This window comes from Oryx dammah, unplaced genomic scaffold, assembly GCF_014754425.2.
Source record: "Oryx dammah isolate SB20612 unplaced genomic scaffold, SCBI_Odam_1.1 HiC_scaffold_1, whole genome shotgun sequence".
NCBI lineage: Eukaryota > Metazoa > Chordata > Mammalia > Artiodactyla > Bovidae > Oryx > Oryx dammah.
In genome coordinates, this window is record NW_024070185.1 from 93,861,218 (window position 1) to 93,933,306 (window position 72,089).

General features: G+C 42.3%; 1 long non-coding RNA gene across 1 annotated transcript; it reads right to left on the reverse strand.

The window, feature by feature from the left end:
- Positions 1-15,863: 15,863 nt before the first annotated feature.
- On the reverse strand, positions 15,864-31,471 carry LOC120864261. The gene is made up of 4 exons (XR_005721156.1): positions 31,461-31,471; positions 28,298-28,302; positions 20,994-21,004; positions 15,864-15,948 (listed from the first exon to the last, which is right to left on the reverse strand). It is a non-coding gene; the product is annotated as an uncharacterized LOC120864261 (long non-coding RNA).
- Positions 31,472-72,089: the final 40,618 nt, after the last annotated feature.

The window sequence follows — 72,089 nt, forward strand, 5'->3', positions numbered from 1 at the left end:
AGAGTGGGAAAGACTAGCGATCTCTTCAAGAAAATTAGAGATACCAAGGGAACATTTCATGCAAAGATGGGCACATTTAAGGACAGAAATGGTATGGACCTAACAGAAGCAGAAGCTATTAAGAAGAGGTGGCAAGAATACATAGAACTATACAAAAAAGATCTTCATGACCCAGATAATCACAATGGTGTGATCACTCACCTAGAGCCAGACATCCTGGAATGTGAAGTCAAGTGGGCCTTAGGAAGCATTACTACGAACAAAGCTAGTGGAGGTGATGGTATTCCAGTGGAGCTATTTCTAATCCTAAAAGATGATGCTGTGAAAGTGCTGCACTCATTATGCCAGCAAATTTGGAAAACTCAGCAGTGGCCACAGGACTGGAAAAGGTCAGTTTTCATTCCAATACCAAAGAAAGGCAATGCCAAAGAATGTGCAAACTACTGCACAATTGCACTCATCTCACACACTAGTAAAGTAGTGCTCAAAATTCTCCAAGCCAGGCTTTAGCAATATGTGAACCATGACCTTCCAGATGTTCAAGCTGGTTTTAGAAAAGGCAGAGGAACCAGAGATCAAATTGCCAACATCCGTTGGATCATCAAAAAAGCAAGAGAGTTCCAGAAAAACATCTATTTCTGATTTATTGACTATGCCAAAGCCTTTGACTGTGTGGATCACAATAAACTGTGGAAAATTCTGAAGGAGATGGGAATACCAGACCACCTGACCTGCCTCTTGAGAACCCTATGTGCAGCTCAGGAAGCAACAGTTAGAACTGGACATGGAACAACAGACTGGTTCCAAATAGGAAAAGGAGTACGTCAAGGCTGTATATCATCACCCTGCTTATTTAACTTTTATGCGGAGTACATCATGAGAAACGCTGGGCTGGAAGCAGCACAAGCTGGAATCAAGATTGCTGGGAGAAATATCAATCACCTCAGATATGCAGATGACACCACCCTATGGCAGAAAGGGAAGAAGAACTAAAGAGCCTCTTGATGAAAGTGAAAGAGAGTAAAAAAGTCAGTTTAAAGCTCAACATTCAGAAAACTAAGATCATGGTATCTGGTCCCATCACTTCATGGCAAACAGTAGCTGACTTTATTTTTTGGGGCTCCAAAATCACTGCAGATGGTGACTGCAGCCATGAAATTAAAAGACGCTACTCATTGGAAGGAAAGTTATGACCAATCTAGACAGCATAGTAAAAAGCAGAGACATTACTTTGCCAACAAAGGTCCATCTAGTCAAGGCTATGGTTTTTCCAGTGGATATGTATGGATGTGAGAGTTGGACTATAAAGAAGGCTGAGCGCCAAAGAATTGATGCTGTTGAACTATGGTGTTGGAGAAGACTCTTGAGAGTCCCTTGGACTGCAAGGAGATCCAACCAGTCCATCCTAAAGGAGATCAATCCTGAGTGTTCATTGGAAGGACTGATGCTGAAGCTGAAACTCTAATACTTTGGTCACCCAGGGCTGATCTCCTTTAGGATGGACTGGTTGGATCTCCTTGCAGTCCAAGGGACTCTCAAGAGTCTTCTCCAACACCACAGTTCAAAAGCATCAATTCTTTGGCACTCAGCTTTCTTGACAGTCCAACTCTCATATCCATACATGACCAATGGAAAAACCGTAGCCTTGACTAGACAGACTTTTGTTGGCAAAGTAATGTCTCTGCTTTTGAATATCCTTTGTAGGTTGGTCGTAACTTTCCTTCCAAGCAGTAAGTGTCTTTTAATTTCATGGCTGCAATCACCATCTGCAGTGATTTTGGAGCCCCAAAATATAAAGTCTGGCACTGTTAGTGCTAAATTAAATCACAGGCAAAACCCAGCAAGCTTCAAGTCGAGTTTCAAGACAGGAATAAGACACACTTTAGGGAACTCATGTGAAGGTTAAATGTAAAAGCTCCCAGTGCAGTGCTTGGTTCAGCACAGTGGTTCACCAACAAACGGTGACTGTTTTTATGATACATGGGGAGGTGAAGGTTGCCTTGATCCCTCCTCTGGACCTTCTTTGGCAAAAACACTGCAGCTTCAGGATTCCAGGAAAAGAAGTCCTCAGACTTCCCACCCTGGTTGGCACAGAGAGGCAGAGCCGGCTTGGGTGCTATCAATCATAAGTCCTGGTAGAGTGCAGTTTGCTGATGTGGGACCGCAGAGGACCACAAGCAGGGAGCCCTGTCTCTCCAAAGACCCAAACCTCCTTGAAGTACCAGGACTAGCTCTGTCCAGATTTTCCCTGACTCCCTCCTCCAAAAGGCACCCAGGCCTATGCAGAGTGTGAATAAAGTAATCCACAGGGCACTGTGTGTGAGAGCATCCCCAGGACACATGCAGCTTGACAACTCACTGTATGCTCCTGAGGTTCTGGGGTCTGGAATGGAGGCCATCCACCTCCTTGCCTCCAGGGGAGTGGAGACACATTGGGTTATCTTCTCAGCTGTGTGATGGCTGATCTTCCGCCACTGGGCTCTGGGCTTCATGAGGGGGAGAACTGGGCTCAGGTGAGATGCTTAGTGAATCAATGTTTCCAGAATTGAACTGTATGTGTGAAAGAGCAGGGCCAGCTCTGTGGGTGTGTGACCTCTGTAGTTGCCCAGTTAGGCCCTTATATTGGCTTAATTCTCTGCTGTCTCTGTCTTGAAACTGTTAATAATTTTAGAATAAGGGCCCCTGGGAATCATGAATCGGCCCCAAGGAAGCTTGTTTACTTTAGAGTTGTCCGACCACAAGCTCTCAGGAGCTCCAAAAGCCTGATTTGTCCTTTGGATGGTGACTAAAAAGATGTACAGGAGTTGAACATTCTTACTTGATCACTTTTCTTCATTATGTATGCTTTCTGGCTTCATGGTGAGAAAGCTTCTCCCTGCCTTCCCAAGATGATGTATCTGCTGGTCTTTTTCTTTAATTACTGGGTTTATTTTTATTTATCTGCCAACCTGAGATTGCAGGTAAGCACTGCCTTTTGCCAATCGGACAGCTATCATTTTGCCCAAGAAAGATAATAATTCAGGCTTGCCCAGGTAGAAACTTTTACACATTCTGCCCTGCTGAGTGCTGGGGCTAGTGAAAGGATGCGCTGGATTGGATCATTCAAAGCAGGGACTAACCTAGAAGGTTGCGTCTCGGGATCCAGAAATGTCTAGTCCTCCTTCCTGGCGTTGCCCTCTGGAACACAGAGCAGCTTGTTGAATTAGGGGTCGTTGTTTGCAGGCAGAGGCACCTGGTTTGGATGTCATCGTCTCTAGCATGTATGATTTCTATGAACTTGGGCATCAAAGAGTGAGCAGGCGACAAGGTCTCTGTCATCACATAGCTGGGCGCCTAGGGGATGGAGCAGACAGAAGGAAGCCACATAACAGCACAGATAGGTAATTACTGATAACAAGCACTGCTGTGTGTCATGGTAGGACACTGCAGGGAGTTATGAGTGTTTAACAGAGAGAGAGGATCTGGGCGCGGAAGGTCTCTAGGGGACATGATGCAAGGGAATGGGGGTGGGGGGAGCAGGCAGAGCAGGTGCGAAGCCTGCTTCCCTGAGATGGGAAAAAGTGCAGGGCACTGGAGAAATTGACAACAACTGTGTGGAATGGAGGAAATCAGGGGTGAGAGGGGATCAATGAGACTGGACAGGTAGGTGAGGGTACAAAGCAGAGATGAAGATTTGTTTTCTCAGTCTTTAGAACAGGAAGTCATGGAAGCCACTAAGAGAATTTAAAAACTTTGTGTTGTTAAAACTGGTCATCCTGAATGATGGAGGTGGGTTGGATGAGACAGCCTGGGGAAAGGGCCCAACTAAGAGCTAAGGGGAGCCCGGACTTGGTGCATCAGTGGGAAAATCCGAGGGCTATTTAAGGAGAAAATGGGCCTTGTGATGGCTTCTTATGGAGGCTGTGCAGACTAGTAACACTCCTCCCCTCCTGGGGGAGTAAGGCTGGAACCAGACGAGGTGGGAACCATATCTGCCCACGGCAGGCATTAAGTGTACTGGGTTTCCTTGCTCCTCCATTCTGGGTTTCTGAGGTTCTGTCAGCCTTGGAGCCCCCAACCCCTGTCCCAGCCTCCGGATGTCTGCCTACAGCCTCAACTTCTCAGAGAATTCAAGAGCATCAGCTCCCAGCTCTTTTGACCCCGTCCCCTGGCTGCTGTTGCCTACCTCGTGATGGGCCCCAGTAGGGAGATCACTGTCAGCCAAGGCCCTCAGCCTGTGTCCTCATGCCCCTGAGGCACACTGCTGCCGCCATGGGCTTGCAGTCCAGACCCCCAGGCCACGGGGGAGGAGAGGCCGTGTGCAGGCGGGGGAGTCCCGTGCCCAGGTGGGGCTGAGGTCCTGCCGGAGGCCCTGGGGGACCTAAACTACAGAGTGAGCTCTGCCTGCCCCCTCAGAGCAGGAGTGCGGAGGGGCGGGAGCCATGGGGCCCTTTTCCCCTAGGAGGTGGCTGGGAGGGCGGGGCTTCGCAAGGGGCCATGCTCACGGGGTGAACCTGTCTGTCGGTAGAGATGCGCAGGCGCGTGTGAAGGAGGGAGCACGCGCGTTGTGTTCTCTCTCTGCCTGAACACTGGAGCGCAGATCTGCACGTCCAGGCATACATGGCTCTGTCTGTGTGCACATGCTTGCTTGGAGGTGTGGAATGTGTTTCTGTGTGGGTGCACGTCATGGACTGGGGTGTCTCTGTGGGTCCCAGCAGCAGCCCTGGGCCGGAGCAGCCCCGCCCCACCAGAGTCACACATGCGCCCAACGGCCAGCAGGGGGCCCCTGAGCACCACGTGCAGGGCTCCTGGGAAGGGGGCCTGCAGCGTCTCTCTTGCCTTCTTGAATCATGATGAGGACAGCAGGGGCCTTCCTCTCTGCTCTAGTGCCTCCTGGCTTTAGCACTCTCTGCTGCCCTCAGCCCACACGGAAGCAGAAGTATATCCATAGCCAAGAGAGACATTGGGCGTTGGAGGATGACCCTGACCTGGGGCAGGTTCCCTAGAATGGTGGGGACTGACCTTTCCGTAGGTTGCTGAAGACCTGCCACCCTCCTGGTTCCTTGTTGGGCTCTTGCTGAGAGATGCTAGGCCTGGACCTTGGCAGGCAACAGGCTCATAGGCGAAACCCCTGGCCTGGACTGAGGCCTGGGAGGGGTGCAGTCTGAGGACAAGGGCCCCTTCCCTGTGGACCACAGAAGGGGCAGAAGATAATGCTCAGAGATGCCTGCTAACCCCTGCTTGAAGTGGCATTGAAGTGGCAAGATAGACAGATGATGGCTCCCTTTCTTGAAGGTGGGGCTGTAATATCATCTTGAAGGCAGCGTGAGTGCCGCAAAGACAGCCAGGCCTGACTGTGCGACCTCAGGAATTGTCAATCAGGAAGACTCCACAAAGAACTCGGGACCCACGGGGCTTGACACGTGCCTGCAAGAGCCACCAGAATGCCAGGGTCACTGCTGGTGTTGACTCGGGCCTGGATTATCTCCCAGGTGCTGATTCTGCAGTACAGGGCCCTGGGCTGCTTGTCTCTGGACCCGCCGTGCCCAGTGCAGGGCTGAGCTGAGGCTGGCACTCGCGGGTGCCTTCATGAGCAGGAGCGTGGTGTGGGAGTGGATGCTACCTGGGTGTAGCGGTTGGGGTGATGGAGGCATCATGGGGAGACTCAGGTGGAACTTAATGCTGAGTCTGGACCAGACCTGTTCTGGTTGTGCTGGCTAGAACCTGGAGGAGGTGGGCTCCCAGAGAAGGAGGGCTCAGGTCAGACCCTTGCAGACTGAACTGGAAAAGAGTGGAGTCATCAGGTGATCTTGTGGGTTTTATACAGGTTTTTGCCAGGCCCTGGTGGTCACCTGGATTTACCTTAAGGCAGCCCAGTGGTGGTGAGAAGGAAATGGAGAGGGAGATACTGGCAAGGCTCTGGATCCCTGGCTTCAATTCAGTTGAAGCTGCTCAGTTTTGTTTTTTTTTTAAATCTTGAGTACAAATTGGAATTCATTTTTAATCAAGGGAGTATTTATGGAGTGCCTACTGTATGCATCTCACTGTTGTACATTCTAGAGATACTAGATTGATGAAAAAGTAATTGCAGTTTTGGACGGTGAATTTCACATTATTTTAACTAGCCTGAAACACATCTTTATTAATCAAAATAGGAACCATTACAATCAACACATTTTTGCCAATGAGAAACAAGTTTGTTAATGCCTATAGCATAAAAATCCATGCTTTGGAATTCAGTGAACTCTTGGAAAATATTTTCTGGCTCCTGCTGGTTGTGAACGCAATTTCACTGCAAAAAGTTGTCCAGATGCTTGAAGAAGTGGTCATTTGGTGAGAGATCAGGTGAATATGGCAGATGAGGCAAAACTCTGTAGCCCACTGTGTTCAACTTTTGAAGTATTGGTTGTGCGACGTGCAGTTGGGCGTTGTTATGGAGAAGAATTGGGTCCTTTCTCTTGACCAATGCCAGCTGCAGGCGTTGCAGTTTTTTATGCATCTCATTGATTTGCTGAGCATATTTCTCAGATGTAATGGTTTTGCTGGGATTCAGAAAGCTGTAGTGGATCAGATTGGCAGCAGACCACTAAACAGTGACCAGGACCCTCATTTGGGTGCAAGCTTGGCTCACCGATTGTCTTATAAAATCCACTTTTCACTGCACGTCACAATCCAGTTGAGAAACGGTTCATTGTTGTTGCATAGCGTAAGAGAAGACTAGCCGTTTCAAAACGGTGTTTTTGATTTGCGGTCAGCTTATGAGGCACCCACTTATTAAGCCTTTTCACCTTTTCAATTTGCTTTAAATGCCAAATGACCATAGAATGGTTGACAGTGAGTTCTTCGGCAACTTCTTGTGTAGTTGTAGGAGGATCAGTTTCAATGATGCTCTCAGTTGGTCATTGACAGCTTCTGTGGCTGGACACTACTCTCCTCATCTTCAAGGCTCTCATCTCCTTTGCAAAACTTCTTGAACCACCACTGCACTGTACATTCATGAGAAGTTCTTGGGCCAAATGTGTTGTTGGTGTTGTGAGTTGTCTCTGCTGCTTTACAACCCATTTTGAACACGAGTGAAAAAAAATCACTAGAATTTGCTTTTTGTCTAACATTATTTCTGTATTCTAAAACACATATAAAATAAACAGCAAGTAATAAATCATATTCTAAAATACATATAAAATAAACAGCAAGTAATGTCATTAGCAAAAAAATATAAAGCAAGAAATATGCATTCAAATGATTTATAACATAACCACATTTAAGAATGTATTCCAAGTCAAACAGCAAAGTTCAACAATGCAAAACCATCATTACTTTTGCACCAATCTAATATTTGGAGAACAACACATATAACAACTGTGCTCTCTTGACTGTTATATTCTAGTAGGGAGGCCAGGTAAACTAATAAATGACAATTTAATTTTGGGGTATCAGTAAAACAGGGTGTGGGATAAAGCTACTTGGGTGAGGATGGATGGGGCCCCTCAAGGTCCCATGGTTAAGGATGGCCTCTCTGAGGAGGTGCTATTTGAGCTGAGGCCTGAATGATGACAGTGGGATGAACATTTTAGATAAGATTTTGTTTGAAGAAAACTCTCTGTGGAAAGATTTGAAAATCTCTCAGTCTTCTTTTATTTGTATTCATTTATTTAAATTTCAAAGGTAATACATATTCATTGTAACGATTTCCAACCTTGTTAATGTACATACAGTCAAATGTAGAAGTGACTCTTCCTGCTTTGCTTCTCCCACCCTCCACCCCCAATTTCACTTCCTGAAGAGAATCCCTTTATCACTTAGGTGGATAACCTCCTGAATTTTTCTCTGTGCAATTGTGAATATATATGTTAATTTCCAGCTTGGTGTCTGCTTACTTGTCTTGTAGGACAGGCAAGCTCATCAAGGCCAAAAGGGACTCTGGATTTTCTCTGCTAAATTTCTTCCTCCCCCAGGTTTTCTCCTCTTTGAAAATAACATCACCACCCCAGCCAGGTGTTCAGGCCCCAAGGCTGGGAGACATCCTTGGTTCTCCCTTTACTGTAGGACTCCAAGTCCAGTCTGCTAGCAAATCCTATAGACTCTATCTCCAAAACATGTCCCTGCCGGACGCTTGCTATACCCCATTACCAACAACCTGGTGTAAGCCACCAGTACACCTCGCCAGAACTTCCTCACTGCTCTTTGTCCTCTCTTGTTACATCCTATGGTTCTTTCTGCACCCAGCAGCCAGAGTGGTCTTTTAAAACTGGTAAACCTGGTCCTGTCCCTCCTTACTTATACCCCAGTGGCTTCCCAGACTCTTCATCTGCAGACGGAGTTTCAAGGACTAAGTGACCTCAGACGATGGTCCTTCTCTCCAGTCTCATCATGTCCCTTTCACCTCCTTATTCGTTACCCCCATCTTCTTCCTGTTGGGTCTCAGGGCTTGCATTTGCTGAGCTAGTTCTTTGTCATCATTCTGATCTTAACTCTTTGTCACCCTCCAGGGAGGCATTCCCCATGGCTCCAGGTACAACAGTCTCCCTTTTGCTCTGCCCGCCTCTACATCTCCAACGTGCTCTATCCCATCACCTTGTTTTACTTCCTTTGTAGCACTCAGTTTATTGGAAGGCATCATGCTTATTTGTTTCCTGTTTATCATCTGTCTCCTCTGCCCCCCCCCCCACTGAACTCAGGCTCTGTCAGGGCAGAGATCTTGACTCATGTTCGTGTTCACAGATCCACTGATGAATAAATAAAACTGTTTCCAGATCGTTGCTAATGAGCAAGGCTCTAGTGAACATTCTTGGGCATATATACATCTCTGGGTGATTGTGGAAGGGATTCTGTGGGACACATTTTTAGAAGTCGAATTTCTAGGTCTAAGGTGATGTGTTTTAAGATTTGATGGATATGTCAAATTGCTGCCCAAATTACTGTTCCAGTTTGCACTCCCACTGACTTTGATGGTGAATGCCTTCTTTTAAGTCCTTGTCAACACTGGGTTATAAAATCTTTTCGGCCTGTGTTATGAGCAAAAATCAGGTATTTTATTTTGATTTGTATTTCTCTGATTATGTGAAGTTGAATGTCTTTTCACGTGTTTTTTTTGTCATTGATAATTTTCTTTTGGGTGATAAACAGTGCTGGCCCCACTCCCTAATATAGTTCTGTTTGTAAGAAAGAAGCATAGGCAATGGGTAGAGATGACCACTGTCAGCCACACGTCATTTGGCTATTACTGCTTTTTTACTGGCTGTTTATCTCTTATTAATTAGTAATGCTCTTTATGTTTTGTGGAGTTTATTTTGTTATGTATGTTGCAAATACTCTCTCTTTGTCTTTCCTTTATCTTCCAGTGTTGTTTAAGCTATTAATATCTTTAACTTTTTCTGTTATTGTGACGGTAGCATGTATACCTGTAAACATTTAAAAGCAATCTATCAGTTCAGTTCAGTTTATAGAAAGACATTAAATAAAAAGTGACTCTCTCCCATTACACTAAGTTAACCTTGCATATCTTCACATTTTTCATGTTTATATGCACATTCATATATCATTCATTTATTCTTCAGTGATTCATTCTTCTAGCAAATATTTACAAGCCACTTATACTTCCAATATTTATTGGGTATATACTATATTTCTGGCATTGTATAGTTATACTAGAAAAAGATATATATATTATCTTCTGTTAAACTTGTTTTTGGAAGATGTGCTTATCTTTTTTTTTTTTTTCACATTTCAGATGCTCCTATAACAGGACCTGTATCTGCCTCATTGTTTTTAATGTTTGCTCACTGTTCTATTTTATGCCTTTGCCAGAATATATTTAATCTGGTCCTTATTGATGGACATTTACATTGGTTCCTGTGTGTTTGCAATTACAAACCATGTTGTAGTGAGTATCTCTGTAGCTATATCTTTGCAGCCATGTGCAAATATATCTGTAGGGCAGACTCCTAAAATAGAATTGCATTTTAAGTTGATAGACATTGCCAAATTGTCCTCCAAAACTGTGTTCCAATTCACACTCCATCAAGACGTGTGAGAGTGCCCATTTTGCTACTTTATTTGCAACCCCGGATATTATGTCTTTTATCATTTTTGCAAACATCTAGTGCTGAGAATGGTGTTTCATTGTTTTATTTTGCACTTCCCTGATCAGAAGTGAAGCCGAGAATCTTTTCATATATTTATTGGTCACCTGTATTTCGTCTATGAATTGTATGTTCATATTCTTTCCTCATTTTTTAATATCAAGTTGTCTATTTAAAAAATTTAAGTTGATTTGTAAATTCTATATCGTAGGGGAATTCAAACTTTATTTGTAGATTGCAGATATTTTCTCCCAAGCTGTCTTTAGTCTTTTATTTATTTATTTAAGTTTTATTTTTGGCTATACTGGGTCTTCATTGCTGCACATGAGCTTTCTCTAGTTGTGACAAGCGGCGGTTGCTTTCTAGTTGCAGCGTGCGATCTTCTCATTGCGGTGGCTTCTCTTGTTGCAGAGCATGAGCTCTAGGGCGAGGGCTCAGTAACTGTGGCACAGGACCCAGATACCCTGCAATGCATCATATCCTCCGAGACCAGGGATCAAACCTCTATCCCCTGCATTGGCAGACAGATTTTTAACTGGACCAGCAGGGAAGTCCTTGTGTTTAGTCTCTCAGTATCGTTTATGGTATAACCCCACCTTGTCCATGGTGGATACCGCTGAATCCCTAGGACTCCCTGGAGCCGCTTTAGAAATGATGATCTACAGCAAGGCTGAGGGGCCATGCCACGCTGTAGGTAATAGAGCTTTTCAAGTAACAGAAGGATGGGAAATACTAAAAGTTTCAACAAACAAAAGTACTTATGTTTGCAGGAAAATGTGCAAATCAGTGATGAAGCACCGTAACAACACAAGAGGAAACAGTGAGGCCAGTGGAAGATCCTCCTCACCTCGAGGTCAGGATTCAACTGTGGTCCCCAGAGTGGGATTCCCTGGAAATCTTGGCCAAAAGGAAAAAGGAGGAAATCTACCTAAATACAGGTTGATAACTGCTACAGGAAAAGATAAGAGAAATGCGATCCACACAGGGATTGTAGCGGTCTCCTGGACCAGTCCCTGCCAAGAGGATGGGAGTAGTTCAGTCATTTACTGCCTGTTCACTTGTAGTGGTTGGTGGACTGACCCTCGGGTGGGAAGAGGGTCACCTTCCCTTGAGTGGCGATAAACTCAAAATCAGGAAAGGTTATCGTTCAGAAGGAGGGAGAAATGAAGAGGCAGTTGACAGTGGTTGCTATGAGCTGCTTTTATTGTAATCAGTTAATTTTATTTTCCCCAAACATTAGCACAATTATTGTTGGAGCAATCTGATCCACTACTATGAGGTTTTTCAGTTCACTTCAAATGATCAGATACGTAAGAAAGAGTGCGTATGTGTCTTAAATCCGGCTCCACTTCTGGAAGGGACACTTGGTTGGGGAAGTGAGTCACACTTTCTCGCTGTGAACACAACTGAGCATTCAAGAGACTGAATAGTTGGTGTCAAGAAATAAGGCTGAAAAAAAAAGAAAGTTGGAAATTTATTGGAGGCTGCGAACTACATATACGGTTCCTTTACGATGTCCTCACTCTCTCTTCTTTGAATATTTATTGAACACACACTATCCAACTGCAGAATTTTCTCTTTTTGAGTTTGCATCAGTCTAGTTTGGTAACAAAGCTACCATTTATTAAGAAGAATTTCAATGAATTGGTTAATTATTATTATTTTTTCGATGGGTTGAAAGGAGCTGGGACATGAGCATGGCAGCTAAATAGTGGTTCCGGGTATTTTCTCTCCGTGAAACAAAGCCCCAGCTTTTGTTGTTGTTGTTGTTTTTTATCCAATGAAAATGTGCAGGTTCCACATGTTGGTTAAAGGGAACAGTAGGGTTGTGCAACTGGGGTCATCCTCAAGGGGTACTGCGGGCTCTGTGGCAGGTTACAGTTGCAACATGTAGATTCCCATTGACAGAAATGAGATTGAACATGTTCTGACTGGAGCGGCTGCTGGGCTCAGAAGACACTGGAAATTTAGTTAAGTCACACATATAGCGTGTGCCGTTCAGGATGTGTGGGATCATGAGAAGCACTGTGCCCTGGGTCTGGAGGCCTGTGGTGCCCAGGGATTGCCAGAGGCAGCAGAGAACAAGAATTATGTTGTAGGGAGCTCCAAGCTATTTGAGCTAAAATCGGCCCTCCAGGGTCTGGAACCCAGGCCAGATTTCCTCCACCTGTTATACTGAGGAATGCAGGAAAGGGAAGAGAAGGATCACCCCTTGAGATGTTGTTCAATGCTCTTGAACATCAGAACTGATTCTCCAGAATAGTTTTTGTTCATGCATCCAGACATCTGAACGTTGCAGCAGAGTCAAGTCTTGAGCTTCCATAACAAGGTGACCTGAAATGAAATAGCATTCTCAGCTTGGCAAAGGTATATTTCATGACCTCAGAGGGAGAGACCTGGGAGGTCCTGTCCACTTGGGGGAGTGAAGCTGGAAGTGCGTCCTGGTGCTCTTGGTCTCAGCAGCGGGGGTAGGGGGTGAGCCACAAAGAATGGTGATGATGAGAGAGAGAAGGAGAGGGAGGGTATGTGCCCTGAGCCTGTTTCTTTCTAAGAAAAGCTCTGGTAACAGGTTTCTGGGTAAATGAAAGTTGTATTGTCTCCCATCAGAGATGACTTGAAAATAAAGTGCTTTAAAGCTAATACTGCAGATGTCTGCAGGAAACTCAGCACCACACCGAACACTGTAGTTAGATAGCTGTGCAAAAAAAGTACATGAAGGAAAGGGCTAATGTGCAATACTTCTATTTAAGATAGAAGGAGGAAATAGAAATTGTGATAGCATGCTATTTCAAGTAATAATAGAAAGTACTTGATGTTTACATGGTGAATGGATCAATACTAATTCTGTAGTCAGCGCACATACAGTAGTTTGGATTATACAAGTGATAGATGCACTCAGTATAGCTGAAATCTCCACCCTGCAACATTTATTTCTTGCTGCGTGTTAGATGGAATTTTCCACCCAACTATCTGGAAGGATTTGCATAAGAATGGTGATAGAGCAGTATTCTTTAATGATGTGCTTTTCTTTGTTAAACTTCAAAAATGTCTATGGTGCATGATGAGGTTTGGGTGAATTGCCAAGCTAATGCTTTTTATATTTTCTTTAAAGAGCTTATCTTCAGTGTGTTGTGGGAGTTACTTTATATTGTGGTTTTAAAGGCAGTGGCAGTAAAGCTGAATTTGTAGCAATCCCCAGTAAATGCTTCCTCCTCCTCCTCTAGGTCTTGGTCTTGCTAAGAAGGGAATCTGGGGAAGGCTGCCTCTGGTTCAGCTGCAAGGAGTCCTTGGGATTTATGTTCTTCGACCTGGTTTTGCTCACCAAGAAGTGAGGTTGTCACTCTCCTACCCGAACAATGACTTCTTGTTAGCGTAAATCAGCCCGGTTCTTGTCAGATGGGCTTGGAGCTCTCACGGAGGATGAGTTGAGTTATTCAGATCAGAGCCTGGGAGCAACTGTGGTTTGGAGAGTGACCGTTTTTGTCCTCCCCACAAGAACCTAATGTAGACAAAGTGAGGAGGAGAAGGGACTGGAATCTTGGGAATTCCAGGAATGCACCCTCCAAGCAAAAGAAGCTTTCCTTCCTGGCTTGTGCTCTCAGAATCTGCTCTGTGGCAAGGCTTTGCAAGTACAAAGGTGGAAAAACAAAACCCCAAAGCTGGAGCCCTCGAGGGTAATCCAGTAGAGGACTTCATGTTAACCTCAGTTTCAATGAGACAAAGAATTTGAAAGCCAAGACTAGAAGGAAACTTAAGGTCATCTAATCTTCCCTTTTGTCTAATGCAGGAGTCTCTTTCCCAACACAGCTTTGCAGTGCATTGATCTGTTGCTGCTTGAATACTTCCGAGGACAAAGAACTCACTTCCTCTAAACAGCGATGACAACAGTGACACTATATGGAGGACTTACTGTGGGTCAGGCCTGTGATAAGCCTTGAAAAATCATGGTCTTATTTAATGCTTGCAAAGACCTTACGAGAACTGATTGCACCATCACTTTACAGATGGGGGAACAGGCTTCATGTGTTGCAGAGAAAGGAATTTAGAGTGTGCTGCATTCTTATTCCCTGCACACACCCCCTGCCCAGGCTGTCCCGTGGGCTGTCCCATCATGGGCAGCCTCGACTGTTATTTTTTGTTCCTTGCAGACACTTGGAATACACTGTCAACTTAAACAAAAAGCGTAATGTGAGAGTTGCGAGTTAAATTTTATCTGGGGCAAAATGAGGACTGTAGCCGAGGAGACAGCACGTCAGATAGCTCTGAGAAACTGATCCAAAGAGGTAGGGGGGAAGAACAGTGTATATGTGATTTTGATGAAGGGCGTGTACATGCAATCAAGCATATATTTTCCCAGAAGGTTTGTGCTAGTTTTGTGAAGCTTTCTCCTAGTTGTTAGAAACCATTGTCACCATGAAGGATTTTTGTGCTTTTCTAGATATGAGGAGATGTTCGTACAAGAATTGAGCTCATAAAATTGCTCCTGATGATACCTAACTATCTGAAGACCTGTCCTGCCAGTACCCCCCCTCCCAACCAAGCACAGAGTGCCTCATTTCTGCTCTCCACCCTGAACCCCTTTCAGGCGGTGTTGAAGGTCAGCAGCTGCAGCAGCACATGATTTAATCCTAGTAGAGGTCAGATGGCAAGCACCCTTGGCAAGTGCCAATTTGTAGCTGAGAACCCCTTGCCAGTCTTGTACACACTAGCCCTTCAGACACTTGAGGCAGCCTTCCTGTCCCTCAACCTGCCTCCCAGTTCTCCTTTTTCCTCTGTTCTATGTCAACTGACATTGCATCTCAGTTTGGCAAGTTCCTCTGGACCCCTTCCTGCTTACCAGTGCTCTTCTCAAAACATGTGTCATTTCCGTTTGGAACATTTTGAAGAGACCTTATCACTGTTGCCTAGTTCTATTCGGAGACCATGGGCTCTGTTGGCAACAGGGAACCATGACGGCATCTATTCTGGGTGCGGAGGGAGGCTTTCCAAAGAGCACACGGTGAACTTTTTCCACAGCCCTTTTCAGGGAGAAGGCATTTAAAAAATCCAGAGTATTACAACAAGCCAGGGTTGAGCTTCCATGCCATGGCTGGTGGGAAAACCAGTGTCAGAGTAAAGGACGGAGCCTTCTTGCAGGGTTTTTGTGGTGGTCCTCCCAGGTCCTGGCAGAGAGAGCTGCTCTGGGATCTAACTCGGCCTCTGAGCTGGATTCTCCACAGCTCACTGGCACATCCCTGATGAGACCCTCTGCACTAGCCTCCCAACTTATGAAAGGTGATCGTGTTGTTGACACTCTGGAGTTGTCTTTCTCATGGAGTGAGTCCTGACTCAGAATCAGGCCATCTCCCGTTCACTGTGTGACCTTGGGCAAATACCTCCCCCACTTTAGGCTTTCATATCCATATCTGTAGAGCTCAGTGTCATCTTAACAGTGTTAAATTAATTAAACAAGGAGAACATTAGACTGAGTTGGCTTGGATGCCATGGTGCCCACATCAGCAAACCAAAATCTAAGGCTGTAAATGCCTGTGCTTAGTTGCTCAGTCGTGTCCAGCTCTTTGTGACCCAGTGGACTGCAGCCCTCCAGGCTCCTCTCTCCATGGGGAGTCTCCAGGCAAGAATACTGGAGTGGGTTGCCATGCCCTCCTCCACGGGATCTTCCCAACCCAGGGATCGAACCCAGATCTCCTGAATTATGGGAGGATTCTTTACCATTTGAGCCACCAGGGAATCCCTAAACAAAGACTGGTGCTGGGCCCTGCCACAGGGCTGGTGCACCCCTTCCTGTGAAGGTGAGGGAGGTTCTGTCCGTATGCTCTGGCAGTCGCCATGGTGGCCACTGCGCAGTTGGGAGGGGCAGCGGCTGGGGGTTCTGGTATCCCAAGGCCTAGAAGCCACAAGATCAAAACACGAAGGACAGCCAGTCACAGAGGCCAACCTATCACAGAGGCCCCACCAGTCCTAAGCTCCGCCAATCAGTAATTACCTTCCTTCACTTTTGTGTCTTCTCTATAAAAGCCTCTCCTTAGCTCCTTTTGGTGGGGTTTGGTGCTGCCTGATTGGAATGGATTTTTGTTGTTTTTGTTATTGTTCAGTCGTTCAGTCGTGTATGACTCTTTGTGACCCCACCCCGCCATGGACTGCAGTACACCAGGCTTCCCTGTCCTTCACTGTTTCTTGGAGTTTGCTCAAACTCATCTCTAGAATTGGTGATGCCATTCACCCATCTCATCTCCTGTTGCCCCCTTCTCCTCCTGTCTTCGATCTTTCCCAGCAACAAGGTCTTTTCCAGTGAGTCAGCTCTTTGCATCAGATGGTCAAAATACTGGAGCTTCAGTTTCAAAATCAGCCCTTCCAATGAATATTCAGGTTGATTTCCTTTAGGATTGACTGGTTTGATCTCCTTGCTGTCCAAGAGATGCTCAAGAATCTTCACCAGCACCACAGTTCAAAAGCATCAATTCTTTGGCACTCAGCTTTCTTGCATTGGAGAAGGAAATGGCAACGCACTCCAGTGTTCTTGCCTGGAGAATCCCAGGGACAGAGGAGCCTGGTGGGCTGCCTTCTATGGGGTCGCACAGAGTGGGACACGACTGAAGCAACTTAGCAGCAGCAGCAGCAGCAGCTTTCTTTATGGTCCAGCTCTCACATCCGTTCATGACTACTGGAAAACCATAACTTTGGCTATGCAGACATTTGTTGGCAAAGTGATGTTTCTGCTTTATAAAATGCTGTCTTGGTTCATCATAGCTTTTCTTCCAAGTAACAAGCATCTTTTACTGAAATAAACTCAAAATTTTTACCACTTAAAATGGTGTAGTTCATCTTTTAACAGTTCTGGTGTCAGAAGAAGGAATTGCAGGAGGCCCCTCAGAGTCTCCAGGAGCAGGAAGCAGCCATCAGTGGGGACTGTTGTAGCCCCTTCAGTGGCCGCCTTCTTGTGGTCTCTGGATGTGGTGGGTGAGTCCCTCCCGAGTCCTAGATCCCAGCTCCACAGCTTTCAGACTTGATTTGAGCATTTCTTTTTTCCAGACTGGGTCTGGAACCTGGATGGTAATAAATTGGATCCTACTTAGAAATTTGTCTGAGTCTGGGGTTGAACTGGGTCTGACTTAAGCTGGACTGGGGCCAGTGGGAGGCCTCAGATGAATAAACTTTAAGGCTGAACAAGTAGGTCAACCTTTCCAAAGATCGTCTTGAACTACCATTGGCATGGTGGAGAACTTTTAACCCAGATGGGCTCATCCATTAAAAGGTGCCCTAGAGAAAAAAGGGGTCTTCGCCACTTTAAAGAGGGAAAATTATTTTTCCTTCTTTACAGCTTCTGGGACCAGGATAAGACCCACTGAGACACCAACACGTTCTGGAGCCTCTAGACAGCACCCCGGGAAACCTAGCAGAAGCACGCAAAGGGTAAGAACTCTTCCCAGAGTTGGCTTTCCTTGATTCCTATCTGTGGTGCCGGTTCCAGAGACTAAGGTAAAGTTTCAGATTGTCCTTCCTTTCTAATGGCTTCCCTGGTGGCTCAGATGGTAAAGAATCTGCCTGCAGAGCAGGAGACGCAGGTTCGATCCCTGAATCAGGAAGATCCCCTGGCGAAGGGAATAGCAACCCACTCCTGTATTCTTGGAGAATCCCATGGACAGAGGAGGTACTGATTCTTTCTCTCCCAGAGATGAAAGTTTGTCTCATGCTGTGTTCTAAGAATGTGGCTGACAGCCATTAGTTTGGAGGCCTCCAAAATATGGCTGGTCAGAAATGTGGATTGAACCCTATTTGCAGCTGGGATCCTACTGACTATAGCCAGGCTCTCAGGGGGAACTCATGAGAGTCCCTTGGACAGTGAGAAGATCAAACCAGTCAGTCCTAAAGGACATCACTCCTGAATATTCATTGGAAGGACTGATGCTGAAGCTCTAATACTTAGGCCTCTGGAAGTGAAGAGCCAACTAATTAGAAAAGACCCTGATGCTGGGAAGAATTGAGGGCAACAGGGGTAGGAGTGACAGGAGGAGATGGTTGGATGGCATCACTGACTCAATAGACATGAGTTTGAGCAAACTCCGGGAGATAGTGAAGGACAGGGAAGCCTGGCAGGTTGCCGTTTACGGGGTCACAAAGAATCAAACACGACTTAACGACTGAACAACAGGGAACTATCTCTTTCTTTTGGTTATCTGTGAAAGTGGCTCTGGATCTTGGGAAGGGAAGTTCTTTTGCACATTCTGGTATCTAGGGGAGTTATTCAGTACTAGCAGGGATATGTTTATTATTTGTCCAAACTGAAACTTGATATGCTGTTTGAAATGATTTTCAAAGTAAGTATCTCTGTGGTCAGAAGTTGGCCAAGTTGGATGCTAATGTTCAGAACCTGATAGGAAAAAAAAAATTTTTTTTAGGCCTTCTCCGGAAGCTAAAATGAAACTATGTATGTGGAGGGAAAGAAAAACATTCTGAAGCCATTGTGGAAAGATTTACTAAAACATTCCAAAGAAATACAGCTCTAAATCTAGAACATGGGAATCATTTGATTTCCGTCTTAGCTGAAGATCTTCTCCTTAATGTAAAAGTGAGTTAAAGATACTGTAGTTGGATGGCTGGATCAGCAGCTGGATATAGTTCAGATGGCAACTCGATGATTTGAGGAATTAAAAACAACTCTGGGTACGTGCTCAGTCGTTGTCATGTCCAGTTCTTCGCAACTCCATGGACTGCAGCCTGCTAGGCTCCTCTGTCCACGGGATTTCCCAGGCAAGAATACTGGAGTGGGTCACCATTTTCTTCTCCAGGGTATTTTTCCGACCTAGGGATCGAATCCGTGTCTCCTTCATTGGCAGGTAGGTTCTTTACCGCTGAGCCCCCAGGGAAGCCCCCAAAATAACTGTACTTGACTTACAAATCAAGCTTTTGTAAGAATATAGCTGAAGCTCTAGAAACAGTTCAAAACCCACTATTGTTTTCACCAATCCCCAGACCTCCCTTATTCAAACAAAAGAGATGGTTAAAATACCTCTCCAGCTATGATGAAGGTCTTTCTGATGGCCAGGTTGTGTCACTGCATGCCCCCAAGACCCCCATGATGGTGCTGCACTTCGTGAATCAGTATCAGTACAACAAATGAAATTGCACTAAAATGAAATTGATGACAGATGACCACGTTGAAATAATTGTAAGCTTAAGACACGGACTTGCTAAATCAAAGTTATTTTGAGTTAAAAAGTGGTCAACACTCGTAAATTAAAAAAAAATACTCTTTTAAGGAACAATTTTTATAAATAGCAATTTTTTGTAATCCTTGTGCTTTTCTCTGCCTTTCTGAAGAATGATTTTCTTTCTTTACCCACCCATCTTTCATCAGATCCCATAGCAAAGTTAGGAGAGGGAAAGGGAGTGTCATGTCTCTTTATTGGTTTAAAAATATCAAGCAGTATATACTTAACTTTTTAATTCTAGGTTTTCATTCATTGAAGTGGAAAGAGCACTAGGCTGAATTGGGAGATGCGGCTTCTGGCTGTGGTTTTGTGTGACCTTAAGAGAATCGCATTCCCTCTCCAGGTCTCCGGTTCTTCTTCTCTTGGGAGCTGGTAAAAGTGATTTGTAAAGTTGTCCCCAAGTCTGGCTTTCATGTGTAAAAGCAACTTCAGGCTGGGCAAGACAAGTCAATCTTGTCAGCACTATTGGAGTCCCTATTAAGTTCTAGACCTTGTGGTGGGCATGGGATATAGTCAGTGAAAATAGACATGGAACCATTCCAGCTGCTGCCGCCTGGGATTATAGCCCAATACCAGCTCTTGCTTGCTAGAGAATCTTAGTTCAATTGTTTCTCTTCTGTGCCTCGTTCTCCTCCTGGGATTATGGTACTACTGAAATAAAGGAATACGTATCAAGGGATTCCTATAGTACTTGGTGCATGGTGAACTTTAAATGATGTTGACTTTTATTTTTATTATTGGTAGAGGAGGTAGATATTAATCCAATAAGCACAAAAATAAATATAGCATTTCAGTTGTACTAAGTGCTCTGAGAACACGTATCAGGAGGATTCCTTCAGCGTGGGAAGTCGTGATTAAACTTAAGAGCTGAAGGATAAGTTCACCAGTTGAAGGAGAATGGAACAGACTCCAGGGAATAGCATATGCAAAGCTGAAATGGAGATCCACTCCAGCACTGTTGCCTGGAAAATCCCATGGACCAAGGAGCCTGATAGGCTACAGTCCATGGGGTCGCAAATAGTCAGACACGACTGAGCGATTTCACTTTCACTTATGGTGGGAAGAAGCACAGATTTCTGTGGATTTAGAGTAGGCCAGGATGAAGCAGAACAAGGAAGAGGAAGAGAATAGAGGTGTGGCAGGGACCAGGCTGTGCTGGGCTCTACAGGAGCCCAAGATTTGGAAAAACTGGTTTTGTAAGTGCCTCCTGGAAGTCAGAGTTCCCAGTTAGACCCATGGCTCAGACACTCTGAGTTGATATCCACGAGGATTTGGCTTTCTTCAGATTGGAACCCATTGGAACCAGATTCTAAGGGACACTAGGAAAGTGCACGTGACGAGTTGTGGCTCAAAAGGCTTGAGCCAGAGTCCCCGGCTATATTCTGATCCTTTCAGTGTACTAGTCAGGGTGTCCGTGGGTGGTCACATTTGAATAGGGTTGGAAAGACAAAACCAAATTCTTCCCTGTCTACAGGGAGACAAGGCTTCATAGGTCTTAAGCTCTTGAGAGCATACTTATTATTTGAGAATCAGATGAAATCTGTGGATTTTTCTACTTGAGAGATGCATTTACACACTTAAATCCAAATTAGGGTGTACTTTTAGGTTGGGTTTGTGGGTCCCCTTGAAGCTCAAACATGGTCCCAGGTTAAATGTCCTTCTAGTACAAGACAATGCCCAACATTATGGACATTCAATATCCCTTTCAGTATCTAACCACTCCCTCTCTGTCTCCCCCATCTATCTCCTCTTTCCTTCTCTGTTGTCTCCATTTTGGACTCTTATTGAGGGTCATTTTGCCCTTAGACTACTTTAATTTCCTTTACCTTTGTCTTTCTGTCTTTAGATTCTTATCCAATCACCTCTTCACATTCTGTGGGAAAAAGAAAATGTATTGAAGGGAGAGATGAAAGTGAAATAAATGAATAAAATTATAAATACTGATTTTCAGAATAAATCAAGCTTATTATAGATACTTTGGAAAAAACATACAAGTTAAAGAGTTTATAGTCTCAGCACCTAAAGGGAACCAATGGTATTTTTTTTCCTAGTATTTTTCTGTGAAAAAAAATTTTTTATAGAGTCATGATCAAAATGTATATGTATATGTATTTTTATATTTAAATGCCTTACTTAACATTTGTTTTCCCTTTAGCCCAAATGCATATATGTATTAAATTTCTTTTATTATGGAAAGTATGACACATACACCAAACCAAGGCAATATTATAAGGAACCTACCACCCATCCCATGTAACCAACACCTAGCTTTAAAAAGTATTAGCATTGTATCCATGAACTTCTGATGTGCAACAAATAGCCTCAAACTTTGGTAGCCATTAAAATAGTAACCATTGATTTTGTTCAGAATTCTCTAGAGGAGTGATTTTGGCTGGGCTCAGCTGTGTGACTCTTTGGCTAGTCATGGCTGGCCTCAGTCTTGCATCTCTGTTTTGCTGCCACTTAGCTAGATGGCTTTGCTTCTGGGATTGACTGGCTGACATGTGGGGCCACAAGAGGGACTGGGTCCCTGTGTCTCTTGTCATTCAGCAGGTTATCCTTGGGCTTCTTCACATGGTGATAGAAGGCTTCCAACCATAGCAAGAGGCAAGTGCCGATGCATAAGTGTTTTTCAGACTTCTGGTTGTAGCTCACTAATACTGCTATTGGCCAAAGCAGGCCACAGAGTCAATTTATACTCCAGGGGTGGAGAAATAGATTCCACTTCTTGATGAAGAATCTGAAGCATCATTTTGTAAGGATGTGAATATAAGCAGAAGAATTTGTGGCTTTTTTTTTAGTAAGGGTACGGCTATAGGCAAGAGAAGAATTTACGGCCAGTTTTAGAATCTACCACAAATGTGTTGCTAATACTGATGTTGGTAAATCATCATTTCTGATGTTATTGGTAGATTGTCATGAATATAATTTAGATGGTTGAGTAAAGTACCACCCAGTGCATTGCTGAACCTTGTGTGACCATTCCCCTATTGTTGAGGAGCGAGGTCATTGACATTTTTTTGCAATTATGAATAATGCTACAATAGATGCTTTGTGCATAAAGCTTTTTCTGGTATTGGGATTATTTCCTTGGAGTAGTCACAAAAGTAGTATTACTGTGTCAAACATTTTAGAGCTCTTAGTACACTTTGCCAAATTGCTTTCCAAAAGGATTGTATCAATTTACACTCCCACCAGTGTGTGTGAGAGTACCCCACAGGGATCCTTCTAAAATGCAAATCTGATTATCTCATGCCCAGTTTAAAAATGATCTCTACTGCCTTTGTAATAAAGATTAAACTATGTAAGACAGAACTATGTCTGCTACGTGACTTTTGAAAAACTAAAAGACTGTTTTAGCTCGATAAGACCCTGTATCCAAGGTTTATAGAATCTAGTGAGGAAACAAGACTTGATAGGCTCAGAACCAAGTGAAGACATCGCCCTCAAGTTGTCCTGGAATGCAGGTGTCATCGTTATAGATGAGGAAATGCAGAGTAAAAGATGGCAGTATTTAAAGTAGAAACCTGTTCACAACTTTCTATCTATGGCATCATCTATGGATGTGAGAGTTGGACCATAAGGAAAGCGGAGCACTGAAGAATTGATGCTTTTGGTAACTGTGGTGTTGGAGAAGACTCTTGAGAGTCCCTTGGACAGCAAGGAGATCCAAACAGTCAATCCTAAAGGGAATCAGTCCTGAATATTCATTGGAAGGCCTGATGCTGAAGCTGAAGCTCCAATACTTTGGCCATCTGCTGTGAAGAACTGACTTTTTGGAAAAGACCCTGATGCTGGGAGAGATTGAAGGCAGGAGGAGAAGGGGATGACAGAGGATGAAATGGTTGGCTAGCATCACCGACTCGATGGACATGATTTTGAGTAGGCTCCAAGAGTTGGTGATGGACAGGGAAGCCTGGTGTGTTTCAGTCCATGGGGTCACAAAGAGTGACCCAACTGAGTTGGACACAACTGAGTGACTGAACTGAACTGACTGATTTTAGCATCACCTTTGCAAAGGAATGTACATATAAAAGTTTAAATATATATTTAATCAATGCAAAGTAACTGTAATACACTTCTTTTATTGGTTAGAATTCTTTAGTTCCAAAACCTGAAGACTGTGAGTCTTGGAATGAGACAGATCTGAGTTTGAATTCTGGCATTTACTAGAATTTGAGCAAGACTAGAAGCCTCGTCCACTTTGTTATCTGTAAGATGTGGGTAATAATGCCTACATTCTAGGGGTTTGGTGATGATTCAATATACATACCAGATGTCTAGCAGAACCATTCAGCAGGAGCTATTCTTCTTCCTATGTGAGATGAATGGATAAATAGAAGGGAACCATACATGTAACCAAAATGAGGAGGCATTGATAATCTAGGACTATACATAAGGCTTTGTGGCTTTTTACACCCACGTTACTATGATTTGAATCTCAGCTCAGTCTGCTAGCTGGAATTCTTGCCTTTTCTGAGGGTTCCTTCTTCCCAGTGTTACTGAGAATCCCCAGGTTCATGAATCATTGGTTCCCCTTGATTCTCACATTCTGTCCCCTTGATGCTCACCTGGAGAGGGAGATCAGAGACCAGGATGCGTTCCTCAAGATGCAGTTCCTCAGCTGGGGCTCTCCAGGTGGCCCTATCTGAGTTCCGGATGCCTCTGGCACACAGCTAGTGGGGGAGGGCAGCCGTTGGCCAGAGTGGGCACCACCCGCCCTTGGCACTTTTCCATAGGAGCATCTGATGGAGCTCTCCCTGGGCCCCAGGAGTCCCAGGACTTGCTTGTTATCCATTGAAAATATATATCTACAGATTTGCTCAAGCCAACCTGATTTTCTGGTGCTCTTTTTTCTTTTTTTTTGAACTTCTTATGTTACATACGAGTGCCTGGTGGCTCAGACAGTAAAGTGTCTACCTGTAATGTGGGAGACCTGGGTTTGATCCCTTGGTTGGGAAGATCCCCTGGAGAAGGAAATGGCAACCCACTCCAGGACTCTTGACTGGAAAATTCTGTGGATAGAGGAGGCTGGAAGGCTACAGTCCATGGGGTCACGGAGTCGGACACGACTGAGCAACTTCACTGGTAGGTGATTAACGATGTTATATTAGTTTGAGTTATACAGCAAAGTGATTTGGTTATACATATATGTTAGTTGCTCATTCGTGTCTGACTCTTGGCAACCCCATGGACTGTTGTCTGCCAGGCTCCTCTATCCATGGAATTCTCCAGACAAGAAGACTGGAGTGCTAGCCATTCCCTTCTCCAGGATATCTTCCTGACCCAGGGATCAAAGCTGGGTCTCCCACATTGGGGGCAGATTACCATCTGAGCCACTCTATTCCTTTTCAAATTCATTTACATTGTTAGGTTTCAAATTCATTTAGGGTGTTACATAATATTGAACAGAGCTCCCTGTGCTATATGGTAGGTCCTTGTTGGTTTTCCATTTTAATATACAATGTATACCTGTCAATCCCAAATTCCATAACTGTTCCCTGCACCTCCCCACTGTTTCCTCCTGGTAATGATAAGTTTGTTCTCAAAGTCTGTGAGGCTATTTCTGTTTTATAAATACATTTATTTGTATCATTTTTTAGATTCTGCATAGAAGCAATATCATACAATATTTGTCTTTCTCACGTCACTCAACAAGACAGTCTCCAGGTCCATCCATGTTGCTGCAAATGGCATTATTTCATTCTTTTTAATGGGTAAGTAATATTCCATTGTATGTATACACCATATCTTCTTTATCCATTCATCTGTTGATGAGTGTTTAGGTTGCTTCCATGTCTTGGCTATTGTAAACAGTGCTACAATGAATATTGGGATTCATGTATCCTTTTGGACCAAGCTAACCTGGTTTTCTGATAGTCTTTTCCATAGAGATGTTTTAGTGTGAGAAAATATATAATGTCAGTCACAGGTATAATTTTTCTTTTTCTAGCAGCCATATTAAAATATATAAAGAAATAGATGAAATTAATTTCAACAATATGTTATTTAATGCAGTGTATCTATTATTTAGCATATAAAACATACAATTATTAATGAAATAATCGACATGATTTTAAAATCATATATCTCAAAACTGGTGTATTGATATATCTTATGCTTATGGCACATCTGAAGTTGGACTAGCCACCTTTTCATTGCTCAGTAACCACAGGTGGCTAGTGGCCACTACATGGAACAGCACCATTCTGAAACAAAACTACCTGGACTCCGAGTGGTACACTTCTCCAGGAGTACAGGTCTTGATACCCACATGCAACTATTTTTCCTGAAAACCTGCTTCTGATTTCAGCTTGGATGGATCTGTGGGGAGTCACTATACTATCTACTGTAACTAGAATTATTCTTTTTGACATAGTATTGTGTCTGGTTTACCAATTTGGACTCTTGTTTCCCTTACAGTGAATTCCCTTTTCAGGAGTCTCTTGTGTTTTCCCACTTTGCTGCCACCCTGAATTATCAGAGAAGAAATATTTTTAATCCTTGGACATTAATAAGAAAGGAGCAAGAGAGTCAGAGTTTTATTTTTATTCCTCCCATGAGGTTCCTCTGCTCCTCTGTGGATTTGTGGAATAAGAGAATGTGTGGGAATCTGTAATCCAGTGCACAGGCTACGGTGGGGGATATCTCCTTGTAGTGACCAGCAGTGTCGGAGCCTTAGGCAATGGCCCAGCTAAAATGTAGACACTTTCTAGAAAGAATTTTCAATTAGTGATAATAGGTCCTACTATGTGTAAGAGTTTCACATGCCTCATTTCCTAAGGTAGACATTATTATCATCCCTGTTTTATAGATGAAGCAGAGAGGTTAAGGAACTTAGTTAAGGTCACAAAAAGAACCCAGACTTGGATCTTCAGTGACCTGATGCTTTCTCTTGTCTCAAGGCCACCCTTCAATACTGGGTGGCTAAGATTGGCTCTGAGGATCAGCTGGCATGTAGCTGGAGACTTTGCTAGAGAAAGAGATCTTTGCAAGAAATATTTGTCATTACTTACAAAGAGACCGTTATAGGGCATCACTGTTCCAGTTGGTATTGCTGTAAAACAAGTCACCCCCAAATGGCAGGCATGAGAGGCCTCAGTTGGAGGACTTCAAAGGCTAAGGTCAGAAAACAGCCAAAGAAACTTGTTTACTCATGGACTTGCTGGTCAGTTAGGTAGCTCAAACCTCTCCGTGTGGCCTTTCCACATTGTCTCGCTGTGTGGACTGGTTCTGGCTTCCTCCCTCATGGCACGGCGACTGGGTTTAAAAGTCTAGAAGAGATACACCGCTTATCATGGTCTCCCCCCAGAAAGTCCCGCACCATTCACTTCCTGCATTTTATTCAACATGGTGGTCGCAGAGTTCTGTCTCAAGGCAGGGTGAAACAGATTCTGCCTGCTTATGGGACATGGTAAGGTTTGAGCAGGGCGAGTGGACCCACAAACATTGCCGTGGCTGTTTTTGGAAAATACAGTCTGCCGTGGTCATTATCAATGTTACAGAGAAGGAAGATGGATAGGTTCCAGGGAAGGAAATGTTCTGTTGAGTGCCTGGGTCTCTAGAAAATGTCAAAATAGTGGAAGGGAATTAGGAAAATAATGGAAAGGGAAAGAAGTTCAAATGCAAATGAGGAGTATTGGAAGAGGCTTCCTCCAGCCAAAGATCCCTTCCAGAAAAGCAATGATTGTGCCCTCGACTTAGTCCACTGGCCTGACTTATGCTCTTTTTGTAGTCCTCAGGTGGCCTCCACTGGCCAGAGCAGGGTGTCCTGAGTAACCTCCTACAGCCCAGTCCCAGGAAGGGCCACAGCATCTTGCTTTTGGCCTGCTCTCCTGGCTTCATGGCTTAACCCTAAACCTCCTTTTCCTAGAGATTTGGCATTTCAGTAAATCAGGGCTTGAACTGAGAAATAATGACTGCCTTTATATGCACTGGCTCTTTACTGGCAGGCCATTACAGGGAAGATAAGGTTCTATAACACTATAGGAATAAAGCCCAGAAAATTATGCGAAAAGCTCCGCCATCCAGGATAAATGTTATAGAAGGCATTAACCTTCCATAAAAAATCCCTTTGCTAGGCAGGAATTTAAATGACAGCCACTATGAGAGGAGATATTTAGCCTTAGAAACATATCACCACCTTCTCTTAGAATAGCAGGTTCTTTGGTTATCAGCAGTTGAGTATTGTTCCTCTTTTTCATAGGAATGCTCAGCAGAATAGCAAATATGTAGACAAAGTCTTTTCTGGGTACACCCTTATATGGCAGTATATACTTTCCAAGATGTTATGTGTACGTTCTCCACCTTTATTTAGGAAAATTGAATAAGAGATTGATATTCAAATAAAGCTGAAACAAACCTTTATGATAGCCTCCAAATTACTTGTCTTGAGAGAAAAATAATTTTTTCTCCCTGAAGTATAAGTGCAATTCTCCAGTGAATGTGTTAGGGCAGAAATTACAGTGATTATCCTCTTTTTTTTATATAAATTTGGCTCTTCCAGCAAGCGAGCCAACCCAATCACAGGGCAGAGACTTTGTAGAGAAGTTTATGCATGTTCCACATACATATTTATATGCTTCAGGAGAAACAATCTTAGATGATAGCGTAAAAGTGATTATTCTGTTTTAAGTAATCAATCTCTGGGTCTCCATGCTGAAAGCACTTGCAGCAGCAGGAGAAACAGGACTCTACTCCATTGTCTTGGAGACTCAGCTGAAGTCCCAGAACTGCTTCTGGCCCTTCTAGAGTTTGGTGTGGAAAAGAGGCTGAATTTCCCAATGTGCTAAGTGGATTGAGTTGTAATACCTACCCTCTTGAGCTCCACTCTGCCTCCCAAGTGGCAGGAATTCACACATGGGACATTATTTTTCTCTTAAGTGAGCAGCTTTGTAAATATTGTTTGGAGGACCCAGTATTGAAACTTAGCATCATGGGTGGTTGAGAAATCCACAGTTGCCTCTCAGTTTGTTTAATCAAGTTGACATACTTATGAGGCAAGAAGTTTAAGAATTTTAAGACTCTCTCTAGACTAAAGCACAATAAGACCAAACAGATTAACTTTGAGAGTCAGAAACAACTCCAAAGAAATGAAAGGAAAATAGATCTTCTAAAAGGCTTTATGGCTTTTCCTCATGATAACCTAGTGATATACCCGACTAATTTGTATTAGAAAATATTTATTTAGAATATTTAAAAGTTTTGTACTTTAAAGTAGACTAAGTAAAAAAAGTCTTCTTCAGAGGACTGTATCTGATTCCAAATGAGATGTTATTTTTAGGAAGAATGAAACTAATGTTTATCTAGGGCCAAGATGTGTCAGTACTCTTTAAATTCTTATGATCACTGGACAATGTACATATTATTATCCCCCCTTAAAAAAAATATATATATATATATATAAGAAAAACCAAGGCTGAAAGAGGTCTATCAACTTGCTCAGACTTCAGATTACCTGGACTAAACAGAGTTTGTTACTCCTCACTTGAGAATCTTTCTAGTTCTTTAGAATTTCTCTAAATTCCAGCAGGGCCAGACAGACGGCTTCCTAAGTGACAAACCTAGGTAAGATGTCTGATTCTTCCTTCCAGTTAAATCTAATCCATTGAAAAGTCCTCTCAGTTGTACTCCTAAACCGATCACAAAAGGATGTATTTCTTTCTGTCGTCAGTAGAATCGTCCCCGGAGCCCTGGGTACCACCATCTTCTGACCTCTTTCCTGATTCCTAGGTGTGCTCCCTCCTCCCATGCTTGCTTACCTGGCATCATGGTTCACAGCAGCTGGAGCCATCTTCCAAGAAATTACGATACACTGTGTCTCTCCTCTGTTTGGGACTCTGCAGATCTCCTGCTGTACCTAGAGTAACGTTCGACTGTCTTACCTTTGCTTGTAAAAGCTAGTGGCATCCGGCCCTGACCCCCTGCTCCGCTTATCTCCTGCACTCTCTGCTCTGCTCTCCAAGCCATACTCCCCCATACACATTTGACTGTTTCTGGAATAGAGCAAGCTTTCCCCCTTCTTGTTCTTTTTCTCTCCTTAGAACGTTCTTCTCCTGGCTCTTCATATGGCCTGAGTCTTGCCCTTCAGGTCTTGGTTTAGAGACCAGTCTCTCTGTGAGAACCTCTTTCACCACCCTATTAAAGATGCTCCCTCCACCATGTTAGTTGCCATCAGAGGGCCTTGCTGGCTTTCTTCACGGTGCTTGTCATTACCTATAATTACTTACAGTAAATCCCCTACATACAAACACGTTCTGTTCTGAGAGCATGTTCATAAGTCCAATCTGTTTGTTGAGTCCAACAAAGTTAGCCTAGGCACTCAACTAACACAAAAGGCTACGTAGTGCTGTACAGTAATATACTTTTTGGGCTTCCCTGGTGCCTCAGGTGGTAAAGAATCTGCCTACTCTGCAGGAGACCCAGGTTCAATCCTTGGGTCAGAAAGATCCCCTGGAGAAGGGCATGGCAACCCACTCCAGTATTGTTTCCTGCAAAGTCTCATGGACAGAGGAGCCTGGTGGGCTACAGCCCATGGGGTCTTAAAGAGTGAGGCATGACTTAGCAACTGACTAACACACATAATATTTTTCACATGTAATACATAAAAGCACAAAAAATAAAACATTTCCCCCTTATAGTACAGTACTTTGAAAAGTACAGTAAAACAGCTGGCATACAGGGGCTGGCATCAAGTGAACAGGCAAGAAGGGCGACTGACTGGAAGAGGGAGAGGAGGTGGGAGAGGGTAAAGCTGAAGGATCATGCAGCTTATCAGGTTATGGAGGGCAAGCTGCATTTTCACTCACACCTGACGCTGATGGAACGCCCGTCCGCATCTTTGAAGGTTCGCGACTTGAAGGGTAGTGTGTAGGGGACTTTCTGTATTTGGTGTATTTGCTTACTTGTTTGTTATCTATCCCTGTTCCTCACCCAGCTCAAACTAAGTCACACGTGACCAGGAACCCTTATCGTCACTGTTACCTCGGTTCCTGGCACTCAACAAACCTTTGGGGCAAAAATTAATCATACTTGTGTAGTCCTTCTGCTCTTAAAACCCTTCCCCATCCCAAATCACAGTCTATTCGGTAATCCATCATCTTTTCAGTGTTACTAGGCAAAAATATCGGAGTTGACTTTAAGAACCTTGGTCCGTACTCCCATCATGCGTGCTAAGTCACTTCAGTGGTGTCTGACTCAGTGCGACCCTGTGGACTGTAGCCCGCGAGGCTCCTCTGCCCATGGGATTTTCCAGGCAAGAATACTGGAGTGGGGTGCCATGCCCTCCTCCAGGGGATCCTCCTGACCCAGGGAAGCCATGTCTCACAGCCATTAATTTGCTGTACCAGCTTAAGCAAGTCATTGCTCCTCTCCAAATGATCTTTAAATCCCCTCTGAATCCTGACCCCGGATTGTTTCCAGTTTTTCTACTACTGTCCCCTTGAAGCAACCTTGACAGAAGCAGCTTGGTTTTAACTAAGTCAGTATGTTGAGATGCAGCCTGCAGTTTATTTAGGGGGACCCAATGTTTCCCCTCTGTTTGGAGACTCTTGAGTGGTGTTAATGGAGGGTGTCAGGTGATGACGTCTGGGGGAAAAAGAATCCTTCCAGACAGCAGTGCACATGAGAGGCAGATGGGATTTATTGCCAGCAGCCTCTGTAAAGATGGGGAGAAACCCATTTGCCTTTTGTAACACCTCCTCGGGCTGAACAGGCACAAAGGAACTGGTGCTTAATCGCATCTAGAGTCTCAACCTTATCACCTGAAGAATGGGAATTCCTCACCAGGAATCGCAGCCTGCAAAGGCAGCCAAGGGCCAGAGAAAGCAAGATCCTGCCTGTGCACGGGCTCTGGGCAGGGGCTGGCTGCCTGTCTGTGCCTCCTGCTTGTGGGAACCTGCTCTCTCCTGCAGTGTTCATCTGGGGATGGAGGAGGAGAGCAAGGTGGGTGTCATGGGCTGTGCTAAACACTCTGTGTACATTGCCTCTCCAAATGCCGTGAGGCAGTTATTATTTTCATACTGTGCCCGTTTTCCAGATGGGGACCCCGAGGCATAGAGATGGAGTGATCTCCTTGAAGCCTCAGCGTTGGGGAGTAACTGTGTTCCGGGGCACTCCTTGCGATCTCCATCTCGGCTCCTTTCTTGTGCCGTTGGTCAGTTTCTGCTGTCACAGGGAACCCAGCTACACAGAAGGCGTCATTTTCAGGGACTGTAAAGCCGTTGTAGCGAATCAAATGTATGGGGTTAGATCTGGCAAATGAAGTCCCAGAGGCCCAGCTTCATGACTTGCAAAATAAAGCTAGGCAGAGTGCATCAGATGTCCACATGGAGACAAATGAACTGTGGGAGTCATCTGCTTAATGGAGAAAAAAATAGAAGTACTTCTGTGAACTTTAAGAGACGTGTGTTTTTCTTTTTTAAATTAAAAAAAAAAATTTTTTTTTTTGACCACATCATGTGGCATGTGGGATCTCAGTTCCCCGACCAGGGACCAAACCTGTGCCCCCTGCATTTGAAGCAAGAAATCTTAACCACTGGACCACGAGGAAAGTCCCTGTGTTTTTCTTTATACCCCTATTGGCATCACGATTTTTCAGTGTTTCAGGGAAGCCAAATTTTTCTCGAGCCAGCAAATCAACCTTTTAGAAGGTCATCTGGGGCCTGAAAGAGAAGCCATTCAACAGTGTTTATGGAATGACGATGTTGGACCGGGCCCTGCTGGTCACTGAAGATAACGAGGTGAAGAAGGTGCAGCCCTGCCCTTGTAGAGATCAGGCTGAGGCAGCAGGGCAGGGACAGATAGGTGAGAGGCCAGTTTAATACTCCGTGATTTAGAGCTTAGAACAGGAGCGTGTGCGAACATGGAAGAAAAAGTTCCTTAGAGGAGGCAAATTTTGAGATGAGGTTTGAACGATAAGTCAGCAAAATGGGGAAGATAATGTGGGCAAAACCCACAGAATCATGGTATATACGGAGTGTCTGGGGCAGTAGGAAAAGAGGCTTGAGAGGAATTCAACCCAACTGTGAAGGGCCTTCCAAGTTGGACTTTGGAGCACAGACATTATCCTGTGCTAATAGCTAGAAGGCAATGGCAACCCACTCCAGTCCTCTTGCCTGGAAAATCCCATGGACGGAGAAGCCCGGTAGGCTGCAGTCCATTTGGTCATGAAGAGTCGGGCACGACTGAGCAACTTCACTTTCACTTTTCACTTTCATGCATTGGAGAAGGAAATGGCAGCCCACTCCAGTGTTCTTGCCTGGAGAATCCCAGGGACGGGGGAGCCTGGTGGGCTGCCGTCTATGGGGTCACACCAAGTCGGACACGACTGAAGCGACTTAGCAGCAATAGCTAGAAAGATCCCTCTGGGGGGTGGGCAAAGCTATTTGAGACTGTATTGGAGAGAACTGACTGGAGGAAGGTTGTCCTGGTAGTCACACACACACACTGGAATAGTACTCAGCTATAAAAAGAAAGAATGCCATTTGCAGCAACATGGAGGGACCTGGAAATTATCATACTGAGTCAGACAGAGAAGGACAAATACTATATGATATCACTTATATGTGGAATCTGGGACTTGCCTGGTTGCTCAGACGGTAAAGCATCTGCCTACAATGTGGGAGACCCGGGTTCAATCCCTGGGTCGGGAAGATCCCCTGGAAAAGGAAATGGCAACCCACTCAAGTATTCTTGCCTGGAAAATCCCATGGATGGTGGAACCTGGTAGGGTACAGTCCATGGGGTTGCAAAAAGTCGGACACAATGGAGCAACTTCACTTTCATATGTGGAATCTAAAAAAAAAAAAGAATAGTACAAATGAACTTATTTACAAAACAGAAATAGACCCACAGACATAGAAAACAAACATGGTTAACAAAGGGGAAAGGGGAAGGGAGGGATAAATTAGGAGTTTGGGATGAACAGATACATACTACTTTATATAAAATAGATAAACAACAAGGTCTTACTATATAGCACAGGAAACTATATTCAGTATCTTATAATAATGTATAACAGAACAGACTCAGAAAAAGAATACATAGAACTATGTATATATAAAAAGGTGTTAGTCACTCAGTCTTGTCGAACTCTTTGCTATCCCATGGGTTGTAGCCCACCAGGGTTCTCTGTCCATGGAATTCTCCAGGCAAGAATAGTGGAGTGGGTTGTCATTTCCTTCTCCAGGGGCTTTTCCCAACCTAGGGATCTAAGCTGAGTCTCACATATTACAGGCAAATTCTTTACTGTCTGAGCCACCAGGGAAGCATGTATATATAATGAATATATAGAACTGAAGCACTTTGCTGTACACCTGCAACTATACTTCAGTTGGAAAAAAAAAGATGGTATAGGGAAAGGACCCAAAACAAAATGGATGCTTACTGTGTGAGGTGAAAGTTGAATACAGATGAATCGTATTATGTTTATAGTTAGACATTTATATACAGATGTACACTCACCTATACCAGCTATATAATTTTTATGATAAACATACATACCTGGAAATTTTAAAATATTTACTTTCATTACAGAAAGTGAGTGTGAATTATGGCAATTTTGAAGTGTCTAATGTTCTCTGCGTTAGGATGACAAATTGTTCCTTCCAGATATTCGTATTTAGTAACAAAGTTTTCTACTTGATTGCTTATTATTTTGTTGTACTATTACAGATGTTGTATTTGATTTTAGAGTGGAATTTGCTGTTCCATATCATTAAATAAATTCTCAGGGCTATAATTTATTTCACTCCTCAGAGAATAGGAGGAATTCAAGAGTTTTGAAGCATATGCCTGTCTTCCAAGGAGTTAGAAAAACACAAAACACCCTATTGAATTTTTTTTTTAAACCACCAATAAAGATAGCTTTTCTTGGGGAGGGGAAGGGGAAGATGGTGTTGAAGATGGGCTGTATTTGTTGTATGATGAAGACAGGCTCCCTTCTAAAGCTTATGCCTACTTACCCTTCAGAGCTGGAGAGAACCCAGAGCTGCCTGTTCACCTGAGTTAAATTGGGTTTCCCCGCTCAGCCCCCATCCCTCATGGCACCCTGTTCTCATCCTTCACAGTATTTTTCACGATTGTGAAATTATATATTTGTGGTAGATGGGCTGCAGCTGCAGAGTCTTTCTTCTTCTGTCAGAAAGAGGTGAGATCGTTTGTCCTTGCACTGAATCTGGGCAGGCTTTCTGACCGTGAGGCCAACAGGGTGTGGCACACCTTATGACGTGAGTTTCTAGGCTCTGACCTTAATAAACTGGGAGCTTCTGCTTCCTGTCTCTTGGGGCACTTTCTGGGAGCTGCACGCCCCTCAGCAAGATGCCTGATTACTCTGACACTGCCAGGCCAGAGGGTCCTCATAGAGTCTCTTGGTCGACCATCCTAGCCAAGTGTGGCTTTCCAGCTGTTATTGCCAAGGCATCTGACGTGTGAGTGAACTACACTGGACCCTGCAGACTACACCATACCTGCCTGTCGAACTCTGTCATGTGACCTCCATTGACACCACGTGGAACACACTGCCTAGCTGAACCCTGCCTGAATTCCTGACCCTCAACGTTGTGAGGTCTAACACAGTGGCTGCTGCTTGAAGCCACTGTGGTTTGGAGTAGTGTGTTTTGCAGTAATAGATGACTCGGATAACACTGATTCAAGCTCAGTTATTTATTAATGTCTATTTTCTCTTTTAGATTGTAAGCGTTGTGAAGACCACAGGGACCACGCCTGGTTTGCTCACACTGTGTGCTCATTCAGCCCAGTATTGAGACACTTGTTTGAACTTGGTACTTGTATTTCAGTATTGGTACTTGTTTTCCAGTTGTTGAGTTGTGTCTGACTCTGTGACCCCATGGCCTGCAGCATGCCAGACTTCCTTGTCCTTCCCTATCTCCCAGAGTTTGCTCAAACTCATGTCCATTGAGTCAGTGATGCCATCCACCCATCTCACCCTCTGTTGCCCTCTTCTCCTCCTGCCCTCAATCATTCCCAGGATCAGGGTCTTTTCCAGTGAGTTGGCTCTTTGCATCAGGTGGTCAAAATATTGGAACTTCAGCATCAGTCCTTCCAATAATATTTAGGGTTGATTTCCTTTAGGATTGACTGGTTTGATCTTCTTGCAGTGCAGGGGACTCTCAAGAGTCTTCTTCCCAGTGCCACAGTTTGAAAGCATCAATTCTTCAGCGCTCAGCCTTCTTTATGGTCCAACTCTCATATGCATACATGACTAGTGAAAAAAACATAGCTTTGACTATACAGATCTTTGTCAGCAAAGTGATGTCTCTGCTTTTTAATACACTATCTAAGTTTGTTATATTTTTTCTTCCAAGGAGCAAGCATCTTTAATTTCATGGCTACAGTCACTGCAATGATTTTTGGAGGCCCAGCAAATAAAAGCTGTAACTGGTTCCTCTTTTTCCCCATCTATTGCCATGAAATGATGGGACCGGATGCCATGATTTTAGTTTTTTGAATGTTGAGTTTTAAGCCAGCTTTTTCACTCTTCCTCTTTCACCTTCAAGAGGCTCCGTAGTTCCTCTTTGCTTTATGTCATTAGTGGTATCATCTGTGTATCTGAGGTTATTACTATTTCTCCTGGCAATCTTGATTCCAGCTTGTGAGTAGGTACTTAATAAATACTTATTTAAATAATGACCATTCCATGATGGAAGTTGCACAAAGGAGAGTTAGCTTATAATGTAGGTATGGATCTCCTATTCAGGTTCCTGAATTAATGTGTACTCTCTTGTTGATTGCTTCATTTTTCCCCATCATGCATCTGTGCCCTGATATGAAATTATTCTCTTTGCATGCAATGCATTTTGAGGATAAGGATGCTATTTGCTTTAAGTTAAGGACATAAATTTTTACCAGAACGCATCACATGCACAATTATCTCAGAGAGGTGATGGCAAAGGGTGAATACCCAGGCTATTGCCTGGGTCTGAAATGAATTAAGAAGCAATGTCTATCTATCTAGGGGCTTCCCAGATGGAATTTATGGTAAAGAACACACCAGCCAATGCAAAAGATGTGAGATGTAATAGATGCAGGTTTGATCCCTGGGTCAGGATGATCCCCTGGAGAAGGGCATGGCAACCCACTTGAGTAATCTTGCGTGGAGAATCCAATGGACAGAGGAGCCTGGGGAGTTATAGTCCATAGGGTCACAAAGAGAAGGACATGATTGAAGCATCTTAGCCCACACACATCTGCCTGTCTGTCTATCCATCCATCCATTCCATCAAGTATAATTTTGGCTGTAATGCAAAAATGGAAAAATAATCCTTGGGCTAGCATTTGGTACCACCCTGTACACAGAGAAACAAGCATGTTTATAGTAAGAAGAATGGCTTCTTTGCCTGATTTGCTTTGACAGCCAAGCTTCTGCTTTCTTAGTGTCCACAAATCTCAGCTATTAGTAAGGCTTTTGTTAAAAAGTGGTGCGCTTGCACTGGGTGCTTTTGTCTTTTCAACAGACAATTCTGTGTCTGTACCAGCAATTCTAATTATTATTATTCCTATTATTATTTTGTTGGGTTGCAATTTCACTTTCCACACCACAGTATATGGTAAGCACATGGTGATTCTTGAAGCGTCTTTATTAACTTTCTCTGAGAACCTTTTCTATCACCTAGAAGATAGGTCTTGAAAAGGGCCAAGCTGATGTGACTGCCAAGGGGGTTTCACTAATAACATTTTACTTTGTTCAGAGAAGCTCTTTATAGTGAATTAAAATTCTGTTATGAACTTTCAGCAGTCTTTAAAAAGTTTTTATTTTATGTTGAACTATAGTTGATCTACAATGTTGAGTTAGTTTCAGGTGTACAGCAGTGATTCAATTACATATGAACATATAGTTATTCTTTTTCAAATTTTTTTTTCCCATTTAGGTTCTTACAGAATATTGAGCAGAGGTCCCTACAGCAGGCTTTGTTTCAGATGGGTTATCCAGTCTGAATGCCCATCATTAATACTGCCCTTTGGCTGGAGGTGGGTATGTACCAAGGCAGTAGGATTGTGGATTGGATGCTTATTCTCTCACAGCGGGGCCCTTTTCTATTAGGTAAACAAGAGTCCTAAAAACCCAGTTGCTTCAGTTATGTGTATTTTTTCCCTTATGGGAGTTTGAAAGAATTTAATGACAGTGTAGTCAGAGATAATGCAAAAGTAGTGCCTAGTAATAATTCATTTGGGAGACTCAGGGAGTAATTCCATGTCGGGGGTCCATTGGGTATAGATGTGTAATTGGGTAGGGGAAGGGGGTGCTCACATGTCAGTGATCATGTTCAAAGCTGTGTTGCACCAGAGAAGCCTTCAAATTTCAATCATGATTGAAACTCATTGAGAAAAGTTGGTGTGATAGTTAGGATTCACTTGCTTGCAAATGATGACACAACTCAGACTATTTTTTTTAAGGTAAAATTTATTGACCTATAACTGAAAAGTCTAGGTCTTCAGACATTATTTGAATCTAGGAGTTCAAACAATGTTAACATGTTGGATTTATTCTAAGGAAGGCTTTTTTGAACTAGTGACAAAGATGGCCTCTAGCAACTCAAGGCTTTTATAATCCTTACAATTTACAGTCCCAGAGAACATAGATTCTTTTCTGAAAATTCTAGCAAAAATCCTGGGGATGATTCTCGTTGGCCTTATTTAAGTATAATTATCTCTGAACCAATAACTGTGGCCAGAAGGAGGGTGTGTGTTCGAAAATATCCAGGATCATGTGATATTGCTTATATGTGGAATCTAGAAAAATAGTACAAATGAACTTATTAACAAAACAAAAATAGAGTCACAGATGTAGAAAGTAAATTCCGGTTACCAAGGGGGAAAGTGGGGGAGGGATAAATTGGGATATTGGGATTGACATATACACATTATTGTATATAAAATAGATAACTAATAAGGACCTACTGTATAGCACAGGGACTCCACTCAATACTCTGTAATGGCCTATCTGAGAAAAGCATCTAAAAAAGAGTGGATATATTTACAACTGATTTACTTTGCTATATACCTGAAGCTAGCACAGCATTGTAAATCAACCATACTTCAATAAATTTTTTTTTTTTTTTAATCTAGGTGTGGGCCATGTGCCTCTCCTTGGAACTGGGAAGCAAGGTCAACCTCCAGTGAGTCATGTTGACTAGAAATGGTGGCAACACAACATGGTTTCTTAGAGGATATCCTCAAGATACATTCCTTTACCGTTGCTTATTAGTCTTCTGGGATCCCAGAAGCAAAGAATGCAATGCTTCCTGAACTTAGATTCAGGTGAGAGAGAGGTCTGACCCATTTTTGACATTCACCCACTAAATGATTGTGGGCTGGTCACTTTTCCTTGTGGGGGTCTCAGATTCCTTATTGGTACAGGGAGAAGTTTGGATCAGGTGATTCTGATGATTCCATCAAATCAAAAGTTCTTCAGTTTCCTCTTCCCTAGCTGGAAGGATTATTGGGAGTGTCCAGAGAGCTGAAGTATCGTGTTGTGCTGTGTAAACTCCAGGGGTTTCTGACTCTGACGTTGACGGTGATGGTGAGGGCACTCCTGCTCTCTGTTAGAAACAGCCCCCCGTCCTCTGCTGTCACAGACGCTGCTTCAGAGCTCCCTCCTCCTCTGCCCCTCAGTCCCCAACCGCAGCTCAGTAGTGATGTTGGCGAGAAACTTCCTGGCTGCTGTAGGGTCACGGGGATAAATGGGAAGGTTGGCCCATTGCCTGAAAATGAGTTTGGCTTAAAGGTTCCTTGCCCAAGAAAAGGAAACAGAAACCTGCTGGGATAGCCAAGGAGGAAAGAGAAGAGTGAGTGACCTCTGTAGAAAGAATTGCAGCCCTGGAAATCTGACTAATGGCTGGAGAGGGTATGTGATGATAACTCACAGCGGCCACTTGGATTTAATTATAGCAACATTTGCAGACAATAAGTGGGTCTTGAGTGAAGCCAGCCTGATAATATGGCAGGGACAAAAGCCGATCTGGATTTCTGGCCAAAAGGCTAGATGAGGAATGACAAATGGCATAGCATTTCCTTTAGGAGATATGTGTGTGTGTGCACATATATGTGTGTGTGTGCACATGTGTGTGTGTGTGCACATGTGTGTGTGTGTATTTCTCTTTTCTATCACCATGGTTAATTATTTGTAGAGATTCCTGTGGTGAAGATGATAGTATTCTGAGCTGTAGCAAGACCTGGAGTTTGGAGACCTAGGTTTATGTGTAGTTTCCACTTATTCCCAGAGCCTCATTCTCATCATTTGTAAAATGAGGAGCTTTGCTCTTTGTAGTCTTGAAAATTAGTAATTTTCAGACTAGAGGTTTACTAATATACATTCTATTTTTTTCACTCTTTGCTTTTTTTTAAAAAAAAATTATTTATTTATTTTTGACTGCCCTGGGTCTTTGTTGCCGCCCGGGCTTCTCTGTAGTTGTGGTGAGCAGGGGAAATGGGGGCAACTAGGTCTTATGTCTTTCATTAACCAGCAGGATAACCTGGGCTTGTTCACTTGATGGCTAGATGGGATTTCAAGGGGGATGGGAACTTTTCAAGTTCTTTTGAATCTTAGCAAACTGTCGTAACTTTACTTCTGCTGCATTCTATTTATTCAAACAAGTCACAAAACCCACCCAGATTCAAGGAGTAGAGAAGTAAAGTCCACCTTTTGAGAGGCATTGCTGCAAAGTCATGCTGCAAAGTAGCATTCACACTGGCAAGAAAACCATTGTATCCATTTTTCTGAACTATCTACCACTGCCATTCCTGTTGGCACTGCGTGACCGCAGAGATTGCCACAGTTGCTATGGAATCATAGCACCCTGCAGAAAACAGTCAGAAAACAAGGCATTGTCTTTAGCAACTAAGTGGAACTTTAATTGTAGATTTTTGTTCTTTTACACCTCAGAAGAAATTTGGGTTGGGTTTTAGAGTTACAAGTAACAACACTAAAGAGAAAATGAAAAGTATAGGATAAAAGTAAAATAGAAAAAGATGAAGTCAGGAGCACTGTTAGTGTAAGAATGCAAGCTTAGAAGTCCTGTATAGTTGCTAGAGGTGGGCATGTTTGGATCTGGGCTCTTAGAAGCCAAGGTACAGAGGAGAACTTCATCACTTGTGTGAACCATGGTGCCCATGAGAGAGAAGGAAGCTAGTATCTGATGTTAAGTCTGAGTCAGAGTTAGTAGAGAATAGCTCAGGGAGGGAGATTTTTATTTCTCAAGGGAACACCAGAGGGGTTGAATGTACTAAGAAGAATTTGAAAAGACGGAAGAGTAATTGAAGTTGATCCATGTATATTGAGTATTGTTGTTTAGTTGCTAAGTTGTGTCCAACTCTTTGCGACCCCATGGACTATAGCCTGCCAAGCTCCTCTGTCCATGGATTTCCCAGGCAAAAATACTGGAGTAGGTTGCCTTTTCCTTCTCCAGGGAGGTCTTCCCAACCCAGGGGTTGAATCTGCGTCTCCTGCATTGGCAGGTGGATTCTTTACTGCTGAGCCACCAGGGAAGTCCATATATTGAGTATATTTGATGGTAACTAAGGCTAACAGTCACATTTTGCAGATTGCAGGTACTTTTTAGATAATGCAGTACTATACATCATCATCTACTTGTTGTTTCTTAACAGTGGTATGAAATAACTAGGGGAAATACAGTAATATGACTCACTTATCAGGCGGAAACTCAGAGAGGTCAAGTGAGTTGTTCAAGGTCGTATAGTAAATAAGGCATATCTTCTACTTTCAAGTCAGTGTGCTGAGTGTGGTAAATTGGGTAAGATGCCTTGGAGGATACAGAAGAATGCCATGGTGTCATGAACTATGAGCTCTCTGGAGGAGAAAGGGTTTGATCATGGTACAAATAATAATAAAGCCTATTTTTCTTTTGGTTTCTTTTTTGGTGTCTTCTTTCTTTTGATCTTGGCACAGTCCCTTTGCGGTAGTATCCCCATTTTACAGGTGGTAAACAAAAACAGAGCTCTAAGAGCCGAAATACTTGACAGTGATTTCCCAGATGGTAATAGCAATATTGGTTTCAGGCTCTCTTATAAAATTCTGGGACTTTCCACTAATTGCTGCTGGCTGAGGCACATGTAAACTTGATATTTTTATTTTTTTCATGTTTTTATTGGAGGACAATTGCTTTACAATGTTGTGGTGTTCTCTGCTGTACATCAGCATGAATCAGTCATAATTGTATATATCTCCTCCCTCTCCTTCCCCCAACCCCATTCCACTCTCTAGATGGTTGCAGAGTGCCAGGCTGGGCTCCCTGTGTTATATAGCCGCTTCCTGCTGGTTATCTGTTTTACACATGATAGTGTTTTCGTCAGCGCTACTTTCTCAATTTGTCATAGCCTCTCCTTCCCCTGCTGTGTTCTCTACGTCTGTCTCCATTTCCTCTCTGTAAATAGGTTCATCAATACTATTTTTCTAGATTCCATATATATATATATATATATATGTTAATATATGATGTTTGTTTTTCTCTTTCTGACTTACTTCACTGTATAACAGGTTTTAGGTTCATCCACCTCACTACATCCCTGGTGGCTCAGAGGTTAAAGTGTCTGCCTGGAATGCAGGAGACCAGGGTTTAATCCCTGGTTTAGGAAGATTCCCTGGAGAAGGAAATGGCAACCTCCTCCAGTACTCTTGCCTGGAGAATCCCATGGAGGGAGGAGCCTGGTAGGCTACAGTCCATGAGGTCACAGAGTTGGACACGACTGAGCGACTTCACTTTCCCCTCACTACAACTGATATTCTGTTGTATATATGTACCCACATTTTGTTTTTTTCATTCATCTGTTGATGGACATCTAGGTTGCTTCCATGTCCTAGATGTTTTAAATAGCACTGCAGTGAACACTGGGGTACATGTGTCTTTTTGAATTATGGCTTTCTCGGGGTATATGATCTTAGTTTTTTGAATTTTGAGTTTTAAGCCAGCTTTCTCCACTCTCTTCTTTCACCTTCATCAAGAGGCTCTTTAGTTCTTCTTTGCTTTCTGCCATAAGGCTGGTGTCATCTGCATATCTGAGGTTATTGATATTTCTCCTGGCAATCTTATTCCAGCCTGTGCTTCAAGCAGCCCAGCGTTTCGCATGATGTCCTCTGCAGTGCAGTAGGGTTCACTTTTCTCCTCATCCTCTCCAGCATTTATTGTTTGCAGGTATTTTGGATGATGGCCATTCTGACTGGTATGAGGTGATACTAAACTTGATATTAATAGAGGATGCTGTAAGTACAGCGGCCATATCTGAATAGAGCCTTAGGGAATCAGAAGCAGGGGTTCAAATCAGGAGCAGAAAGTTCGTGGAGGGACTCAGAATTATCTGGAACCTGAAGGGCTGGCAAAGCTGTGAATGGGAAGTTGCTAGGTTGGGGGCGGGGATGGTACAAAGACAGGTGCAGAGGCAGATGTGAGTGAGGTACATTCAGGGCAATGATGAAAAAAAGTAGCTTGATTATACTGGACAGTAACTGTTAACATTTTAATGCAACACGATAAGGACTTATGTGCAGAAGATAAAGATGAACTAGTTACAACTTGGTCTTCAGAAAACTCAGCAGACAAACAACTGTAAGGAAAGTAGTAGAACCTAAATTTTGGACAGTCCTGTTTGACCAAATATTGGGAGAATTGTCAGGGTAAGGATCTTGATCTTGATTCTGTTGGAGATAAAGAACTATGGGTATCACAATGCAAGCATTCCATGAGCCATGTCACAGATGTAGAGAGGAGAGAATCCTAACGTCAACTATCAAACGGAAAGACCCCTGACCTGTGTGTCCTGGGGACAGCTTAAATCAAGTCCCTGAACTGATCTGTGGCAGAGTTCCAGCATTCTGAATGCAGGGAATGGTATATCACCGCAGCACCACTGTGTATCCTGGTCTACAGGATGTATTCAGACCTATAATGTATTTATGTGACTCTCTTAAAAAATATTGTTTTCTCTGATAATAAATGTAATATGTGTTCATGGTAGGAAATTTTTAAAGTATAGAAAATGATTTTAAAAAGATATATGATCCAGAGAGAAACATTGTGAACCCTTTGGAAGAACTTCCTTTAGATTCTTTTCCCTAGTTCTGTGTCTTACGTAGATGTCTTCATCCAGTTCCTCCTACGTGTGGAGCAGAGAGAGCTCAGTCCTTGTCTTTATCTCTGATAATTTTTTTTGGAAGTCTTAGAAATGAAATCACTCGTTTGTATGAAGTATCATCACATTATTAAATTTTTTTTTCTAGGAAAGGTGTAGCACTTTTTACTCTCACAATATGAGAATGCTTTTCTTAATGCACCTGTCTCAGCCTTGAGCATAATCATTAAAGATAAATCTGTTTTTCTAAACCCATGAACCCAGTATAATCATTCATCAGGCAAATCCCAATGGAAGGTCAGTTTACAAAATACTTGTCAAAACTGTCAAAGTCATCAAAAATAAGGAAAGCTAAAAAAACTGTCATAGTCAAGAGGAGACTAAGTGAAGTGAAAGTTGCTCAGCCGTGTCCAACTCTTTGCAACCTCATGGTCCCCAGTCCATGGAATTCTCTAGGCCAGAATACTGGAGCGAGTAGCCATTTCCTTCTATAGGGGATATTTTCAACCCAGGGATTGAACCCAGTTCTTCTGCATTGCGGGTGGATTCTTTACCAGTTGAGTCACAAGGGAAGCCCAAGAATACTAGAATGGGTGAAGTGAAGAAGTGAAGTCGCTCAGTCGTGTCCGACTCTTTGCGACCCCGTGGACTGTAGCCTGCCAGGCTCTTCTGTCCATGGGATTCTCTAGGCAAGAATACTGGAGTGGGTTGCCATTTCCTTCTCCAGGGGATCTTCCCAACCCAGGGATCGAACACAGGTCTCCTGCATTGCAGGCAGACACTTTAACCTCTGAACTACCAGGAGCCAATCCCATCTCCAGCAGATCTTCCTGACCCAGGATGCAAACTGGGGTCCCCTGCATTCCAGGTGAAATCTATACCAACTGAGCTAGAAGAGGAGACCAAGGAGACATGATAATTAAATGTAATGTGGCCTCCTGAATGGGACCCTGGAACAGGAAAAGGCTGTTAGAGAAAATAAGTAAATGTGACTAAAATATGAACTTTACTTAATAATAATGAATCAGAATTAACCAGTATTATAATCAGTATTAACTGTGTCTTTGGAGTAAGTCCTGAAGTTAAATAGTATGCCAACTTTGTTCTTTTTCATTTCCATATATATCTATTAATATATAAAAATGTTATAGTTAACTTGTGATAAAAAGCCTTACTGGAATGTTTATTGGCATTATGTTGAAATCACAGGTGCATTTAGAGAGAGACATCTTAATTATATGGAGTCCTCTAATCCATGGACATTGTATGTTTTTCCATTTAGATATTTAATTTCTCTCAGCAATACTTTGTACTTTTTTTGTATAGGAGTCTTATATAGATTTTGTTAAATGTATTCCTGAGAATATTTTCATTTTTTGGTGCTATTAGAAATGACATTTAAAAATTGTGTTCCTATTGTTTTCTGCTATTATATAAAAATTCAACTAATCTTTATTTTAATCTTGATTTTTGTAAATTTAAATTCGTATTCTGAGATCTTGCTTTATTCACTAATTAGTTCTAGTAGTTGTTTTCTATCTCCCTGAGGATTTTCTACATAAATAATCTTGTCTTCTGCAAGTAGAGACAGTTTTTCTTCTTTTTTGTGTATGATCTTTATGACTTTGAGAGGGAGAGGGTGGGATGATTTGGGAGAATGGCATTGAAACATGTATACTATCATGTAAGAAACGAATTGCCAGTCTAGGTTCGATACAGGATACAGGATGCTAGGGGCTGGTGCACTGGGATGACCCAGAGAGATGATAAGGGGAGAGAGGTGGGAGGGGGGTTCAGGATTGGGAACTCATGTATACCTGTGGCGGATTCATGTCAATGTATGGCAAAACCAATATAGTATTGTAAAGTAAAATAAAAAATAAATTAATTAAAAATTTTTTTTCTTAATTTATTGCAATGGCTAGCATGACCTGTGTTAAGACATCCTTGCCTTCTTCCTGATCTTAAGGGGAAAGCATTCATTGTGTCATCATAATGATGACATTGGCTGTAAGTTTTCCCCTGGATGTCCTTTACCACATAGAGGAGGTTTCCTTCTATTCATAGTTTGTCTCTGAGAAGTTTTATCATGAACGGGAGTGAAATTTTGTCACGTAATTTTCCCTGCATTTTATTTTTCTCTTTTGTTCTGTTAATATGGTTAATTGCATTGGTTTCTTTTTAAATATTAAGGCAGCCTTGCATTACTGGTGTAAACTTTACTCGATCATGATGTATTATTTTTTTATATCTTACTGAATTTGATTTTCTTAAAGTTTAGGGTTTTTTCATCTATGTTCATGAAATATATGGATCTTTCAGTCCAGTTGCTCAGTTGTGTCGGACCCTTTGCGACCCCATGAACCGCAGCATGCCAGGCCTCCCTGTCCATCAACTCCCAGAGTTTACCCAAACTCATGTCCATTGAGTCGGTGATGCCATCCAACCATTTCATCCTCTGTCGTCCCCTTCTCCTCCTGCCTTCAAATCTTTCCCAACATCAAGGTCTTTCCAAATGAGTCAGCTCTTTGCATCAGATAGCCAAAATTTGGAGTTTCAGCTTCAACATGAGTCCTTCCAGTGAACACCCAGGACTGATCTTCTTTAGAATGGACTGATTGGATCTCCTTGCAGTCCAAGGGACTTTCAAGAGTCTTCTCCAACACCACAGTTCAAAAGCATCAATTCTTCAGCACTCAGCCTTCTTTATAGTCCAACTCTCACATCCATACATGACTACAGGAAAAACCATAGCCTTGACTAGACGGGCCTTTGTTGACAAAGTGTCTCTGCTTTTTAATATGCTGTCTAGGTTGGTCATAACTTTCCTTCCAAGCAGTAAGTGTCTTTTAATTTCATGGCTGCAGTCACCATCTGCAGTGATTTTGGAGCCCCCCCAAAATAAAGTCAGCCACTGTTTCCACTGTTTTCCCATCTATTTGCCATGGAGTGATGGGATGGATGCTGTGATCTTAGTTTTCTGAATGTTGAGCTTTAAGCCAACTTTTTCACTCTCCTCTTTGACTTTCATCAAGAGGCTCTTTAGTTCTTCTTCACTTCCCGCCATAAGGGTGGTGTCATCTGCATATCTGAGGCTATTGATATTTCTCCCAGCAAGCTGATATTCCAGTTTGTGCTTCCTCCAGCCCAGCGTTTCTCATGATGTACTCTGCACATAAGTTAAATAAGCAGGGTGACAATATATGCCTTGACGTACTCCTTTTCTTATTTGGAACCAGCCTGTTGTTCCATGTTCAACATGGAATCTTTACTTTTATTGTAATATCTTAATATGTATTAGCATCAGGATGGTTTCATTCTTCTCCTCCATTTTCTGGAGCAGTTTGTGTAGAATTGGTATTTTTTCCTTAAGTTTACCAGAATTCACCACTACAGACATCTGAGTCTAGTGTTTTTCTTTGTAATAAGAATTTTTACCAAGGTATTTTCATTTCTTTAATAGCTATCAAGCAGTCTCTTTCTTCTTGATTGTACTGTGCTAGCTTTCAAGAAATTTATTTATTTTACTTAGGTTGTCAAAATTTTTATATAAAACGGTTTATCATTTTTCTTCTTAATAGTATTTTAGTTTTAACACTTTTTAAAAATTTCTGACATTGGTCGTTTTTGTCCTCCTCTCATACTCCCCTTCCCACTTTCAGCTCAGTCTAACTAGGGAGCTAGGAGATTTGTTGATCAGAGAACAAGCTTCTGCCTTTAGTATTCTATTTATTGTTTGCTTTCTATTTTATTGTTTTTTTGCTCTTAGTTTTATTTCCTCTTTTTCCTGTTTTGAGTTTGTTAATGCTTTGCTGTCCTTTTTTTAGGTTTTCAAGGTCATTAATTGCAGATCTTTTTCCAATAGATATTTAAAATCATAATTTTTCCTTTAAGTTCTACTTTAACTGTGTACATCCCACAAATATTTTATATGTTGTGTTTTCATTATCATTCAGCTCCAAATATTTTCTAATTCTTCAGTGATTTCTTCTTTGACCTTTGGATTATTGAGGAGGCTGTTGTCAAATTTCTAGATGTTTGTGATTATCCTAGCTATATTGTTGGTACTGATTCCTGATTTAATCTTTTAATAGTCAAAGGACATACTTTGTATGACTTTAATTCTTCAAAATTGTTGAAACTTGCATTTAGGCCTAATGTATGGTTTACCTTGGTGAATTTACAATATGCATGTGAAAATAATGTGTATTGTGCAGTGTCTGCACATTTATAGGAATGATATGTCCAGTTATTCTATTCTGTATATTTACTGGTATTTGTCTAGCTTTTCTATTATTTGTTGAAAGAGGGCTGTTAAATTTCTCAGTCTGATTGTAGCCTCATTTATTTCTTCCTTTCATCCTGTTAGTTTTTTTACTCATAGATTTTAAGGCTCTGTTACTAGGTACACGCACATTTATGATGGCTATGCCTTTCTAATGAACCGATCCTTTTATTATTTTGAAATGTTCTTCATCATTTTCCGTAATACTCTTGAGCTCTGTTTTATCTGATGTTACTACAGCCATTCCATCCTTACTATGGGTGCTGTTTATGTAGTGCCCTTTTTCTGTCCATTATTTACATTTACAATGTTGTCTCCTATGCGTAGCATTTAATTTGGACTTGATTTTTTAAAATTCATTCTGTTGATTTGTGTCTTTTAATCAGAATGATTAGCCAATTAATATTTAATATATTGATATGGTTGGACTTAGAAAATGGTCTGCCATTTTATTCTTTGTGTGTGTGTTTTTGATTAATTTTTGGTGGTGCTGGGTCTTCATTGCTGTGCAGGCTGTCTCTGGTTGTGGCGGGCAGGGGCTGCTTTCTAGTTGCAGTGCACAGGCTTCTCATTTCAACGGCTTCTCTCGTTGCAGAGCACAGGCTCCAGACCCGTGGGCTTCGGTAGCTGTGGCTCACGGGCTCCAGAGTGTGGAACCTGTAGCTGTGGTGCATGGACTTGTTTACCAGTGGCACGTGGATCTTCACAGATTAAGGACTGAACCCATGTCCCCTGCACTGGCAGGCAAATTCTTAACCAAGGGACCGCCAGGGAAGTACTTTTTTCAATTTTTTCATCTTTCTTATTCAAATAGAGTAACTTCTATTAATCCATTTTAAAATTCACTTTTACTTTTCATCTTTGTTTTACCATTTAGGCCCATCAGTTGAATTTAAAATTTCAGATTTGTTGTTGTTGTTGTTCTAAAATTTCCATTTGTTACATTTTTATATTTTCTGTTTCTCTGCTGAAGTTTCTTTCTTTCCTTTTTTTTAATCCATCTGATTTTTTTAATTTACTTTTTAAAAAATATTTTATTTTTACTTTATTTTACTTTACAATACTGTATTGGTTTTGACATACATTGACATGAATCCACCACGGGTGTATACAAGCTCCCAATCCTGAATCCCCCTCCCACCTCCCACCCCATATCATCTCTCTGGATCATCCCCATGCACCAGCCCCAAGCATCCTGTATCCTATATCGAACATAGACTGGCACTTCGTTTCTTACATGATAGTATACATGTTTCAGTGCCATTCTCCCAAATCATCCCACCCTCTCCCTCTCCCTCAGAGTCCAAAAGTCCGTTCTATACATTTGTGTCTCTTTCGCTGTCTTGCCTAAAGGGTCATCATTACCATCTTTCTAAATTCCGTATATATGTGTCAGTATACTGTATTGGTGTTTTTCTTTCTGGCTTACTTCACTCTGTATAATAGGCTCCAGTTTCATCCACCTCATTAGAACTGATTCAAATGTATTCTTTTTAATGGCTGAGTAATACTCCATTGTGTATATGTACCACAGCTTTCTTATCCATTCATCTGCTAATGGACATCTAGGTTGCAAATGAAGCAACTGACAAACAACTAATCTCAAAAATATACAAGCAACTTATGCAGCTCAACTCCAGAAAAATAAACGACCCAATCAAAAAATGAAGTTTCTTTCATTCACTATGAGTGTATTTTCCTTGACTTCCCTGAATATATTTATAATAGCTATTTTGAAATACTGTTTTTGTCAACCAAAATAAGGACCATATTGAGGTTGGCATCTATCATTTACATTCCCTTTAGATTCAATCATATGTTGAATATTTTTTACATTATATCCTGGATATTGTGAATGTTATCATGGAGAGACTCTGGATTTTGTTATATTGCCCTAAGGAGTGTTGATATTTTATTTTAGTGGCCAACTAACTTGGTTTGACTGAAATGGAAAACTGCAATGTCTATGGTGAGTGGAATTTCAGACCTGAGATCAGTTCTTTAAGTCTTAACTGCTAGCTGATTTCCATTTGACCTACCAGTGAATGGTTTAGGGGTCAGGCAGAGACAGGCTGAATTTAAGCACAAAATTTACTTTCTTCTTTCCTGACTCTCTTCTCCCTCTGCTCTCTGGTTGTCCAATTTCCCTGGGCTTTTTTTCAGGTGGTTCTTCCAGCCAGAATAGTAGCAGACTTTTTTTTTTTTTTTTTTTAATTTCAAACATGCCACTTTGGCCACGATTCTGGCTGCCTTCAGGACATGCCGGAAAAAACTGGAGCTCACTTAGTGTTGATTTCTTGCTATAATTTTTGATTGCCTTCCAAAATATGCCTGCTTTTTTTTTTGTTTGTTTGTTTGTTTGTTTTTTTTTTTTTTGAGTTCCTGGAGCCCTCCAGGCTTTATATTTTTCTTCCACCATTTATAGATGTTATTTATGGGAGGATAAGTTGTTACACTCTCCTTGTTAAAAGCAGAACTTTGTACTTTGTTTCCTATCCTTGGAGGTCTATGATTTGCTTAGTGCTTCCTTCTAAGGAATCCCCACTTTACTTGAGCTAGCTTGATTGTGTTTCTCTTTCTCTCAAAACCGTAACAGAAGCCATTAGTTATGGAGCAGAGAACTGCTATAGACTTGGCATAAAGGGGCATTGGTAAGAGCATAGGTTTGGGAAACAGACATACCACTCTTTCAGCTATAGGACTTAAGCAAGTATTTGTATTAGTTATCTATTGTTATATAATAAATTACCTGAACACTTAGTAACTTAAAACCAGAAACATTTATTATCTCACAGACATTCCAAGGGTCAGGAATTTGGGAGCTAACTTAGATGGATGGTTCTGGCTCAGACTCTCTCATGGGGTTTTGCAGTGAAGCTGTCAGACAAAGTTGCAAAGCTAAAGACTTGACTGGGGCTGGAAAAATCTTATTTCTAAGTTCAGTCACTGTTGGCAGGAGGCATTTGGCAGAAGGCTTCCGTTCTTTGCCACATGGGCCTCTCTAAAGGGCTGCTGACTACATAACTCCTCCCCTAAAGCAAGTAGAGAGGGAGAAAGAGGGAAGAAGGATGAGAGAAAGTGAGAGTGAGTGAGTGAGAGGAAGAAGGTGGTTAGCACTTAATCCACACAAATAAGCTTCTTTTCTTAGGCTGCCCTTAGCAATTGACTTTGAATTGCCTGGAATCTAAAATTCAGAGTGACTGGTTTACTTACCATGGCTTTCACAGCTCTTGGTCACATTGAACCTGTAGAGATGCCTAGTGACATTTCCAGAACCTTTAACCTGGGTCAGTCTTACAGTTCTGAGATAAATTTGGAGATACACAAGAATCCCAAGTATCAAGCTTTGACTCACTGATGTACTGAGAATTCACTTTGAACTTTGTGAAGACCACCAAGGACTTGGAGCATGCAAAGTTAGGAGAATAACCAAGCTGATTCTGGTCCTTCTGTCATCTAACAGAATCCCCTCCCCTCCTTCCAACTCCCTTCTTGAGTGATTCCCACCAGTACTGCAGTAGGGAGGCCTATATACTGGCTTTTCCCACACAGTTCCATTCATTCTATTCTTGTCCCGGGGAGGAAACAAAAGTCGGACCTTAATGGTCAACTCCTTTAAGGTTCTCCTGGTTATCCCCATCTGTGAGACATTGCTTCTGTGCTACTTCTGGAGTGTACCATTCTCAATCTCTTTGTGCTTTTTGGATCCAAATTATTTGTACCATACAACTGGGACAGAAGCTAGCATTTTGGTTGTAGCTTGTGAACCTTAAAGTCAATTTAAATTCTGAGGGGCTTTTTAGCTTGGGAGGTTGCTAAACACATGGAAATATGTTTGCTTTTAACCTCCTATACCTGTAACATCAACAAATCCTCTCTGGGAGGGAACCTGGAGAATATGACATCTGAACCAAGTCTCCCTCTTGGTTTTTGCCTGTCACAGGTTGCCTGACAGAGATTTCAAGTGTCAGAGATTAGACAATGAAGATGCCTTCACCTGTCACTTCCATATATCTCCTTCAATATTCAAAGGTACCACTCAAACAATAAGGACACTCAGCCATTCGTCTGATTGATTCTAAAGACCAAAGAGGGCATGGAAGGGAAGGCAAGAACCAGTGTGCTTCTAAGCGTCCTCACGTTCCCCAGTGATTTGGAACTGGTTGGTCGGATGAGACGCAGACTGCAGCAGGCGCAGGCTTGCTCAGGCACTATTTTTTTGAACTAGTGGCTGTACCACCACAGCCCTTTCTGAATTTTTCATGTCAGAGAGTATTTTTAAGCCCCCCTGGGTTTCTTGTTTTCTGTTCAAAATGACATTGTAGTGCCTCTAGGAAAGTGATATGCATACCCATCACTTAGAGCTCTCTGATGTCTTTAGTTGAGAGCTCTCTGATATCGTGAGTTGCTTCTTTGGGTCTTATAGCAGTAGCCACTAGTACACACCCTGGAGTCATTCTGTCTGGGTTTACATCCTGGCTCTGACACTTACTAGCAATGTAATCTTGAGCGAATCCCATACTCCTTGCTTGGTGCCTCATTTTTCTCATCTGTACAATGGGGATAACTATGGTACCACTCTATAGAGATTTATGCATATGAACTGGGTTAATAAATATGAACAGCTTAGAACAATTCCTGGTACTGTGTAAGCACTTTCAGTATTAGTTGCTGCTGTTGGCCCTCATTCTCTTCTTTTATTTGCCCTTCTCTTTCTTCTTCTTGTGTATTATGCATCCTGGCCTTTCCTGTGTTTCCTGAGATGACCACAAGATGTGCCAACATAGGGAGGAACAGACAGCAAGGCTGGAGGAATTGTGCTTCAGGCCTGTAAACTTGTATTTCCAGAAAAATATTATCTACTGAAACCTTAACACATATTAAATACTTAACAAGTATTTCTGTAATTCTTACAGCAATACTAGAAAGGAGGTATTATCATTATTTTATAGGTGAAGAAACGAGATGGGTAACTTGATCAGAGTCCTACAGTTAGTAAGGTCAGCTCTGAAAATTGAACTTGACCCTTTCTTACTTTAACACCTATGAGATTTTCTCTAGGCTCATCAGGATTTCTTAGTTCCTTCCACTCAAATTCTCAATCCTAGTCCTGGGGAAATGGGTGGATGGCAGAGGCTGTGTGTGTTCAAGTGATGCCAGGAGCTCTCCTTGCAGGAAAAGTACAGAGAAGGACTATGGATTGTGTGGCTAATTGAGTGTGCAACTCCTAGGTTAACTGGCTGTAGGGGGCACCAGCAGCATGACCAATGAATCTGTGGCATTTCACCCTTTATGAATGTAATCTTGGCCTTGGTATATTTCCAACTAATTACACTGAGTGCCTTCGGGTATATGTCTAGGTCTGTACAAGGCAGTGCAATAGATCGGAGCTTCTTTATTCTGCATGATGTTGATACAGTTTTGCCAAATATGTGGAATATTTCCAACTCCACTGATTCCTTTCCTGGTAACAAAATTATGAGCCATAAATGAACTCGCCTATGAACCTTTCTACTGAAAGATGTAGAGGATGGCATTGTGCTTTTAAGTTAGTAAGCAGAGAAGTGTGAGCTTTTCTTTTCCTTCTTGTTTTTCCCAGGGTTGTCACTTGGCATTCTGGGTAATGTGCATATTGACTGGGGGTCCCAGCCATCCAAACAAAATGTATAAATGATATGTAGAGTTTCTCCTTTAACATACGAACTTGGGGGAAGATGCTGAATTGAAGGGAAGATGCCTTGGTGCAAAATAAAGTGAGTTAGGCTGCCAGCAGAAGTGCTAACAGGGAGACATTTTATAATTTATCACGTTTTAAGTGGTTGTCTCTGTCTCACCAATAAAGAGCAGAGTTATTCATTTGGATTAGCTAAAAAGCCTTCTCACAGACAGGGATGTGTGTCTGAGTTTGGGGATTCCTTGCTGATTATAAAAGTTGAAGTTCCTGAATGGGTTTCCTTGTCATCTCTCCTTTCCCACCCAGCAGAAGGTGGAGTTCTTGGCAGTTCCATTCTAACTCTGTAATTCCTTATTTTGCCTCCTTCTTCACTAATTCATTCTGAACTCCAGACACACTGATTTCTCCTTACTTCAAATGGGTTTTACCTAATTATTAACTCAGCAGTAAGAATTAACTTTTAACTCCAGTGTTGTTTTTTTGGTCTCTTGAGACCTATCAGCGTGACTGAGCACCGTGAAATCTGAGCAGTGATTTCTGGACCTGGAGTCTGGTTGTAGAGGAGGAAACTTGAGGGCTGTCCTGTAACATAAGAAAATCGTTTTGATGGGACTGTCTGCAAGTGAGCATTCACTAATGAGGCTGAGAGGTTGTTTATAGCAAATAATAATAGTTATTATTCTTTGCTGGCTATGAATCACCCTAGCATTGGATCATCTACAACATGCCAAGGTTTTTGGTATTTCCTTCTTAAGGCATAGGGACAGAACAATGTAACAATGTGATGAGTAATCCAATTAGAAGAGTAGAGATCTTTGTCACTAAGTCAATAAATAAAGACAAATAGCAAATGTGTATATATGTGTAATAACATATCTACAATCCATGTAGTCAAGAAAGCCTGTGTAGTGGCCATTGGGAGAGAGGGACAGTGTGGAAAGAAAATAATAAACACAGTTAAGTGTTATTTGCTACAAATGTGTTGAGCTCTCCTTGAGCTTTTACTTGGTGTCACGTGATTGTAAGCACTGCCATTTGTTCATATATCATCCATTGCTGTTTTCACACTGTGATAGCAGAGTAGAGAGGTTGCCGCAGGACTGCATGGGCCACAATGCCTAAAATATTTACTGTCGGGCCCTGTGTAGGAAAAGTTAACTGACCTCATTTGGCTCTCCAAATATCCTTGAAAGTGAAAGTATTAATTGCTCAGTTGTATCCAACTCTGTGACCTCGTGGACTGTAGCCCACCAGACTCCTCTGTCCATGGAATTTTCCAGGCAAGAACACTGGAGCAGGTAGTCATTTCCTTCTCCAGGGGATCTTCCTGACTCAAGGATCAAATCCAGACATCCTTAGGTGACTATTGTTCAGTCACTAAGCCATGTCTGACTCTTTTCGACCCCATGAACTGTAGTGCACCAGGCTTTCCTGTCCTTCATTAGCTCTCGGAGTTTGCTCAAACTCATGTCCATTGAGTTGGTCATGCTATCCAACCATCTCATCTCATAATTATAGGTGACTGCAGTTATCCCCATTTTACAGGTAAAGAACCTGAAGCCTAGAGAGATCAAACACCTTGCAAGATCAACACCATACAATTTGGGAGTGGCCAACTCAAGATTCAAACTCAAATTGTCAGACTCCAGAACCTGTAACTTAACTGCTACACTGTAACTGCCCTTCTTGCTGTAGAAGACATGACTCTAGGGTTTTAGTTGCCTTGCAAATAGAAAACAATTTGAACTCACCACCCTGCAGGGCCTTTCAACAGCCTGGCTTAAGCTCTGGACAGAAGAGTACTTTGGGTGAGTTAGAGATTAAAATGGGGAAGTAGTTGATGATTGGGCCCAGATACGCTTGACTGAGTTCTGCTTAGACATTGTTTTATTAATTTTTTACCTCTTGCCTGCAATTGGCATACAATGGGAAATTAAAAGAAGGGTAAAAAGTGGAAACAGTGACAGGTTTTATTTTCTTAGGCTCTGAAATCACCACAGACAGTGACTGCAGCCATGAAATTAGGAGGAACTTGCTCTTTGGAAGGAAAGCTATGACAAACCTAGACAGTGTATTAAAAAGCAGAGGCATCACTTTGCCAATAAAGGTTTGTAGTTTGTAGTTCATAGTCAAAGCTGTGGTTTTTCCAGTAGTCATATATGGATGTGAGAGTTGGACCATAAAAAAGGCTGAGCGCTGAAGAATTGATGCTTTTGGATTGTGGTGTTGGAGAAGACTCTTGAGAGTCCCTTGGACTGCAAGGAGATCTAACCAGTCAATCCTAAAGGAAATCAACCGTGAATATGCATTGGAAGAACTGATGCTGAAGCTCCAATACTTTGGCCACCTGATACAAAGAGCCAACCTTTTGGAAAAGACCCTCATGCTGGAAAAGACTGAAGGCAGAAGGAGGAGAGCGTGACAGAGAGTGAGATGATTGGATGGTATTATTGACTTAATGGACATGAGTTTGAGCAAAGTCCAGGAGAAAGTGAAGGACAGGGAAGCTTGGTGTGCTGCAGTCCATGGGCTTGCAGAGTTGGACACAACTTAGCTACTGAACAACAACAACAAGGAGCTCAAAGAATATCTGTAGAATAAAGGACTGGATGTCATTGTGGGGTTCCTGCCCAGATTCCATTGCCTCTCTTTCCTGATAACAGCACCTTGAATTTCCTTTGGAAAAGTACCTCTCCACCATAGTCATTCATGTAGACTGAGTTGGACTGACTTCACTTCTGACTCTGATGGTGGGCTCTGATTAGCCTAAACTAACCAAAATATCCTTTCCTTCCACCTATTATGATTTGTTCAGGGATGGACACATGATTAAGCTAGTCCAATCAGAGTGAAGCTCACCACCCTATGGAACTGCAGAGACAATTCCCATGGAGGATGGCACTGTAAGGATTTGAGGAATGGAACTGCCTCTACCATGGGAAGAGATCTTGTACTTGTTAGAGCGCCACCACATGGAGGGAGCCAACTCAGACTTTAACCTGAGTTTTGCAACTAGACTTATCCCTGAACTATTTAGTTATTTTTAAAGAATAACAGCAACAACAACAAAAAAGGAAAAACTAGGGGGGAGAGAGAAAAGAAAAAATTACCTTTTTTTGTTTAAGAAGATTTGGACTGGATTTTCTATTTGCCATCAAAAGATTTCCAATTGATGACGACAGTACTATACTTTGGTATAGTTCAAAGAACATGGGACTGGAGTGAGGAAATCTGTGTTTAAGACATGGTTTTCCAACTGACTTGTGTGTTTCTACCTATTTTGCCCTACTTCTTCTTTTTCAGTTTCCCCAATTGCCCCATCTTCATCGTAAGACTGTTGTGAGGAGGAGGCGACATCAGTTATATGATCAGAGTTGCATCTGACGGTAGAGAAAGAGAGTATCCCCAGCAAGCGATGGTACCTTGTAGACACAGTCAGCTCTGTTCTGTCCACTGGGTAGAGCAAAGCCTTCCAGAGCTTTTCCAGGCTTGCTCCACTACCGATCACACAATGGTTAGATGATACCATTTATGTGTATGGTTTGATGGACATCTCATGTTATTAGTTTCCAAAGGAAAAGATTCTTCTTCTGGATTTTCTATTTTGGATCAGGAGTGGAGGACACAGAGCTAGTTAGATGACTAAGAAGAGTACTGTGCTGACTCTGATGAAAGGAGTCAGGCAGAGGCTAGATGACTGCACGTTAGGATGCAGAGAGCAGACAGGGCACAACTGTGCCAGACTTGCATGAGTTCCATGCTTGTTTCCAGGTGGGAATGTTTAAGCAGTCAGCTCAGCGTACCACGGGGATGGGAAGCAAACAACCAGGCTTGTGGTCTAGATTGTCAGGACCCCCCCTAGACAATCTAGTCAGTCTAGGTTGTTGCACCACCTCTCTGCCACACTGAGCTAGTAACTAAACGACTACAACCTCCCGAGGCCTCTGGTTTTCTCATCTGTTAAATGGGTATCTTATACTTGTCCTCACAACCTCACTTGGCTGGTATGGGGTTAACATGAGAGAACATCAGTGAAAATGCTTTGTAGAAAGTCCAAGTAAGACGATCTCTCTGCAAAAATTCAGAAGTTGCTCATGTTTTCAAGACGTAGTTCTTGCTCACTGAAATACTTGGCACAGGGAATGCTCACTGTATGAATTTCGCTTCCCAATGTCATTCCTAACAGGTGATGGTCTTTCCTAAGCCACTTGTGATCTTTAGGGCTCGCTGTGTATTTGTAGCTGCTTTCTAGAAAAGGCCTGTGCATCATCTTCCTTATTGCCACCGTCGTCGCCTCTTGTGTCGTCTTCCATTAGCTACATCCTGTGCATCATCGCTACCATTTATTTATTAAATGCCAAAGGTACGTCAGGTATTGTGGCTGGCGCTTTGTATACAATCTCTAATATAAAACTTTCGATAACCCTGTGAGATAGTATCCCCTTTTCATAGAAGAGAAAAATCAAACTACAAGAGATGGTGTTTCCCAAGGCCACATAGTTCAAGGAGAGCTATGCTGTAACCCAAGCCCTCGCTCTTTCCAGTGCAGCGTTATTGCCTCCACCAAAGGGAGCTTTGGAATTAGACCTGGAAGTTCTGATCTCATTCCATTGCTTCAGCAATTCAACACAAAGGCCCTGGTCCAACTCCTTTCCTTTTGTGTCTCAGTAAGTCATATTTCATTCCTCTCCCCTCTGATCCCACCCTCATTGCCAGATTCTGGAACCGGCTCTGTGTTTCTGGTCTGTAGTTCAGCCTCTCTCCCCAGGCGTTTGAGAAAGGCATTCTCCACACAAAGGGAAACCACATTTTATTAAAGCAAACATGCCGTCCTCAGCACTTTTACTTATCTTATTTATGCACTGCAGTGCCGCTTTCTATGACCTAGTGATTATCATTTCCCAGAGCTATCATCATTTTAAAGCTACCTGTTCATCCTGCTTCAGCAGATGGTAGTATGCTAGGAGTATTGTAAGAGCTTTAAAGAAAGAAAACAAACAAGCAAAGGAAAGATGTGCGGTTGGGTCAGCTGGAGGAAGGACTCACTTATTTTGGCTCCTGACACTGTTCTGCTTCAGCTGGGGCTGAGCGGGTGGAACATTTCTTTTAGAGGTCTCCAACTCCCAGGCAAATTTAGGTGGTGAGATTCTTTTTTTTTTTCTCCCTCTCTCTCTTTTTCCCTATCAATAGGTGGTGTGAAGTAGGCAGTCTACTCCTATTTTTTTGATTTAAAAAATTCTTGTACCTGATCTTTTCAATGAAATCTCTTTATCAAAGTCCTTTTTCCCTTCCCTCACTCATGTAACCAAATACTATTTGGACACCTACTAGTGCAAGGTGCTGTTCTGGGTTTGAATTCAGACTGCCACACACAGTACTACATCTTTGGACAAACCTTTCGCTTCTCTGGACCTCAGTTTTTCCTTCTGCAAAATGAGGGGGCTGGCTCAAGTTGCTAAGATTCCTCGCAGAAGCAAAGGGATTGAAGCTCATAAAAGCCTTTTACGGGGAGCAAATCCTTGGGTTGCAAGCAAGCCAGGCTTATTCTCCAAGGAGAACTCCTCACAGAGTTACAATTCACGTTACATAGGCTGCTCAAGCTGAGTAAGGACCAAGCTTTTCCTCTTTTCTGTTTCAAACTCTGAAATTCTTAATACCCTAGAGTAGTATTTTTCAACCTTTTTTTCATTGTCTCCTCCATAAAGAACTTTTTAGACTTTTTCCTAATCCCCTTCTCCCTATGAAAATTTAATATAGCAAAAATACTGGATACTTGTTTATGTAAATACTATGACCCTCGGGAAGGCGGGAAAAACTCTTGAAGTAGCTAAGATTGTGGGCCCTCAAAAACAACACCTTGTCACCCTCTCCTTGAGATTGCATGCCCTACAGCAGGGATATTCAAGCCTTTTTTTTTTTTTTAAGCTGATACAAATTCTGTACAAATTCAATATGTGAAATTGATAAAAGGCATCATTTTAGTAGTATACATGTACTTTAAATGTTAAATTATATGAACCTGTTCTGTTACAAAGTCAGCCAGCAATTAAACCAGTCAATATCCTGGGAGTCTCCGAAAAGTTCTCATTGAGTATATAATACTTGAATGTACCTCCTGTGTTTTATTCTAGTCTTAAAGTATTTCAAAAGATATTTGAAAATTCAAATCAAATTTGAGGAGCCTCTAAAGTACTGGGACACAGTCTGAAAACCATTTCTCTAGTCTTCTGGAACATAGGCTTCGGAATCAGATGGGTTGAGGTCTGAGTTTATTCTCAGTCCCACGGTCTCCAACTATGAGATTGTGGGCAAGACTTCGTGCTTCCATTTGATCATTTGTAAAGTGTTGGAGAAGACTCTTGAGAGTCCCTTGGACTGCAAGGAGATCAAACCAGTCAATCCTAAAGGAAATCAGTCTTGAGTATTCATCGGAAGGACTGATGCTGAAACTCTAATTCTTTGGCCACGTGATACAAAGAAATGATTCGTTAGAAGAGACCCTGATGCTGAGCAAGATTGAAGGCAGGAGGAGAAGGGGACAACAGAGGATGAGATGGTTGGATGGCATCACTGACTCAATGGCCATGAGTTTGAGCAAGCTCCGGGAATTAGTGATGGACAGGGAAGCTTGGTGTGCTGCAGTCTGTAGGGACACACAGGATTGGACACGACTGAGCAACTGAACTGAACATGGGTATTGGGATCTTTACCTCATAGGGTAACTCTGAGGATTGAAAGAGATAATCAGCTGTGCCCAGCACATGGTAAACATAAGTTATCTTTTACTTCGTTCTGTGTCTTTGTATCTTCCGTTGATCATCGCCGCCCATGCTGAACACACAGCAGACAATGGCTGCAAAGGAATACGGGGCCAGATCAAACAAGGAGGGGTTCCAGTATCACTTGCAGTGACTCTGGTTTTCTTTTCCTGGACCTGGAACAAGGAGGTGTATTGTTACTCTGCCTGAGATCGTGTTGAACTGGCATGAATCCCAACTTTTTTTTTTTTTTTTATGAAACTGGTGGGCCCAGCTATGAGCTCTTCATATTTGGAGTAATGTAAATCTTGTCTTGAAAAAAAAATCACATATCATTAAATAGAGGCCACCCAGTTTTATAGGTGGAAATACCACATGCTGTTTCATAACAAACTTTCTCGTAAAGTGCGCTGCGTCCTAATAGAGTTTAGCAGTGCGTGCCATTCCTCCCCCACCCCCTTTGGACCTTCGAGTAGTCTATCTATGTATGTAGGTTATGGATCAGGTACATCTTAAATGTGATGACAACCATGAAGTACCACTGACCAAAACTTGTTCAAAGCTCTAGTTGGGCTTGCTTTCCATAAGGATGAGAAATGACTTTGTGGGCTTTGAGACCAAGATAATGAAGAATACTACCAGATATAGATGTTATAAGGACAATTCAGAGAATCAGGCTGTGGTCGAGTCCCACTTGAATTCCTTCTGGGATTTTTCTGTGGTCATTTGCAGAAGAGCTAGTGTGGGTTCACTGAATGTGTATTCTCTCAGATCCATCAACGTGAAAATAGAAATGATGGCCTCAACGACCCCCTTCTCCACCCTAACCGGTTCGAAGAGGGAAAAATGATGTGGGTGGGTTGCAGGGGGCTGGGGAATGAGAAAAGCATGCACAAATGGTTCTCTGGGTTAACTTTTAACATTTCTGCTAAAGGAAAAAAATTATGTCTTTCTCCCTTTGTATGTGTGTTGAAGCCTACGGTTGATAAAACAAGCTCTACATCGTAAATTCCCATTTGGACATTCAGTTTTGAGAACCTGCATCCAGCAGCCTTATCACTTTGAAGGGAAGTCACAATCACTAATGGAATCTGCTAGCTTTTCACACACTGAAATTAGCTTTGATTCTTCCCTCAAACATATGTTGAAAAGCAACATGCGCATAGACTACACTGACCCATCAAAGCAACAATCAGTGCTGTGGAGGAAGTTTGTGGACTCACCTGCTGGGGCTGGGAGAGAGAAATGTATTTCTTTCAGGAGTGGAAACAGAATTTCTGAGCCCTCTTCTGGCCCCAGAGAAGGGAGAGCCTCTTCCTTCCCTTCCTATGGAGAAAGAGAAAGTAAATGCCATTTTCCTTTGCAACTGTGAATAATAACATTTATGCTCTGAGATCGGGTTTGCTTCTTTAATATGAAAAACGATATCCTGTTTGGATGAGACATTTCCTTGAATGCTTAGCATAAATTGAGCCTTTAAGCTTTTAACAAGAAATTCTGGACTGTCTTGCCTGAAAACTCAGAGTGGATCTTGGAAACACTGCAGGTTTCTTGATTTGTGAAAACTAGCCTCTTCCATGAGATTACTAACAGCACTCTGCGTTTGATATTCAGGAGAAGCCATCTGAAATAATCCTTGTTTGGTTATCTTTTTTTTCCTCTCTCTGTCTTTGTCTCTCATTGTCTCTTTCTGAGTCTAGTGCTCTCTTATCCCTTTCTCTCTCTTCCTACTTTCTCTGTCTCTCATGTGTTCACACACACACTTCTTTTCCTTCCCCCACCCCTGATTTTTTTTTTTTTTATCACACTTTCAAATGACACGGACCCAGTATTACAAAGCTGAGAGGTAAGTATGCGGGAGCAGGAACTGCATTTTTCGTCACTCACAGTGACAATTAAAATGACAACAACAAGGCCAGGCTCTTCCATCATTGTTTTTTAATGCTGTCAGCACCAACTTTGCCAGAATTATCCTGTCTGATGCATGAGTGGACTTTGTCATTTTTCACATTGTGCCACCCAGAGCCAGAATATCATTTAAGAGAGTAAATTAGCTTCCATCTCATTTAAAGGAGCCCTGTAAAAACCCTTCTCAGCAACATGCTTCCCTAGCCAGAGAAGGTTAATTTGGTGGGCTGGGAGGTGTCTTTGGATGTAAAATCTCTGTCTCTTTGTGGCATGGATGATGGTTTGGATTCTGGTGTCAAGAGAGTATGTCAGTAAACCACATTTGGTTCATGAAGAGGACTCAGTAGGTCAGTTGTAGCCATTGCAACTGGGATTTTAATATACATATATGAATGTATAAAAGTATTCTAATGCGTATAGCAAAGTATTCATATATTCTATTCTAATATATAGTAAAATATTCATTTCTATTCTAATATATATAAATATATTAATTTTATATATGTGTATGATATGTCTGATATATGCCTTGATCATCACTCGGTTCTGGAGAACACACATAGGATGACAGTAACGCTTGGAGTCCTTCCAAGGAGATATAAATGGCCAGTTGTTTCACAGTGTGGCTTCCATCTTTGTACCAGGCAGGATGAAGCTCCCCGCTAGGCAGAGACTTCACTGAACTTCTTTGAGAAAGGGTCCCGGCCCTGCTTCTCCCTTCTCATTTAGACCCTACAACTGATAGTCTACTGATGGACTGAATGGGGTCTGAAGAGGACCTGTATCATGTCTGCAGCTGCCAGGGACCTCAGAGAATTGGGCTCTTTCAGGGTTTTTTTCCTGGAGAGGGAATGAGCTAGATAGTTGACTGCCGGGCAGAGGCCGGGGCCACAAAACTCTCAACTCAGAGAGACTGAAGTCTGACCTGCCTCATAACATGGAAACTTCTAAAGTAGACCCTTGGGTGACATGAATCAGTTCTTGATCATTAGAGAGCATGGATAATAGAACAAATCTGACTTGGCACAGCCAACATATTTTTGTGTTCCTGGAGGTTGTTGTATTTCGAGGCATATTTATTTGCTTGTCTAAAGATGAGGACCTCACCTGAGGCCTCTTTCTCTTTTGTCCTTCTCTCTAACGGTTAATGTCTTTAAGCCACCACTCAAGTGACTTATGTTTTTTCTTTCTTTCTCTCTGAGAGCAAGGCCTGAGTTGTACCAATCTAGTGGCCCAGTACCTAGTAAAGCACTCACACATTCTAGGTACTTGGTGAATACTGAAGTCCATGGACTGATTTATGAAAACATTTTGAGAAAAAGAAGTATGATTCTGTGCTCTTGGGCCAAGCCTTTCCCAGCCTTAGTTCAGGTACATGCTTGGAGAAAATTCAGAAACCATGGTATAGAGAAAGGTTATAAATCACTTACATAAAGTCAAAGGAAGTTGAATGTCCCTGGGAACTCATCAGTCCTCATTTACTAGGAGTGCGAGATGCTTCACATTTCAAATCCTGGCTTTCTGGTTTTCAAGGGTAATGCCGTATTGACCAATTGTTCATGGCCAGTGTGTACCCCACTGCTGCTTTTCATCTGTGAATACCAATCTCATTGATGTTGGGAGATGTTCATGGACGTTGAAAGCATTTCACTTTGTTGTTTAAAGAAGCCTTTGTCCCAAAGGCATGAGATTATTCTTTCACATGGGGTGGAAAGGAAAATAAGAAAGCCTCCCTCTGTCCTTGGGTTCACATGGTAGGAATTCTTTCTGGCAGCAATAAAAGCCTTTGGAGGAGACCTTTCATTCTAGGGGTTTCATGTTAAGAATTGCTCATGGGGATGGATGCTAAATCCCAATTTACTCAGCTGTATTTCCCAAGATCTGTTCCCTGGCAGACAGAAGCTCCATGCAAGCTCCACCAAGCCACTGCAGACCGAGTTAGAGGATTTGAATATTAATGCCATTCGGGTTTCCTTTTAGAAGAAGGCCTCTTAGTCACAATAGTGATACACTGCCTGAAAGTCTATGACTGAACGTAAGAATAAAGAGTTCAGAGTGTATCCATAAAAGGAGAGATCGAGAAAATGCACACAAATCATGTCCAACTGTCCAACCTGTCCCACCTTCTCTCTCAGTATGTAGAGAATGCTCTCTCCAGGGACGTGCTTGTTGCATAATGAAGTCTCGTCATTTGGGAGCCAAAAGAAAATCAGTTTTCTGTGTAGTCAGATACATTCTTGATGAGATTCCGAGCCTCACAAAAGAATGTTGCAGATTCCTTCCACTCATATCAAGCCTCTAAAATGTTGATCTGGAGAAACAAAGAAATGGAAAAGGAAAAATGAGTTTGTTGTCAAATTGAAATACCACGTTTTTGTATCGCTGGCTGATATATCTGTAATTCTCATCTGCCATTCCTCCATCCTCTGTGTGTGTGCGCGTATGTTTGTGTGTGTGTGTGTGTGTGTAATTTGTCCCTCAAAACCTGCAAAACATTGCAAAACTGGATTTAAATATTTCAGGCGGATTGCGCCCAGCATTTGCATTCCTCTGACTCGTTCAAAGAAGAGACATCTGAGCAGAAATACTGCAGATAAAAGAGAAACCATTAATCCAAGGAAGATTACTGGCACAGAATCTTTATCCTGTATCCTTCCTGAAATGAGACAAAAATCTCACTATGCACATCCCTCTGGCTTACCTTCAGATAGTAAGCAATATAGAGGTATAGATGTGGTCCTTTTTAAAGGCGCACTGCATTTGTCTGCAGTCTGAAGCATCATCCTTCTGTTAGAGTCTTGCTTTCTTGAGTGTCTTGCTTTCTTCCCCAGGTCTTCTGCCCTTGTTCTCATTCCTTCCATTGTACCTTTCTAATTGGGTCTCTTCCTTCCCCAGGATGTTAGAGATCTGGTTAGTTAAAAGACCATTACATAACATCCAGGGTAGTACTAAGTGCTTTGGGCCATGAGGAGGAGAGATAGGGTCTCAGCTTAACTCATTAACTATAGAACTCTATGTATGACTTTACTTTCTTCATCTGTAAAATGGGCAAATAATGACCCTTATGCCCTGCTTTACACACAAGAGATACTGAGTTTATTTGAAGAAGCTTTGAGAGGAGAAGCAATGTGAAAATACAAGCTATAATATTTTTAAGCATAATATTCAGAGCAAATTAGATACAGAAATATCTCATTTGGGGAGTATTAGTCCTATTTACTAAGAACATTTTTTTTTCTTTTTAAAAATTTTATTTATTTTTTAATTGAAGGGTAATTGCTTTACAGAATTTTGTTGTTTTCTGTCAAACCTTAACATGAATCAGTCATAGGCATACAGATGTCTCCTCCTTTTAAAACCTCCCTCCCATTTTCCTCCCCATCCCTCTAGGTTGATACAGAACCCCTGTTTGAGTTCCCTGAGACATATAGCAAATTCCCATTGGCTATCTTATTTTACATATGGTAATGTAAGTCTCCATGTTTCTCTCTCCATGCATCTCACCCTCTCCTCCCCTCTCCCCATGTCCATAAGTCAGTTCTCTATGTCTGTTTCTCCATTGCTGCCCTGCAAATAAATTCTTTGGTATCATCTTTCTAGAGTCTGTATATATGCGTTAGTATATGAGATTTGTTTTTCTTTTTCTGACTCACTTCACTCTGTATAATAGGCTCTAAGTTCACCCACCTCATTAGAACTGACTCAAATGTGTTCCTTTTTATGGCTGAGTGATATTCCATTGTGTATATGTACCACAACTTCTTTATCCATTCATCTGTCAATGGACATCTAGGTTGCTTCCATGTTCTAGCTATTGTAAATAGTGCTGCAATGAACATTGGGGGTACATGTGTCTTTTTCAATTTTGGTTTTCTCAGGGTATATGCCTTGGAGTGGGATTGCTGGGTCATATGGTGGTTTTATTCCTAGTTTTTAAAGGAATCTCCAAACTGTCTTCCATAGTGGCTGTATCAAGTTACATTCCCACCAACAGTACAAGAGTTCCGTTTTCTCCACACCCTCTCCAGCATTTTTTGTTTGTATACCTTTTGATGATGGCCATTCTGACTGGTGTGAGGTGATATCTCATTATAGTTTTGATTTGCCTTTCTCTAATAATGAGGGATGTTGAGCATGTTTTCATGTGTTTGTTAGCCATCTGTATGTCTTCTTTGGAGAAATGTCTATTTAGGTCTTTTTCCCACTTTTTGATTGGATTGTCTGGTATTGAGTTGTATGAGCTGCTTGTATATTTTGGAAATTAATCCTTTGTCAGCTGTTTCATTTGCTGTTATTTTCTCCCATTCTCTAATAACATTTAAATCAGCCTTTCTTAGGAAGGAACTTTCCTGCTGTCTTAGTTGAAGCCAAATACTGTAATAGTTATTACTTTTGCCATTTCTTGAGTATTTACTACACTGTGCCAGATATTATTCAGGAATCATTGCATTCCATTCTTACAGCAACCCTGAAAAGTGTTATCTATTAACATTTGCATTTTGAAGATGAAGAAACTGAGGCTCAGAGAGGGTAAGAAATTTGCCCAAAGACAGATAGCTAATGGGGGTCTGGATTGGAACTCAGGTTTGAGTTTAAACTCTATTATTTAAACTCTAAATTATTTTCAGTATATTGTCCTGCTGTTGCAGTTTCCAAGAGCAAAATCAGGTTAATGTTCTCAACTTTTATGTTTCTCCATTTACATATTTCCAACTCCAGATGGGTGAGAATATGTACAGTTATAAATGTATTAACACACGGTGGTTTAATATGCAGTTTCCAAGTTTAACAACCCTTGCTGTCATTTCCACATGAATCACCCATCTATGGGTCAAGCCTAGTGCCTTAAATTCTTGATGAAAACCAGGAGCACTGCTCCTCACTCTCACACATAAAGTGGCATTCTTACCCCGAGTGTCCCAGCGTGAGGAGGTGCCAAGTCTGAATCTCTCTCAGACAAGGGACACTGGTCTGATAGATCTCCGGTTACTGCAGTTATCTCTGTCTTTATGTACTGGAAAGATGTTATCAGATGAAGTGTGCTAAAGAACCCTGATGTCCGTGTGTGTGTGAATCGCTCAGTTGTATCTGACTCTTTGTGACCCCATGGACTGTAGCCCGCCAGGCGCCTCTGTCCATGGGATTTTTCCAGCAAGAATACTGAAGTGGGTTGCCATTTCCTCCTCCAGGGGACCCTTCTGACCCAGGGGTCAATTCCGTGTCTCCTGCATTGGCAGGTAAGTTCTTTACCACCTTGCCACCTGGGAAGCCTCTCTGACAGCCATGCCCTCTGCAGATGGAAGGGATGATGATGATAAGGATGACGGTGCTTTAAAGCAGGGCTTGGCAAAGTAAGGGGCCAGCTAGTAAACATTTTAAGTTTTGCAGGTCACACAGCCTCTGTCATTAACCACTGAACTCTGTCATTCTACTGCAAAAACAACCATTGATAATACATCAGTGATGAGTGTGGCTGGGTTCCAATAAAGCTTTATTTACAAGTACAGGTAGTGATCTAGATTTGGACTGTGGGTGTAGTTTGCCAAACCCTGACTAAAAGGAAGGTGACCACAATATTTTGAACAGAAATGATAGTCAAGAGGTGTTCATCCCATTTTCATTTCAGTAGACCTCCTTAACCAAAGATCAAAAGAACATGGACAATAGTTTTTCTCTCTGGTCATTGTCCTTTTTTAAGATGGCTAGATAAATATAGGGCAGGATGACAGCAACGATGATGATTATGAAATAATGAAGCTACTCATAGCCATTTGAAATTGACATAAGCAGCTGTTTCCATCTGAGGCAATAATTGAAAGTCAAAAAATTTTTTCTGACTGCTTTGCCTGCTGTGGTCACTGGCCTTTTTTAAAGTAATATATTTCCACATTACAACAGTAGCAAAACCTACTGTGTCCAATTAAATCTCCACTTTCGGCAGCCCAGCGTGTGTGATCGCTTTCTGGAGAAAAATCCATGTCCTTGTGACCTTATCTTCTTATACTTTGCATTCAACTCCAAAATTAAGTTGCAGGAAGTGATTTCGTATTGAACCATTCCATTCAAAAAGGCAGAAGCCAACAGTTCTCTGAGGAGTGGCAAGCATGTGGACTGCTTTTTCAGGTGGGCTAGATGGGCTAACATGTATAAGCAGCCTCTGTAAACTGGGCCAGAGGTTCAGACATCTCCAGGCCTGGTGGGGCTGGAGCTTTCAGATTTGCTCCAGCTAGTTTTTATTTCTGACAAAGGCCCTTATTTAGATAGAGTTTATCTTCCTTGTTTCCTCAGTTCAGTTCAGTTCAGTTCAGTTCAGTCGCTCAGTCGTGTCCGACTCTTTGCGACCCCATGAATCACAGCATGCCAGGCCTCCCTGTCCATCACCATCTCCCGGAGTTCACCCAGACTTATGTCCATCGAGTCCGTGATGCCATCCAGCCATCCCATCCTCGGTTGTCCCCTTCTCCTGCCCCCAATCCCTCCCAACATCAGAGTCTTTTCCAATGAGTCAACTCTTTGCATCAGGTGGCCAAAGTACTGGAGTTTCAGCTTCAGCATCATTCCATCCAAAGAAATCCCAGGGCTGATCTCCTTCAGAATGGACTGGTTGGATCTCCTTGCAGTCCAAGGGACTCTCAAGAGTCTTCTCCAACACCACAGTTCAAACGCATCAATTCTTTGGAGCTCAGCCTTCTTCACAGTCCAACTCTCACATCCATACATGACCACTGGAAAAACCATAGCCTTGACTAGACAGACCTTAGTTGGCAAAGTAATGTCCCTGCTTTTGAATATGCTATCTAGGTTAGTCATAACTTTTCTTCCAAGGAATAAGTGTCTTTTAATTTCATGGCTGCAGTCACCATCTGCAGTGATTTTGGAGCCCCCCAAAATAAAGTCTGACACTGTTTCCACTGTTTCCCCATCTATTTCCCATGAAGTGATGGGACCGGATGCCATGATCTTCATTTTCTGAATGTTGAGCTTTAAGCCAACTTTTTCACTCTCCACTTTCACTTTCATCAAGAGACTTTTTAGTTCCTCTTCACTTTCTGCCATAAGGGTGGTGTCATCTGCATATCTGAGGTTATTGATATTTCTCCTGGAAATCTTGATTCCAGCTTGTGTTTCTTCCAGTCCAGCATTTCTCATGATGTATTCTGCATATAAGTTAAATAAGCAGGGTGACAATATACAGCCTTGACGTACACCTTTTCCTATTTGGAACCAGTCTGTTGTTCCATGTCCAGTTCTAACTGTTGCTTCCAGACCTCCATACAGATTTCTCAAGAGGCAGGTTAGGTGGTCTGGTATTCCCATCTCTTTCAGAGTTTTCCACAGTTTATTGTGATCCACACAGTCAAAGACTTTGGCATAGTCAATAAAGCAGAAATAGATGTTTTTCTGGAACTCTCTTGCTTTTTCCATGATCCAGCGAATGTTGGCAATTTGATCTCTGGTTCCTCTGTCTTTTCTAAAACCAGCTTGAACATCAGGAAGTTCACGGTTCACGTATTGCTGAAGCCTGGCTTAGAGAATTTTGAGCATGACTTTACTAGCATGTGAGATGAGTGCAATTGTGTGGTAGTTTGAGCATTCTTTGGCATTGCCTTTCTTTGGGATTGGAATGAAAACTGACCTTTTCCAGTCCTGTGGCCATTGCTGAGTTTTCCAAATTTGCTGGCATATTGAGTGCAGCACTTTCACAGCATCATCTTTCAGGATTTGAAATAGCTCCACTGAAATTCCATCACCTCCACTAGCTTTACTGGTAGTGATGCTTTCTAAGGCCCACTTGACTTCACATTGCAGGATGTCTGGCCTAGGGAAAAAAAAATTTTTTTTTAGTTCCCTAGAAAAGACTCTACTAGAGGCATTCTCAGTCTAACTTCCTCTTCTGGTTAAGAATCTGAAGGACAACATTAAAACTTGAGGTTATAGAAGTTATGCCAACTGGGACTAAGCTGTGAATATTGTGTTGATTTAGAGACAGAAAGGTGAGGTCAGAATAGAATCATGTTTCTCCTATAATTTAGAGGCTGGGAACCATGATGCCTTCCCCCCTCCCCCCCAATAATGGTCAAATTATCCATTCAGAGTGACTTGATTTCGGGTTTGAAGCTGGAGATTGCAGTAATAATCTATCTTAGTATGAAGCACTTATTGATGGAGTAGTCTTTGCCATTTTTAATTGCACTTTCCCCTCATGCCCTTATTAATTATCTCTCTGGTTCCTCTTAGATCTTGTCACGATGCCAAATATTGAAATAGAAAGGTTTATTTATTTCCAAAAACACACAGAATGGGACAAGTTTTGCAATTTACTGGTTTGACCCTTAAAGGTTCATACTTTCAGAGAGTATGTTTCATAAAAATGGGGGTGCTTTATGAAAACTGAGTGCCCCTGTGGATTTCCTGTTGGTTACAGACCCTTAGGAGTGTTCCTTGTGTGGAGTATCCTTGGACTTCTCACAAAGTAAGGTGTTTTGTGAGCCTAGTGAAGGTCAGTGGTGCCCAAATGCTCCTGGGATCGCATCGCACCTTCTTTAGTTCTCCCACCTAACCATCCCTGTACTCTCACCTCAGACAAACAGGTCCTTCAGCGTGCCCAAACTGGTCACAACACTTTTCTGCATCCAGACCCTTGTCATTGCCTGTATTTGGAATATCCTCGTCCATGCCCCAATCTGTTGAAATCTTACTTATAGCCCTTCAAGGCTCATCAACCTTTCCATTTCACATGGAGCCTTTTATAATGCCTCGTTTGACTCTGCTTGGACACTTGGATTATACCTCTTTTGTGGTGTTCTGTTGTGCAGCCAGATCTTGTCAACATGAGTAATCTGGTCTTACCTGTGCTAGCTCGATCGTGAACTCCTTGGGGACAAGAAGGTACTGACTCATTTTGTGGTCCCTGCAGTGCCTCGCAGGGTGTTGGGTGCAATAGTTTCCTATTTAGGCTCAGCTAACTCAATTGCAATAAAAATACTCCAGTTCAGTTCCAGGTGAACCACTCCAGGGAAGGTTGGCACTAAAGATCGTCCTCTGAAAGAACAGGCCTGTCCTACTGGGGCCTTGAATACTTCAGGGCGGGGGGTGAGGCCTGAAACAAAGTTGATCCTAAAGCTTATTGGGAATAGCAACCCCACAAAATGCCCTTCCTTCACGTGTGTTGACAGAGACATGAAAATAGAAGATGATCCTTTGTCTTGCGAGCTAAGTCGATTAAGTCTTTGCAGCCCTGCAGACAGTAGCCCACCAGGCTCCTCTGTCCATGGGATTCTCCAGGCAAGAATACTAGAGTGGGTTGCCATGCCCTCCTCCAGGGCATCTTCCTGACCCAGCGATTGAGCCCATTTCTCCTACGTTTCCTGAATTGGCAGGCGAGTTCCTTACCACTAGTGCCACCTGGGAAGCTTGATCCTTTGGCAGAAAACCAAGAAAGTCTATGGGAATCAAAAGTAATAGGAGTTGAATATATATAAAATATATATATAAGTTTATATATAAATTTATTATATATATAAATTAGTTTCCTAATATTTTGGATTTGAAATATCTATAAATTGTAGAAGGAACCTTTTGGGTGGGATCTTTTTGAGGTTGACTGCAACTTTCTTGTACAAAAATATTCTTTGTGATGAGTGTTAGAGATGAGTGTTATCCACAGAGACAACTTTTATGTTTTACTCTTAAAGAATAATTTCAATTCTCAAACTTACCCTTTTCTAACTTGTAGGGCAGTTAGGTGTCTTCTAACTGAATGATCTCGGCAAGACATCCTGACCTTCTGAGGAGTCAGCATTCCAACAAACATTTGGCTTAGAGAATTCCTAAAAAAGCAATATGTACTCTGAAGGGCAGTTAAGATTCAAGAAGCTGGTGGAAGGGTGTGTGTGTGTGTGTGTGTGTGTGTGTGTGTGTGTATGTGTGTGTGTGTGTGTGTGTCGCTCTCTGGAATGTGAGAGCTGGTGTTCTCCCTCACAATTTGAATTTTTTTCTCTCACCCTGATTACACACTCAGATCCCATATGTAACAGAGTGTATATTATGTTATTCCTAGACTATTTTAAAGGAAACGAAACATTCCTT